At 41.9% G+C, this 72,089-nt stretch overlaps 1 protein-coding gene and 1 pseudogene across 1 annotated transcript; both read right to left on the reverse strand.

Annotated features, from left to right (window-relative positions):
* Positions 1-18,091: 18,091 nt before the first annotated feature.
* On the reverse strand, positions 18,092-30,987 carry LOC124799249 (allergen Tha p 1-like). The gene is made up of 3 exons (XM_047262794.1): positions 30,869-30,987; positions 24,955-25,090; positions 18,092-18,338 (listed from the first exon to the last, which is right to left on the reverse strand). The coding sequence occupies exons 1-3, from the start codon at positions 30,926-30,928 to the stop codon at positions 18,142-18,144; spliced, it is 393 nt and encodes a 130-aa protein (XP_047118750.1). The 5' UTR covers positions 30,929-30,987; the 3' UTR covers positions 18,092-18,141.
* A 27,049-nt stretch (positions 30,988-58,036) lies between these two features.
* LOC124799829 lies at positions 58,037-58,155 on the reverse strand (annotated as a pseudogene).
* Positions 58,156-72,089: the final 13,934 nt, after the last annotated feature.

Here is a 72,089-nt window from a genome sequence, read left to right on the forward strand (position 1 = left end):
ATTCCCAGTATTGATAATGTCTTGCGAGTTTTGTGTCCAGCGGAAGTGTTTAAACTCAGAAGAGTGTTCGTGGAGCCAGCCGGTAGCAATTTTGGCCGTGTGGGGTGTCGTATTGCCCTGCTGGAATTGCCCGAGTCCGTCGGAATGTACAGTGGACACGCAGGTGATCAGATAGGACGCTTACGTACGTGTCACCTGTCAGGATCGTTTCTAGACGTATCAGGGGTCCTACATCACACCTACTGCACACGACTCACACCATTACAGAGCCTGACACTTGTTGATGGCCCAGCATTTAAATCTGCAGCAATTTGCAGAAGGGTTGCTCTTCTGTTACTTTTAACGATTCTCTCCACTAGTCGTTGGTCCCGTTCTTGCAGGATTTTTTTCCGTCCGCAGCGATGTTTGAGATTTGATGTTTTACTGGATTCCTGATATTCAAAGTACACTCTTGAAATGTTCGTACGGGAGAATACCCACTTCATCGCTACCTCGGATATGCTGTCTCCCATCGCTCGTGCGCCGACTATAACACCACGTCTAAACCTATTTAAATCTGGATAGCCTGCCATTGTAGCAGCAATAACCGGTCTAACAACTGCGCCAAACACTTGTTGTCTTATGTAGGCGTTGCCGATCACAGGTCCGTATTCTGCCTGTATTCTGTACTTGAATTCGTGTGCCTATACCAGTTTCTTTGGCGCTTCTACATCTACATGGTTCCTCTGCAATTCACTCTTAAGCACCTGGCAGAGGGTTCATCGAACCATTTTCATACTACTTCTCTTCCATTCCACTCTCGAATGGCACGTGGGAAAAAGGAACCCCTAAATCTTTCGTTCGAGCTCTTATTTCTCTTATTTTATTTGAAGATCGTTTCTCCCTACTTAGGTGGGTGTCAACAAAATATTTTCGCATTCGGAAGAGAAAATTGATGATCGAAATTTCGTAAATAGATCTCGCCGCATAGAAAGCCGCCTTTGTTTCGGTGAGTGCCACTCCAACTCGCGTATCATATCAGTGACACTCTCACCCCTATTGCGCAATAACATGACACGAGCCGCCCTTCTTTGGACTTTTTCGATGTCCTCCGTCAATCGTACCTGGTAAGGATCCCATACCGCGCAGCAATATTCCATCAGAGGACAGACAAGTGTAACGTAGGCTGTCTCTTTAGTGGGTTTTGTCGCATCTTCTAAGTGTTCTACCAACAAAGCATAGTCTTTGTTTCGCCTTCCCCACAATATTATCTATGTGGTCTTTCCAATTCAAGTTTCTCGTAATTGTAATTCTTAGGAATTTAATCGAATTGACAGTCCTTAGATTTGTAAGATTTATCGTATACCCAAAATTTATCGGATTTTTTGGTACCTATGTGGATGACCTCGCACTTTTCTTTGTTTAGTGCTAATTGTCACTTTTCGCACCATACAGAAATTCTGTCTAGATCATTTTGTAATTGGAATTGATCGTCTGACGATTTTACTAGACAGTAAATTACAGCGTCATCTGCAAACAGTCTAAGGCGGCTGCTCGGATCATCACCTAGATCATTTATGTAATATATAAATGATATATAATATCAGGAACAGCAGAGGGCATACGCGACTACCTTGCGGAACGTCAGATATCACTTCTGTTCTACTCGATGATTTACCGTCTATCACTACGAACTGTGACCTCTCTGAGAGGAAATCACGAATCCAGTCACACAACTGAAACGATACTCCATATGCGCGCAATGTGATTAATAGTCGCTTTTGAGGGACGGTATCAAAAGCCTTCCGGAAATCTAGGAATATGGAATCGATCTGAGATCCCTTGTCGACAGCAATAATTAATTTATAGAAACAAAGAGCTAGCTGCGTTTCACAAGAACGATATTTTCTGAATCCGTGTTAGTTATGTATCGATAAGTCATTTTCTTCAAGGAGATTCATAATGTTCGAGTACAGTATATGCTCCAAAAGCCTACTGCAAATTGAGGTCAGTGATATGGGTCCGTAATTCAATGGGTTACTCCTATTTTCGTTCATGAATATTGGTATGACCGGTGCTACTTTCCAGTCTTTAGGAATAGACCTTTCGTCAAGTGAGCGGTTGTATATGATTGCTAAGAAAGGCGCTATTGTGTCTGCATACTCTGAAAGGGACCTGATTGGTATACCATCTGGACCGGGAGACTTGCCTTTCTTAAGTGATTTGATTCGCAACACCTAAGCTACCTACTTTTATGCCACTCATGCTAACAACTGTTCTGGTTTCTAATTCTGGAATATTTACTTCGTCTTCTTTCGTAAATGAATTACGGAAAACTGTATTTAGTAACTCCGCTTTAGTGGCACCATGATCGAAAACATTTCCATCGCTATCGCGCAGTGACGGTATTGACTGTTTTCTGCCACTGGTGTACTTTACAACGATCATAATCTCTTTGGGTTTTCGACCATATTTTGAGACAATATTTCATTGTGGAAACTATTAAAAGCATCTCGCAATTGACGTCTGCACTAAATTTCGAGCTTCCATGAAACTTAGCCTGTCTTGGGGATTTTGCGTTCATCTGAATTTGGCATGCTTTTTTCGTTGTTTCTGCAACAGTGTTCTGACGTGTTTTGTATACCATGATGGATCAGTCCCGTCTCTTATTAACTTATGCAGTATGAATCTATCTATTGCTGTCGGTATTGTATCTTTGAATTTGAGCCATATCTGGTCTACACTTTTATAATTAGCTTGGAAGGAATGGAGACTCTCACCTAGGAAGGTATCAAGCGAATTTTTATCTGCTGTTTTAAATAAATATACTTTGTGTTTATTTTCAGTGGTTTTGGTTGATATGGCTTTTTGCCTCGCTGCAATGACCTTGTGTTCACTAATCCCTGTATCCGTCATGACGCTCTCTATTAGACCAGGGTTATTTGTGGCTAAGAGGTCAAGTGTGTTTTCAAAACCATTTACAATTCGTGTGGGCTCATGAATTAATTGTTCAAAGTAATTCTCAGAGGAAGCAATTAGTACAATTTCGGAAGATGTTTTCTGTCTACCACCGACTTTCAACATGTATTTTCGTGAACTAATCGAGGATAGATTGAAGTCCCCACCAAAACTATATGCGTGTAATACAAATGATGGTGCGCTAGAAGCACAAATATGTCAATGTTAATAAGATCTGTTATTAAAAATGATAAGAACTGGTGTCAACAGACACGTCATGACATAAACTGTCAATTAAAATATATATTCTTGTTACAGAATCGTTTGTGTATGAATGATAGTCCACTTGAATACATATCAAAATGTTGTACAAATAGTGTAACTTGTTGGGGAACTGCTGTAGCTCTCATTGGCTCAAGTGTCATTGGCGGCTGTTGGTGGTGGAAGAAGTGCTCTTGGGAACAGGAGGGACAGGGAAAAGACAGGCGTTCATCGAGAAGTGGAGACCTTGGCTTTCTGTCATCGGAGAGTGCGGTAGAGTGATGTGATTTTATTTACGTAGAAAAATTACGGATCACTTATCGGATCTTGGTATGGGCGTCTCAGAAAGTGGATGATGGAACTGAGTGCACATTGCGGTTTGTTCTTAGTGGGGATTCTGCCATCTTTTGTTTTACATTACATAATTGAAGGGCTGTTGGTATATTGCAATAATCAGTTTTATTTACGTATAAAACTGGTTTTAGTAACACCATTCACTATGAGTTTGGACCTTACTGAATAAACCATGTTCTTCTGTAAGTTAACTCAGCAGTGTCACTTATGTTTATTACAAATACTTCCACATTTTCTTATGTACATTAATTTATAATTCGAATAATTGTGTACCCTCAATAATTCGACCAAAGGTTAACCTTTCAGTAAGTTATTTGCTATTACAGAAACAGGTCGTCAAGTAGGTGGTGTACAGCTCGACCCTAGGACAAGCCAACCTTCATTCCGTGCCCCACATTGTCTACTCTGTCACACTGAATGAAGAGCAATAAAGTAGCAAATTTGTGCACTATTTCAATACTTTGCAACAACGTTTCGCTAAGCTAAGTAGCATGCCTTATTTACCCACTGTACCACTAGACTATTTGTAATCGAATACACATTTATTTTTCCTTTTGTCGGTATCAATTTGGCGATTCATTTTCCCAGATAATTTCACTTCACCCGTATGGAACGTCATCAACATACATACGTCGCTTTTTTCATGCCATTTCAAAGCCATCATAGAGTCTGTCACATAAATTCCATCTCTCCTCCATGCATATGGACTCAAGTTTTTAGGTACAGTCCCTGTTTGCGTGAACTGTACCTACTGCATTTGTTCCTCTCTCATGCAAGTAGTGAAAGAGAGATGCCCTTCTGTACCAATTGTCCACTTATAGTTTGTGCCTATTCCCAAATAAAATTGCAAAAGTGTTGTCACAATATAGTCAATAAATCCCAAATAGTTTTCAAAGACTAGTATTTCACAATTTGCATCTGTCAATTACTAATCCGTTTCGCAATCACACAGAACAAATACTTTTCATGCTAGAACTACGTCTTTTACGGAATGTAGTGACTAAAAGCGAAGGATTCCTCGAAAAACCGAGTATTTCGTCAGTATAAACCTTTCAGAATGTACTGTACTGTTCTGAACTTCCCTTCCAGACATGAGCCCGAAAATGGTATAACAGGTGTAGGATTCGTTATGAATAGGAAGGAAGGGCAGAGGGTGTGTTACTGTGAACAGTTCAGTGACCGGGTTGTTCTAATCAGAATCGACAGCAGACCAACACCGACAACGATAGTTCAGGTATACATGCCGACGTCGCAAGCTGAAGAAGAACAGATAAAGAAAGTGTATGAGGATATTGAAAGGGTAATGCAGTATGTAAAGTGGGACGAAAATCTAATAGTCATGGGGGACTGGTATGCAGTTGTAGGGGAAGGAGTAGAAGAAAAGGTTACAGGAGAATATGGGCTTGGGACATGGAATGAAAGAGGAGAAAGACTAATTGAGTTCCGTAACAAGTTTCAGCTGGTAATAGCGAATACCCTGTTCAAGAATCACAAGAGGAGGAGGTATACTTGGAAAAGGCCGGGAGATACGGGAAAATGTGCCATTAGATTACATCATGGTCAGACAGAGATTCCGAAATCAGATACTGGATTGTAAGGCGTACCCAGGAGCAGATATAGACTCAGATCACAATATAGTAGTGATGAAGAGTAGGCTGAAGTTCAAGACATTAGTCAGGAAGAATCAATACGCAAAGAAGTGGGATACGAAAGTACTAAGGAATGATGAGATGCGTTTGAAGTTCTCTAACGCTATAGATACAGCAATAAGGAATAGCGCAGTAGGCAGTACAGTTGAAGAGGAATGGACATCTCTAAAAAGGGCCATCACAGAAGTTGCGAAGGAAAACATAGGTACAAAGAAGGTAGCTGCGAAGAAACCATGGGTAACAGAAGAAATACTTCAGTTGATTGATGAAAGGAGGAAGTACAAACATGTTCCGGGAAAATCAGGAATACAGAAATACAAGTCGCTGAGGAATGAAATAAATAGGAAGTGCTGGGAAGCTAAGACGAAATGGCTGCAGGAAAAATGTGAAGACATCGAAAAAGATATGATTGTCAGAAGGACAAACTCAGCATACAGGAAAGTCATAACAACCTTTGGTGACACAAGAAGCAACGGTGGTAACATTAAGAGTGCAACGGGAATTCCACTGTTAAATGCAGAGGAGAGAGCAGATAGGTGGAAAGAATACATTGAAAGCCTCTATGAGGGTGAAGATTTGTCTGATGTGATAGAAGAAGAAACAGGAGTTGATTTAGAAGAGATAGGGGATCCAGTATTAGAATCGGAATTTATAAGTGCTTTGGAGGACTGACGGTCAAATAAGGCAGAAGGGTAGATAATATTCCATCAGAATTTCTAAAATCATTGGGGGAAGTGGCAACAAAACGACTATTCACGTTGGTGTGTAGAATATATGAGTCTGGCGACATACCATCTGACTTTCGGAAAAGCATCATCCACACAATTCCGAAGACGGCAAGAGCTGACAAGTGCGAGAATTATTGCACAATCAGCTTAACAGCTCTTGCATCGAAGCTGCTTACAAGAATAATATACAGAAGAATGTGTAACAACAACGACGCTGTACTATTGTACATATAAGTAATTTTTTTTCCATCTGATTTTTCGTTAAACTTCAGTAATTGATGTTCTGATTTCATTTGTTTTCTTGTTTCATGTCATTGTGTTAGGAAAACTGTAAACGAGTTTCAATGTGAATATTAATGTTTATGTCAAATGTCAAGTAGTATTTTGATAGAATTGAAATGTAACAAATTTTGAAACTGTTGTAAGATGTTTAAAATTGTAACTGTGTGTCTGGTCCATACGTAGGCAATGTGTTAGGATATGTAGGATGCAAAACCTCGGGTGAATACCCTGTCTGTAAGGGAGCGGTAAAAGGTGGATGGCAGGCGAGCGCGGGAAAATGCACGAGGGAACTGTACGGCACAACGGGCTCAGCAGTAGTAGTTGGAGTTTGGCGTTGGTCTGAGCAACACGTTCTGGAGCGAGGAGGCTCTCCTGGAAGACGTAGTTTCATTGAGCCTCGGGTATGCCGTTCCAAAGCCCATACAGCATGACAAAATTACGTAGGCACTAAATGGAAACGTATTGCGACGCTATGAAGGAATAAAGTGCCGATACGTCAAGAGGCATAGCTGTGGTAGTATGTGTACTCTGTGCCTCACCATCCTGCCTCCCGCCAACCGCCGCATCGATACAAACAGGTTGAAACTTTTAGTACTGTATTCGTATGGACCAGTGTTACTTTTGTTCCATATTGTTCAATAACAACTTAAATTTTACCAGAACTGTCCTATCATTTAATTATTCTCACAACTAACCTAGATAGGGTCAACAATGTTGAATATATGATCGAGATCTATAAAATACAACGCTACACGCTCTTCACAATGTAAAGCCCTATACATCCGCACTGCTCGGCGGTCGCAGAGCGACTGGCGCTGAGAGCGGAAGTGCCACTGGACGCCTGCAGCTGGCCTTATCAGCAGTTATCAGCGTCGTTACGCAACCGGAACCTAATTCTTCTGCAACACGGTCTAGTAAAACTAGGACCCGTGTTGTGTTGCAGCAGCCAGAAACTAAGTCCGAATTCAAGGTCAACCGCAATAACTCGAATAAGCCATGTATTACGCGAGACCCACCCACCGTCCCCGCTCCTACACTCAGTAGTCCACCCAAACAGTACGTATACTGTTTAAATAAGTTATTTTTTAAGCAATTATTCGTTATCAGTGCCGTAATCTCCATAAGAATAACACACACCGGAAGTGCATTCTTCTGCAACACGGATCAAGTAAATATACGGGACGAGCAACAATCGTCCAACAATGGCGTAAGCGAGCGCAACAGTTATTAAATTTTTTATTCAGTGATCATAACAGTTTCAGGGTCCCCCCCCCCCCTTCTTTTTTATTCATTTGAATTCTGAAGTGTTTTAAACTGATTTGACCAGCTAAGTTAAAGTCAATATAAAAGCCAAAATTTATCAGTGTTTTACCTTTATAAAAATTGACATTGTGTGTGTGATTCGAAAGTGCTATTTCTAGGGTAACCTATGCCCGATTTTAATCAGATCAATAGACAGTACGAAGTTTTGTAGTATACATTATAGTGTAGTGTTATGTAATTATGGTTTTTCCATATCAGTACAGAACGTGAAACTATCAGTTCAATAGATTTTCTGGTTCTAAAATTCTACTACATTATGCAGTGTTACTACTTGTTGCTTTGCACGAATATCTGCCAACTTGTACAGGGAAGAAACTCAGTTAATGCCTAATCAGGCTGGCGACGGTATTATTAACACATTGGTAGCATCTGCTGTGCTTTTTGCTTTTTGTCCGTCCTGAGACGTGTAGTTGCATTGCGGACTTACTTGACGTATCATTGTTATTACAGTGTGGGTGTAAGTCTGATTTGCCACCATTCAGGTACACATGGTCAATATCTATACAAAAATCCTGTCTCATAAGGTGAACCCCACTCACTTACCATAGTACAGGCTTTAGTGAGTATTGTGTGCCCCGCGTGCACGCTACAAGTGGCTCCCGGTGACAGGACATCCTGTTGTTGTCGGTCACAAATTAACGTGAATACCGAACAGTGGATGTTCAGTGGCACGAATTGCAATAACATTCAGTAAAGTAAACAGCAGTGAACGTCAAGTACGGTAGTGAGGTGTAATTTGCGTTCAGTATGGACAAGAACGTAGACATAGTAGATGTGCCGAGCGTAATGAAAGATGCGGCTGGGAATGACAGGAGTGTACGCGGCCAGATAACAGATGGCGTTAGCGGAAGACAGTTGGCGTACATACAATATAACGAACATGTTAACGAACAGATTGAAATGTGGCACGAATTGCAATAATATTCAGTAAAGTAAACAGCAGTGAACGTCAAGTACGGTAGTGAGGTGTAATTTGCGTTCAGTATGGACAAGAACGTAGACATAGTAGATGTGCCGAGCGTAATGAAAGATGCAGTTGGGAATGACAGGAGTGTACGCGGCCAGATAACAGATGGCGTTAGCGGAAGACAATTGGCGTACATACAATATAACTAACATGTTAACGAACAGATTGAAATGTCGAGATCGCCTCGAACACAGCAAGGATAAAGCAGGAAGTAGAGGATGACTTTGTAGGTGATAGTGGATACGTGATCGAATCCACTGAGATGTTTGATTCACCACAGATAAAGAAAGAACCGAAAGAAAAATTTGTTGTAGGATCGGAACACACCGATTCCGTAGAACGAAACAGTGTGAAAATTTTAAGCATGAATGATTTATTTGAACAATTAACCAAACAAATTGCAGGACAGAGTGAGCAGCTCGGAACACACGTTGCTGAGCAGCTCAAAACACAGAATAATCAGCTTAAAACACACGTTGCCGAGCAGCTTAAAACACAGAATAATCAGCTTAAGACGCACGTTGACGAGCAGCTTAAAACACAAGTTGGTCAGCTTAAAGCACAGGTCGAAGAACAAGGAATTAAAATTAGTAAACAAATAGAACAGGTAGAACAAAAAGTGGGTAATTTAAGCTCTGTGGTAAATACTATGAAGTTTGAAATTGAAACAATTAATAAAAATATGGATACTATGCAGGGGGAAATTGACGACATTAACAGTAGGTTTGATGTTGAAATTCTCAACATCCAAGAGAAAGTAGAGCCTCTAGTTGAAACAAAAGTAGACGAAAAAGTTTTCGGTCTTAAAACTGAGATCGTAAACGATTGTCAACATGGAATCTCACAGTTGAAAAAGGCAGTTTCAGATACTGAAAGAAATTTACGCGAAAAAGTTACCGTATGTGTGCAAAAGTGTGAACAAAATACATCGAAAATTCCAGGCAAAATTTTCGATCTCGAGAGTAAAATCAAAGATAGGCCTGGTGTTGTCTGTAATGGCGCGCCACTTACGAAGCTGTTGGTGAGGAGCGCTTCGATCCCGCCAAGAAACATAATGGATGGCATCCCTTGGATTTCATCAAAAATTACGAGAGGATGTTTCCTGAACACTTGTCTGGTCAGGAGAAGATAAACGTAGTAATTAGCGCCTTAGCAGGTGACGCTAAGCGCTGGGGAATTAACTTGAATACCGAACTAATGACGTTCGAAGAGTTTAAACAAAAGTTTACGGAAGAATACTGGTCCAAACAGAAACAGGATCATTTGGGGCGCGAGTTTATCATGGCCAAACTTCATGATAACAGGGGCAGGAATTCTTTGAAAGATTTCTGCGAATATTGGTACCGAAAGTTGACACATTTAAGAGGGAGAAGATCTGATTCTGAAATCATATGGGAGCTATATAAAAAGCTTCCAGAAGATTCGAAGAGATATGTGGGAAGCAATCATCGCAGCTTCCAAGCGTTTCTCGAAAGGGTCGAAGACGAAGATCATTGGCGCGAAAGTCGTGCCAATTATCAAAATTTTAGTAACAGAAATAATCGCAATAATGACGAGAGGAATGACGGCGATGGGTTTCGCGACAACATGATACAGAGAGGTAGAGGCAGAGGAAGAGGAAGAGGGAGTTATCCAGGTCGCGGTAGAGGGTACACCGCGCAAAACAATAATGACGCGGGAAACTGATTTCCGCGAACGTTGTGGGCCAAACGGAAGCGGACAGAACATACCGGCCCCGATTTAAGAAATGTTACTGGACTGACAGTAAAGTTATGAGACAGCTTAGAGACAGGCGTGGAACGACGCAACGTGTTGTTGGAACAAGCGTCAGGTGCGAGCACAGATGACTCATCTTCGCCGCACAGAGCGATACATGTTAACAGGCGAGTGGAGCATCAGAGGGCAACGGCCCAGCCTAGCGGAACAGATGTTCAGAGAGAAGCCGCTAGCAAGGCGGCAGAATTAGGTACAAACATTGCCGTAAGAGCTGGTGAATACATTACGTGTGGTAATTCTGTGGTGAAGGAAATAGTAGATGGAACAGTGGATACACAGAGAGGCGCGGTTAGCAGTGTTAGCAATGAAGTAAATGGCGAGAATGAATTAGCGGAAGTAACTGATCGGCGTGTGCAGATCGACGATCTGTACAAGGGCCTCAAGCAATGTGAGTGGGAGGATTTTAAGAAGCAGTATGAGGCAAGGAGGTTAATTAGTGAAAAAGGAGATAGTAGGGACGTCGATAAGGTGACGTGGCCCGAATTTAAAGAGGAGAGAGTAAATAGCGCCGCGCAAAGTACGCGTGCTGCCGATAGGACGATGGTTAAAGATAGGAAGGAATTGGAGAATGAAAACCTAAGAATTGACGAGGAAGTAACTTCTGTTAACGATCAGCCAATAGTACAAGCTGTTACCAAAAGGCACCGTGGGAAAGGGGCAAGAGTAATTGAAGTCCACGAGGATTACACTAAATATGAAGTAACAGTGGATGTGAGTAAAGCTGATAATGAGGCCGTTTTGCCAAAAGAGGATATTGAGTTAAAATCAAAATCTGACGAAGATGCAGAGGAAGAACTTAGTGCCTGTCTCAGAAAAGCTTTGATGTTAGAACCTGAAAGCGATCCACAATGGTCGGATTCGGACGATAGTTCAGACGACGAATATTTCGGTTCTAGTGAAAATAATGGGAATACAGCTAATTGCGATATCGTACCTACTGATGACGAAGTTTCAAAACAAAACCCAGATGTTGAGACTGAACACAGAAAAAAGGAGCCACCAGACGACTCAGTGTCAATGTTACAAAGAGTTCAAGTATTTGATGACTTTGAGCTCTGGGAACCAAAGAAACTGCCAGATATAGGTGATGTGAATGTCAAAAGCATATCTTGGGACGATGTTATCGTCGACCCGGATTTGCTTAGGGAAGATCACAACAATGAAAAGCTTTTGACGGTTAAACAAACTATAATACCAGTTGAAATTTATAATGTGAAATTGCAAGTACTTCTTGATACTGGACCTCAGATAAGTGCGATCTCCCAATCGTTTTTCGAACACATCTGTGATAAGCCTGGACTAGTAATTATGTCAGTGACTGGTGTAAAAATTGTTGGTGCTACTGGCAAGACTAGCACAGTGACTGGTGTAAAAATTGTTGGTGCTACTGGCAAGACTAGCAAGCCGGTAAAGAACCAGATAATGGTTGAATTTAGTATAAAAGGATAAAAGTTTGAACACGATTTTTTGGTTGGGCCAGACTTGAGTATTGAAATGATTCTGGGTATAGATTGGCTAGATAAAGAAAAAGTTATTATTGATTGCAGCCAGGAAGTGGTCAAAATTAATAATGCATCTACGAATTTGGAAATAAAATTTGAGGAAAATGGGAAGGTGTTCGATTCAGAAATTTGTTCTTTATTGTTGTAGATCGACCAAGGGAATGATGGTTTGACAAACATGTATGAAATATACCATGTCCAGAGGTTAATAGATGAGAGTGACAGGCAGGGGCAAGATTTTAAAGAAATTGTGGAAAATTTGAAGGAGATATCTCATGATCAGAAAATAGAATTGCTTGATCTTTTATAAAGTAATAGCACCTGGCCTATTTAAGAACTTTGAATACCAGATTAAGATATTAGAGCATAAACCTTTCTTTGTAAGACCGTTTTCGGTACCCATATCAAAGAGGCAGGCTGTTCAAGTGCAAATAGATAAAATGATAGACTTAATAGATTAATTATTTCGAGACAGATGTAAAGGTATTTAAATGAGTAGGAAATAAGATAAAGAGAGTAGTAACTCATATATTGGAAATCTTGAGCGCATAATGGTGTCAGTAATTAAATTTTTTATACAGTGATCATAACAGTTTCAGGGTCCCCCCCCCCCCCCCTTCTTTTTTATTTATTTGAATTCTGAAGTGTTCTAAACTGATTTGACCAGCAAAGTTAAAGTCAATATAAAAGCCAAAATTTATCAGTGTTTTACCTTTATAAAAATTGACACTGTGTGTATGATTCGAAAGTGCTATTTCTAGGGTAACCTATGCCCGATTTTAATCAGATCAATAGACAGTACGAAGTTTTGTAGTATACATTATAGTGTAGTGTTATGTATTTATGGTTTTTCCATATCAGTACAGAACGTGAAACTATCAGTTCAATAGATTTTCTGGTTCTAAAATTCTACTATATTATGCAGTGTTACTACTTGTTGCTTTGCACGAATATCTGCCAACTTGTACAGGGAAGAAACTCAGTTAATGCCTAATCAGGCTGGCGACGGTATTATTAACAAATTGGTAGCATCTGCTGTGCTTTTTGCATTTTGTCCGTCCTGAGACGTGTAGTTGCATTTCGGACTTACTTGACGTATCATTGTTATTACAGTGTGGGTGTAAGTCTGATTTGCCACCATTCAGGTACACGCTGTCAATATCTATACAAAAATCCTGTCTCGTAAGGTGAACCCCACTCCTTACCATAGTACAGGCTTTAGTGAGTATTGTGTGCCCCGCGCGCACATTACAAATGGAAAAGAAAATTGAGAATGCGCTAGGTGACGGTCAGTTTGGCTTTAGGAAAAGTAAAGGGACGAAAGAGGCAATTCTGACGTTACGGCTAATAATGGAAGCAAGGCTAAAGATAAATCAAGACACTTTCATGGGATTTGTCGACCTGGAAAAAGCGTTCGACATTATAAAATGGTGCAAGTTGTTCGAGAATCTGAAAAAAACTAGGTGTAAGCTATAGGGAGAGACGGGTCATATACAATATGTACAACAACCAAGATGGAATAATAAGAGTGGACGATCAGGAACGAAGTGCTCGTATTAAGAAGGTTGTAAGACAAGGCTGTAACCTTTCGCCCCTACTCTTCAATCTGTACATCGAGGAACCAATTATGGAAATAAAAGAAAGGTTCAGGAGTGGAATTAAAATACAAGGTGAAATGATATCAATGATACGATTCGCTGATGACATTGCTGTCCTGAGTGAAAGTGAAGAAGAATTAAATGATCTGCTGAACGGAATGAACATTCTAATGAGTACACAGTATGGTTTGAGAGTAAATCGGAGAAAGACGAAGGTAATGAGAAGTAGTAGAAATGAGAACAGCGAGAAACTTAACATCAGGATTGATGGTCACGAAGTCAATGAAGTTAAGGAACTCTGCTACCTAGGCAGTAAAATAACCAATGACGGACGGAGCAAGGAGGACATCAAAAGTAGACTCGCTATGGCAAAAAAGGCATTTCTGGCCAAGAGAAGTCTACTAATATCAAATATCGGCCTTAATTTGAGGAACAAATTTCTGAGGATGTACTTCTGGAGTACAGCACTGTATGGTAGTGAAACATGAACTGTGGGAAAACCGTAACAGAAGAGAATCGAAGTATTTGAGATGTGGTGCTATAGACGAATGTTGAAAATTAGGTGGAGTGATAAGGTAAGGGATGAGGAGGTTCTACGCAGAATCGGAGAGGAAAGGAATATGTGGAAAACACTGATAAGGAGAAGGGACAGGATGATAGGACATCTGCTAAGACATGAGGAAATGACTTCCATGGTAGTAGAGGGAGCTGTAGAGGGCAAAAACTGTAGAGGAAGACAGAGATTGGAATACGTCAAGCAAATAATTGAGGACGTAGGTTGCAAGTGCTACTCTGAGATGAAGAGGTTAGCACAGGAAAGGAATTCGTGGCGGGCCGCATCAAACCAGTCAGTAGATTGATGACCAAAAAAAAAAAAAAAAGTTTACAGTACACTTGTTCGCGCACTGCTTGAATATTACTCACCAGTGTGGGATCCGTACCAGATAGGGTTTATAGAAGAGATAGAGAAGATCCAACGGAGAGCAGCGCGCTTCGTTACAGGATCATTTAGTAATCGCGAAAGCGTTACGGAGATGATAGATAAACTCCAGTGGAAGACTCTGCAGGAGAGACGGTCAGTAGCTCAGTACGGGTTTTTGTTGAAGTTTCGAGAACATGCCTTAACAGAGGCAGTATATTGCCCCCTCCTACGTATGTCTCGCCAAGAGACCATGAGAATAAAATCAGGGAGATTAGAGCCCACACAGAGGCATACCCACAATCTTTCTTTCTGCGAAAAATACGAGACTGGAATAGAAGGGAGAACCGATAGAGGTACTCCAAGTACCCTCTGCCACACACCGTCAGGGGGCTTGCGGAGTATGGATGTAGATGTAGAATTTTCTAAAATAAGAAATATTCGTATGTTAATGCTTCCCAAAAGTGTTGTTGGATAAGAAGAATTTCGCTCGTGGCACTCACTAAGATTGTGGGGGTCTCTCGCCCCCGCTAAAATCGTTTATCGCGTATTGTTCAAAATTATTTTAATGAGCAGAGGTTGTGACACCCTCATTTATCTGTATCGAGTTCTTGCTCTTTATTGCCATCATCTTGTTCTTCTAAGGGCAAATTATTGTTAGTGTGGTTGCCAGCCCTTCGGGTTTGTTATCTGTTGCCGGCCGCGGTGATCTCGCGGTTCTAGGCGCGCAGTCCGGAACCGCGCGACTGCTACGGTCGCAGGTTCGAATCCTGCCTCGAGCATGGATGTGTGTGATGTCCTTAGGTTAGTTAGGTTTAAGTAGTTCTAAGTTCTAGGGTACTGATGACCACAGCTGTTAAGTCCCATAGTGCTCAGAGCCATTTGAACCATTTTTTTGTTATCTGTTGTAAATAAATTCTGGGAATTGGCATTATTCCCTCGACACTTTATTAATTGCTAAAATTGTTTTTAATTGGTTCATGTGAAATGAAGCCTTGCTCACTGAGCTCTTGCCCACTAAGAGGCTCTTATTAAAGACACGTAAACAAATTTTGAACTCCCTTTAAATTAAATTATTGTGTTCCTATTTGAAAGTTTTATATTGGCGAATTGTTGTTTTTAAATCGTCGCCTTGGTTTGAGTTTAGAGAACCTTTATATTTTCATGTAAATTAAATTGTTTTAATTTCGAAATATTTTACGAATAAATCGTTTTGTGTGCAATAAATGGTGAATGACGGTCGAAAACCCTGTAATCCAATTCTCCCACTAAAATCCTTATTGGCGATTGTATCACCATTATACTGTTGAACAGAAAAACCCGGTTACTGACCTCAGAATAAGAATTAAAAGTAAATAAAACAAAGGTGGAAGCAAAAATTTACGGCAGAAGTTACATTGGCAATATACGTAACCTCGAGTCTGCTGACAACATAGCACACGAAGTGAAGAACTTCTGCTGCCGTGGCAGCGTATCAGCTCTCGATGGATGAAGTACGGGGGCTGTAAGGAGAACACTAAACAGGCAAACAGGCAAAGTATGTCTATTGGTATCAACCGTCGGTCTTAAATTGAAGACGAGATTCCTGAGAAAGCACGTCTGAGCCACAGCATTGCATGAAAGTGAATCATGGACTCTGGGAAATCCGGAAAAGAAGAAAATTGAAACGGTTTACATGTAATATTATAGAAGGATGATGAAAGTTAAATGGACAGTTAAGAAAAAAAAATACGGTGTGGTCTCTCTGTTAATCACATTACGAAAAATTTCGTAGCACATGAATTATGTACAGAAAGAAGACAAATAGAAAACTTTCACTGAAATCACCATGTGAGCCAGTTTTATCTTAAATAAGATACTGACTCGACAGATTAAAACTGTGTGTCGGACCGAGACTCGTAAGAGAGCTTCTGTAAAGTTTGGAAGGAAGGAGACGAGGTACTGGGAGAAGTACAACTGTGAGGACGGGGCGTGAGTCGTGCTTGGGTAGCTCAGATGGTAGAGCACTTGCCCATGAAAGGCAAAGGTCCCGAGTTCGAGTCTCGGTCCGGCAAACAGTTTTAATCTGTCAGGAAGTTTCATAACAGCGCACACTCCGCTGCAGAGTGAAAATCTCATTGTGGAAGATACTGGCCCACCATTTTCCATTTTGACACCTTCCGCAACTCCCAACAAAGTAGCTTTTACCTGGCGCAAAGTTTGCAGAGGTTAGATGCTACATGGTCAGCGGAAAATTACGAGGAAGGCTGGCATATATGCAATTATTTCTCTCCACGTGCAATGCTGGTACTACAACACATAACCAAATTCGTCTTTGATGTTAACGCTCCCGTGTGTACGTCTCGTCGTCTTTTTGTCTACTGTCCGAACATCGCGTCAGTCGAGGCCACACACACTTGCCAGCTAGTAAAATCTTGATTTTACCTGTGGTCTCTACACTATGGCCATGGGAAACGTCAATACAGAAGATCCGGGACTGGTATTGGCCCAGTAGTAGTACAACAGTCAGCTGAAGATCCATTACACAGCGGACAAATATTCTACAACGTGGCAAGTGGATGAAATACTTGCTAAATATTGACTAGAGATGGCAACAACTGCAGAATACAACACTCGCATTTGTAATTAAATTCCAAATATGGCGAGCTCCGGAACATACTAATGCGACACGTTTTTCCTGCTGTGATCTATTTCTTCTTCTGTGAATCCCTTCACTCTTCATAGAAAGTTGGATTGTGCTAGTAAGACGTTGCCAAAGCTTCATTTATTAAGGCTAAAAAAAACTACAAGCCGTTTCTACGAGCGGCAATACCGTACTGCTGGCACTACTGGGACCGGTGCAATCCACTGAGTGGAACTTTGGCATGTATTTACTTTAGAATACCCATACAATATTTACACTGTGACAACAAATTTCCATAAGCCGTATTCTGTCTCCATAAGCTATATGACGCAGTTGTTACAAGTAGCTAAGCTGTTTCTCTGCTGCTAATACCTTGGAAATCTGGGTATCTACGTTCGCTGGATCTACGATGGACACGTGTTGCTAGGATGTTGGGTTTCAAAACGAATGAAATGAGTATAAGAATTCATATTTACTAGTGGAAAATCACTATAAAATAGGAAAAAACGCAAAATGTTTACAAAACCAAAGTTTGTCGCTGTGTTAACATAGCTAGTCAAGCAGATGACGTTTAGATAATTCTTCATTTACGCTAAGCAAGATTCCTTTGATGATAAATGTCACTGCTCTTGTTGTTCTGCCAAAGAGCTGATTCATGTCACGAGATAAAGTTGTAACGAATACTTTAGGTACACATGAACAGTTAGATGGGATCATGTCTGGAGACGTGGACATCGAGAACTTACGGCAACATTTCACTGAGGAATTGCCGCTCATTGTTGAGGCAGTGAAGTGAGACTCCATGTTGTCTGCATAGGAAATCACTGGTGTCTTCTTGAATTTGAGGAAAAGTCCACGTCTGTGGCACTTCAAGACTGTCTTCCCAGTTACTGTGTGTGTTCTCAAAATAGAATATGTAGTACACCTTGTCATAAAACATTAAACAAAGCACGCTCACTTATGACAAGCCTCTTTCATGCTTTTACGTTTGACTTCTGATTCTTGGGACCCATAAGTGCAAATGACGCCGATTCTACAATGAAATGTTGCTTCATCACTAAATATTAAGTGAGGTGAAAGCAGATCGCTTCTGTGTTCACAGAACATACGAGTTTAGCAGCTGCATGTACTTTCATGTTTCTGGATAGGTCGAAATGATCTTTGACTTTATAGTGTAGGTGATAGATTTATTAAATATAAGAGTTACAAGGGATGATGGTGATTAGTGGTGGATGCTGTGCTCGGCCCAGGACTTGGCGTACTTCTTCCTGTATTCTCCAGATGGGTCGTACTTGTCCAGCAACTTCTTCATGAGGTCTGGGTGGCGGCGCGAAATCTCTCCGAAGAAACCTCCGATCTTCTTGTGCTGTGTCTCAGTGCACTTGGCGCAGTCTGTGCGCACTATTTCGGGCAGCACCTCTGCAAAGAAAAATACGGTTACAATCGTAGAATTGTGTTGTGCTTCGTGATGGAGGTCTGTTTAGAGTCTGTTGATTGGGGTGAGCAATGAGTAAATTGTTAACATAGTCACTAGGGTCCTCAGACGTCAAACAGAACTACTCTTTCACTTTTCTGCGTCATCTCAACAAGGTTGCCACATAATCACATTACACCTTGTCGTTTGACTTCAGAACTGCAGTAACAAGTCGACGACAAAAGATAAATGGTGCGTCCCAGGCGTTTTAAAACATAGCCACTTGGCTAACTGAGTATACTGAAGAAGAAACTAGACCATTAAAGAAACAATGAGTTTCCAACCACGGAACTACATCTTCTTATGGGCAAACATTAATTCTAGAAAGTAATGGAACATTGCTGAAGCATGGGAGGCCATGTTTTACAGATCAACTCTACTACGAGGAGGTATAAATGTTTAACTACGACAGGATTACGACTATAATTAGAAAATATACTAGGTAATTTCATATAAAGAAACTTTATCGTAAAATGTATCACGTTAATTATGAGCTGTTCTGAAGCATGTGTAGCTCCTATAAATGTTGTGCCTAGGGATATCTTGGCCAGCATTAGCGTTTCTAGTTTAGGCCTACAGATAAATGCTTCACTTTCAGGCAAAGATACGGATAAACAACACTTGTTGGATAGACGTACATAGAAGACGATTACGCTGCGTTATTAAGAGCGTTGTTATGAATATAGCGAGCTCTTTCGCCAAAATCCATTCTCGTTAAAAAAACAGTATTGGTACAACTTCACAAGCGTTAACTTGTCGGAGCTATAGCATTTTTGGGCATACACAGACGTTTACAGACACGAAAGAAAGGAATCATGTAATTATTAACGAAATACCACACACTGCAGTCAAACTGTCACTGAAATTTGTGTTCGAGATTCAGCTTGTTTTAATACGACTTGAAATTTGCGTAACATTTTTTCCTCTCCCTTACTTCTCACTGTCAAGCACTGCAGTCAACTGTTTACGCACGCATCAGTCAGCAACTAAGCAACCATCAGTAGATACACTTAGGACACAATACTCACACTTCGTGGAGGAATGCTAGTTATGAATGCCTTTCCAAATAGGTGGCTGAGTAACCTTATAAATTAGTGGCGAAAGGAGAGAGCGGTCTTCCATTCAACAATTCCTAACTTCCTGGGAGATTAAAAATGTGTATAGGGCCGAGAGATGACATTCTCGCGAAAGTGAGAGCGAGTCGAGGGTCGCGCTTTGATACCTCGTTCGGTATAACTCTTCAGATGTGCTTGGATAGTTCAGTCGGTAGATCAGTTGCTCGCGAAAGGCAAAAGTCGCAATCTGGAGTCCCGGTATCGCAGTTTCATTCTGCCAAGTAGTTTCAGTACCAAAACTGTTCGGTAAGCACGTAGAATTCAGAGGCAGTGGGCTTTGGTATTAATTTTTTCGTTCGTGTATTGCTCAAGTTTTTAATAAAATGCAGGAAGGCATTAAGTCTGAGGGATAAACTGCTAAATACTAAAATTTGTGTTAATGATCACCAGATCCAAGACGAGCGATAAATTACAAAGTTTAACAAAAAACCATACGTGTCTGTTGTCGTGGAAGCTAGATTACAGGGCTTGATGTATGAAGAGACTGAATAATGTTCAGGAGGAAATAAGGATAATGTACCCTGGAACTGAGAAGAAAAATTCTGAATTCATTAGTAACTCATTATAGTGTGTCCAAGAACTCAGTAAATTTGTTGCTATTGAAGAATGTTAAGTCTGTTTTTTTGTTCACCTTTTACTCTCTTTATCTTACACCTCTCAGTTCTCTTTATCACAAGCCAGACACATTAAGATTAGGGTAAGAGGATTCCCAAGAACGTGAAACGGAAGACACTTATTTAAAAGTAAACGGGAAAACAGGACGTTTGCGAGAAACCGGTTCCAAAACGTAAATATGGTTGCAGAGAGCTTCTGACTCAGTGACTGTATGTCAGTAGCCTATATACGTGAGGGTTTGTCGAGGACCATGAGTGCAACAACGATGTAGAAATCTGTATGAAAATTGAAGAAAGAGCAACGTTTCGTAACATTTACGCGGTGGATCACTCTCTCCGTTCAGCAGGCGACCTCTGTATTTCACACCCCATCACGTGACTGCAACTAATTACATCGCGTTACTCGCTAACAGATTGCCGCAGCTGCGTAAAAGCTCTCCGACCGGTTTCGTTTATGCAACTTTGCTGTCTGGAGCAGTGACCTGCAAACCGGTCGCAGCACAGTTTTGGTAATCTGAAGCGCATGAATTCGCACGGTCTCTGGAAACAACGAATTCGCGAGTACATCGATCGCATTAGGTAAAGTGGTTGGTTACAGCCAGCTGCAGTGTGCCCTATTACTTTTGTACTTCATAAACCTAATCTTAATAATCTGTTAGTGCCTCCAGAGAAACTACATTCACTACCTCAGCGTTTATATTTTTCAATTTTCTAGCAGCCAAAATAATCGAGGCGGGGTAGAAACCAAGAATTACAAAACAAATGTTTCTCAGGACATGGAAATTCTGGGGATCCTTTAGCGACATCGATTAATAGACATACGACTAGGTTACTGACATTAAATTCAGCGTTTATGTTAAATAGATAGTCTCTTCACTGTTAGGTGAGCTATCAGCTATTACAGTTTAAATCAGCCAAACAGCGGTTAGCCCGAGTTCAGAGCTCTAGGTTCCTCTCAGTATGCAGTTGGTCGCTTATGGGATCGTTTACTGTCTCATACTGGAAGTCTTGCACCGTAAACATATAAACACCAACAATAGTATGCCACCGCATACGAATGCCAAATGTATTATTTCCCCAAGAGAAGGGTAATCCGAATTATATAGGGAGCGTTGCAATAAATTATTAGATATAGAACTCTATTGGGTGGCGTCTGGTATAAGAGTTTTATGCTGAAAAGTAATGAAATATTTCCAATAAAATGATTAATGTAAAATAATTCTAAACATCGAGCACGTATGTAAAATCGGATAATTCACGCTCAAAGACAATGTAATTCAAAACGAAATCATCTATTAAACTAATACTTTTGAAGAAATATTAGGGCTTCAAATGCCTTTAGAATTAATTCACTAGAGTCAAAACACAAGCATCGATTGGCCCAAAGAGGGCCAGAAAATGTGCTTGAGTCATTAAGTAGGGACCCATACCGGCATTCGCATTACATATACATCCGTCCTTTAACAGCTATCGTAAGATGTGTAGTGGAGGCTAGACAGAATACCATTTTCCACTGTTGATGGTACAAGGCATGAGGCGAGGAAAGGAACGGATCAATTAGCGGAGAACAATCGTGGTAATTAATCATTTACTTGAGCTTAACTGAGTACAAAAAGTTAGACGACGCAATAGCTCGTGCTGGAAGCACTGCGAGAGTAACTTCGCGGCCTAGCCTACTACATGGAAAATTCCATTGACATAAGCCACTCTAACAAAGGGCAGATTGCTATGGCCCGACGCCTCGGAACGGGCATCTAGGGAACGGCGAATTTGGTCGGCTTTTCACGCGATTATGTCGTGAACCGGTATGGGAGCTGGTTGAAGGTTGTGAAACTATGGGCAGACCACAAGCTGTCGGGCGTCCACCTTTCATCGCATAACGTTGAGGTCGGAGATTTCCCGTTCTGTAAAATTGGACAGGAGGCAATCTGTGGCAGATGTGACGACAGTGCTGGTCCGGTCACAGGTGTTTCGAAGCACACCACTGACCGTTCAACTCCACAGCGGTGACCCGCACGTCTTTTCATGCTGAAACAGCGACATCATCAATTGTGTAGCAATTGGCTCGGGGTTATCAGTATTGGACAGTGGATCAAATGGAAGCGAGTCGCCTGGTCTGATGAATCACATTTCTTGTTACTCCAGGGCGACGGTCATACCCGGATATACCGTCTTCAAATCGAACGTGCATCGCGCCAAGGTCGCCGCCTAGCGCGCTATCAAGGACTTGCACTTGGGTTTTCACAGGATCTGTGGCAACAATCGAAGGCACCATCACAACTGTGGACCACATGAACATTATTGCGAACCACCTGTATCCCTTTATGTTTGATGTCTTTCCCGATGGCGATGGCATCTTCCAGTGGTATAACCATCCACGTCACAAGATCAGAATCATGCTACAGTGGTTTTAGGAGCACGACAGTAAACTCATATTGATTTTTGGTCAGGAAATACATATGAAGTGACGCCAATGGAACACTACTGTGACGCTTCAGGGTGCCAGCTCCACGCCTACAAATCGCCGGACCGTGATTTACAGAAAACACGTGGCCAGTGCGTAGAGATATGGTGTCGTATACCTCCATAGACCCAACAAGGACTCTTAAAATGCATGCCACGCACAATCACTTCCTTATTGCGTTCCAAAGGTGTATCAAAAGGCTGATTGACTAATTTCAATGCGGGTTACAAAATTATGCCTCAGTAGGGTGTCTCCTTGTGAGATTTAAATCTAAATGCAATTTTGAACGGTAATAACAATGAACAACGTGGGCGATAGCGGAGGCCTCGTAATGGCTGACGTGGATTGTTATACTGCCATCACTACAGTCAATAGGCGACCTTGAAGATGTAACAGGTTGGAGCGGAGTTAGCACCATGAGTAGTGTTATCGTTTTAAGTGTAGTGCTCTGGTCAATCAATTAATATTATTCCTTTCAATTAGAGTCAGTGTCTTAGTATTTTGAACTGAATTTTGTTTCTGCGCAGTTTAATGATTGGTTGATGATATACAGGGTGGTAAGAAATAGTCTCGAGAGCTTGTAAGGGTGCTGCAAGGTAGGCCGTGCTGAGAAATAATTGTTAAGATAATAATTCGACACGTTGCATCGTTTACGAGTTCATTAGAATTGAAGTTAGTCAATCAGGTCAACCCATCAGGTACATTTAGTGTCAGTTTTTCTCATAGCGTAGATGATAGCGCACGAGGTTGCTCAGGCTTTGCCTCGGGTTCGATCTTTACTACTGTCCTAAGTCCAATTTTTGTATCACTTTCTTCTTTCGTTTCAGGAAACCAAACGAAGCACACGTTTGACAACACCGTCTCTGGCGAGAGGTTGAATTTCCGCGCGTAACGACCTGACTGACTAATTTCAATGCTAATGAACTCGCAAACGGCGCAACGTATAGAATTTTCTTCTTAACAGTTATTGCTAAGCACTAGCTGCCCTGTAACACTTTTACTAGCTTTTCAGACTGTTTCTGACCGCCCTGTATAATTGAGTACTACAGAGCAATTCAACACATGCCTTAAGGAAGAATTAACGCTTGTGATTGGTAAACAATCTTCCATTTTAACCATTCTAATTTTTCTGTTTTTAGAAATCTAGTAGTGATCAGGGTATAGCGTGACAACAGCGATTTCTGCAGTGGTTATATCTGTCTGTATCCTGTGGCGTGTCGTAGAACATTATTATATGAAAGAGAATCCACAGCCTCCCAAGACCCGAGTTGATGTAAAAATAAGGTAACCTCTATCTAAACTTTCCGTTATGTTTTTGTTTTAAAACATTTACTGAAACTAGTTCAGTTTCTTGTACCACTTATTTCTCGGCTCTCTCCTTTCTGTGCGGAAAGCAGAAGATGGTGTCGTTGATCCTTGTACAACTTTGATTAATATGATCCAAAGCTATATTATTTTTATTCAGTATTACTAATATTTTCTATCCTAGCACTGTTTTAAATGATTTTCCTGGATATTAGCGAGTAGCGCCAAATAAAATTAACTATTTTTCGCTTTTTATCAAGTAGCGCCACTGCTGTAGCCTTAAATACACATTGCAGGCTCTATAATGGAAACGATGTTTACTGAAAATTCGTTTTACGGAGCTCGATCTTTTTAAAAGAAGGATTCCTAAGCAACGCAAATACTGGTATTGATACATGTTTATTTCTTTCTGCGAACACACATTACTCTTTTAGTAACGGACCAACAGTCATTGATTGTACTGATTTTTACCGCCACTCCCGCTATCAAGATAATTCTGCTAACCACGTGAAACAAGTAACGTTAAATTATTCACTTACGAGGAAGAATTATCCGTGGCCTGGCTTTGCATTACAGGGTAAGAAGGTGAATTGCACAGTTACAATAATACATGTCGAAAAATGTGCGTGCCTCCGAAAAGTTGACTGGTACCGCAATAAACCAGGATTTCTCTAATTTTACGCTGTGGACCAATAAGCACTATGTATTCTGGGAGAAGAATCAATTTCCTGTATGGAATTGGAGTATGGTCTCGGAGGCTGTTCACTGTGCACAACACATTTCTTGCAGTATCGTCCACAGTAGACAGGAATTTCAGACTGACTTATACCTTTATCCCAACCCACATCTTTGTTTCTAAGCAAACGTATTTAAATTCGGGGAACACTCATATTCCGATCGCCATTGCTCCTTTGGCGTCCCGTTACTGTAATCTGCAGCTACGTGATTACTGAATACAGACTCACTGTATCCACGGCACGGGCCTCATTTTAAGTGTGTGAGCTTGTGGTGTGGGCTATACCATCCTACTGGGTAGCGGAGTGTAGACTACGATGGGGCTCACCCTTGAGCGCCTTCCCGGCTGGTCTGCACGCTGCGTCTCCCTCTTCCAGCAGGCAGCGCACCGCGTCCTGGACTCGAGTTTCATCCGACAGCAGCGCCTTCAGGTCCAGGCTGTCGAACGTGGCCGGGTACTTCTCCTGCAACATAGCACACCACTCGCTGTAACCAGAGGACTCATTGCATGCACACTAATTCGTATTCCCGAACAAAACTGGCGATATCGCCCGTACCCTTCCAAAGGCACCATCTTGGCAATCGCTTTAAACTGTAACTCGAGAGCCTGATGGGGAATTAGAACCACCATCTTCCCGAAAACGTTTCTAGCACCTTACCAAGGCGCCACCCCACTCAACATATCTCCGAAGTCTTCCTTAATGTGTTCTTGAAGATATATCTACTAAAATTAGCATTGGTATCTGTGCATGCATAAATATTGGTTGAGTGAGTACGTAGATTACAGGATTAATTTTGCATGTAGAAAAGATGAAATTGTCATTGAAGACCATGTCCTAAACCCTATCATCAAACTTAACCACAGCATCAGAAGAAGAGGAAACTTGAAAAACGACAGCTGAAATTGATTGTTGCTACCGTCACTTGTATTTCAAACTAGAACTCTGTTGCTTTACATATACACGTGCTGTGCAGGCACTTACTGTGACTCTGTTTTAAACATAAATATAGACCCATCGTAAACAGTTTTAATGTGCCTCTACATCTCCATTATTTATTACGCATTTTGGGTGCTTTGCTCCTTCATCAGATGCTTGTTCCGAGGTTTAGCTGAAGTTGTACTGCTCTTGGGAAACCATCGATGTAGAAGCTTTAAGCTTATCGTTTCTTCTGAGAATGGTGTTGGTGGATTCACAAGACGAAATATTCCCTGTAGTCCTGTGAATCTTTGTTGTCAACCTTTCTCGAGAGCGCTACTTTCGGACTTAACACATTAAAAGTTTACAGTCATTACCAGAGATCTTACACGCACCTAGCGTTCCTGGTTAATAGAGATACTTTATAGTTTCTCGTTGTGAAGGTGTTTCTGTTTTCAGACCATTTTACGTGAAAGAGAACTGTCTTTAGTCTGTTTTTCAAATATGCTATCCGTTTAATTAAAAACATTAAAGCGTATCGCATAATTTGAATTCTGAATGTTAGTGCATAAACGAGTTTGATTGTGATTTGATGTGTTTGGAAAACTAACATATGCTACAAAAAGAGGATCTACAATAAATAAAACTAAGTGCATTCTATTGCATATGATGTGGTTTGAAAGAAGAGGCTTGTTTCATTAAGGTCTTTATTACTTTCGTGTGTGCGTTGTCAATCGTTTCGTTCACAATTACAGCTCATTGTCGCTTTTGGTTTCTGTGTACTTCTGAGTTTCCAGAATCTGTAATTTTATGCCTTTTGATTGTGGATGCAAAATGGTCAGTCAGGTGTTCATGGCTGTCGTTTCGTGTCCTGTCTGGTGCGGTGCGATTCAAACAGTTCTCTTAATGTACTTATTTCGTGAAAGGCCTCCATACGTTCCAATACGCTCTCCCTGTCTGATAACATACAAGTTCTACATCTACATCTACATTCATACTCCGCAAGCCACCCAACGGTGTGTGGTGGAGGGCAATTTACGTGCCACTGTCATTACCTCCCTTTCCTGTTCCAGTCGCGTATGGTTCGCGGGAAGACCGACTGACGGAAAGCCTCCGTGCGCGCTCGAATCTCTCTAATTTTACATTCGTTATCTCCTCGGGATAAATAGGGGGAAGCAATATATTCGATACCTCATCCAGAACCGCACCCTCTCGAACCCTGGACAGCAAGCTACACCGCTATGCAGAGCGCCTCTCTTGCAGAGTCTGCCACTTGAGTTTGCTAAACATCTCCGTAACGCTATCACGCTTACCAGATAACCCTGTGACGAAACGCGCCGCTCTTCTTCGGATCTTCTCTATCTCCTCTGTCAAGCCGACCTGGTACGGATCCCACACTGATGAGCAATACTCAAATATAGGTCGAACGAGTGTTTTGTAAGCCACCTCCTTTGTTCAAATGGTTCAAATGGCTCTGAGCACTATGCGACTTAACTTCTGAGGTCATCAGTCGCCTAGAACTTAGAACTAATTAAACCTAAATAACCTAAGGACATCACACACATCCATGCCCCAGGCAGGATTCGAACCTGCGACCGTAGCGGTCGCTCGGTTCCAGACTGTAGCGCCTAGAACCGCACGGCCACTCCGGCCGGCTCCTCCTTTGTTGATGGACTACATTTCCTATGGATTCTCCCAATGAATCTCAACCTGGCACCCGCCTTACCAACAATTAATTTTATATGATCATTGCACTTCAAATCGTTCCGCACGCATACTCCCAGATATTTTACAGAAGTAACTGCTACCAGTGTTTGTTCCGCTATCGTATAATCATACAATAAAGGATGCTTCTTTCTATGCATTCGCAATACATTACATTTGTCTATGTTAAGGGTCATTTGCCACTCCCTGCACCAAGTGCCTATCCGCTGCAGATCTTCCTGCATATCGCTGCAATTTTCTAATGCTGCAACTTCTCTGCATACTACACTCGAGCGTTTATTGTTTTACCTTATTTGCTAATTGTATATGGTAGTATAATGAGTTACATTTGGAAGACAGACTGATGTTGACCTCACATTCCATCGGGATACTTGGTATCCGGTACCAGTTGCAGATGCAGCTACTCCGGCGTGACGCCTGTCTGCCAGTCGGCGAAACCACGACCTGCGCCACTGGTGACGCAACGGCCCGCTGGACCGCTCTCACTCTCGGAGGCAGCGCTCCCTCCCGACCCACAACACGCGTGCGTCTGTGTGTGTGCGTGCCTGCCGCCTCACCGCTGCCCCACACTCACTTGCTGTTTTCCATCGCCAAGTACGGCTATCTGGATTGCATACAGAGTATCTCTGTAACCAGTGTACTTCTGCTAGCCTGTAATCACTACTTCCCATGGAGATATAACTAATCTTCACTGTAACCCTATTTATTTTCCCTTTTTTCTCCCAACCAATCACTTTTAGTTATTTCAGTGATCATATACATTATCCCTTTTCCTCGACACATACAGATCGTACAAGAGCGAATGAGGTGTCGTCAGAAATGTTTTTTAACCGACTTCTGACACTGAACAGCAGTTTTGTGGTAAACCTTAATTTGTGGAAAATTTCAACATAAAAGAGGCTTTTAACTGTCATAGACAACTGCATACTTATATTTTTCGGATGTAACTAATCACGAATAAGAGTTTCCCTTTTCATATTATGTTATCACAAATACGATTTAATTTCATGTCAGTGCACACTCCGCTGTAGAATGAAATTTCATTCTGGAAACAACCCCCAGGCTGTGGCTAAGCCATGTGTCCGCAATATCCTTTCTTCCAGGAGTGCTAGTTCTGCAAGTTTGCAGGAGAGCTTCTGTGAAGTTTGGAAGGTAGGAGACGAGGTACTGGCGGAATTAAAGCTGTGAGGACGGGGCCTGAGTCGTGCTTGGGTAGCTCAGTTGGTAGAGCACTTGCCCCCGAAGGGAGAAGGTCCCGAGTTCGAGTCGCCGTCCGGCATACAGTTTTAATCTGCCAGGAAGTTTCACGACTTAATTTGTTTTAAATTGTTTATTAACTGGATTATTTGTATACAGCATAATCATAGACAATAACCGTGACTACTGCGGTAGTCCATTATCTCTGCCCGTAGTAAAAGTTTATTTTTCTAAGTGAATATACTGTCCTAAGCAATAAACATATTTGTCAATGTAGCCTGGATTTGTTATTTACCTTTTACTGCTACGGCCTCACCTGATTACTGTAATTGCAAATGTTAGTTGAGTTTCAGTTATAGGTTACGTGACTCTTCTGACACTCGATAATCTCTGCCCGTCGTACAAGCCGGAGAAAACATTCCGGATGCAAAACGTACTTTTGAGCACATTTCTACAAGGATGTGTCATAAATTCATGATTATTATTTCATGTCGTTCGGTTCATCCTTAAAGGGTCCCTTGGTTGAGTTTAAAAGTAAATGATCAATTTTTCAGTAGAGGTACTGGGATCGTTGCCCTGTGTTTCATAAGCGGTTGCTAGTATTCATCCATTACATTTTCCCTGTCGTTTTGAAAGTAACTTCTTTGATGAAGATAATGCCATCCCTCACGAAACAAGCACCTAACCACTAAATAGGACCGGGGGGGGGGGGGGGGGGGAGAGGGGCAGAGGAGACATGGAGACACTCGCTTGTGTGTGCCTCTACGATATGGCACGTGCAACCACGACGTAGAGGTATTCGTAGGAAGGCCAGACTAACATATGGTTCCAGTAATAGTACAGCAACATTTTCAGTAGTTGTAGGGACAACGGTCTGGATGAATGATATAGCCTTCTAACATAAGCCATCTGTCGTTGCTATGTTGGTACTGCCATGGGCTGAAAACAAGGAGAATCTACAGCCATTATATTTCCCGAAAAATGCAGCTTTAGTGTAAGGGTTATTGATGATGGTGCCCTCTTCGCTAAAATACTGTGGACGTAAAATAATTCTCAATTCGGAATTGCGGATGAGGACAGTCGAGCTAGTTGTTGTCATTAAGAAAAACAAATCTGTTTTCCTACAGGAAGAAACGTGGAATTTCAGAGTCCTTAAACGTAAGAGGCTTCCCCATGGAAGAGGCGTGGAGAGCTACGTCAGTCTTCGGACTGAATAAGAGAACAACAAATTATGTCTTTGCTTACGTCATCGTTATCGGTAATAACTCCTTAGAACGAAAGGAACATGTAGACATAATAGAACAGCAGCAACAAGTGCATTTAGGGGAACCAAAAATCTAGGTATTACAGAACGTTCTGAAATCAGATTGCATACCAGGGAATGTGAATGAACTAAAGCCTGAAACATGGAAGCAAAAACGGAAGAAAAATAAAGGGACAAGTTTTTAATGAAGATGTAAAATTTAAATCAAGAGAGAAATCTACCTGAATATGGAAGCAATTTTCGATACCATGATGGAAAGGACGCTACCAGTTTCATAGACTGAATAAAAGAAAGCTGTCTCTGGATATATTCAACTAGTGGGTGGTTATAATTAAACTGCAGCTACTAACGGTCCTGTGTGGGCTGTAATAATAGTATGGTAGCGAAACCTGGCAATTATGCTAATGCGATAATGTGGAACCGATTTATGCTGCAAACAATTAGTTCCCATTTTGGCCACAAGGTGCCACTCTAGCCATGTAAAACATCTCGTCGACGTTTCTGGCGCTCATATTGAACAAATAGTTTAAGCAGCGGTTAATAATAAAACCAAAATTATAGCTTTCTCAATTGTTTAATATTTTCTCCCTATGTCCTGCTCCAAATATATTATAAATGGAAACATTTCTATACGTCTTTCTTGCATTCACAGTTCCAGATTGCACCTGGTGGCCAAAATTGGAACTAATTCTTTTCCAGCCTAAATCGGCTCCACTTTAAAGCAATAGGATATGTACCAAGTGTCGGCGCAGTATGATAATCACAGCCGCCACTGGGCCTGTGTGAGTAGCGGCACTTTAATTATAACCACCTGAAAGGTTTTGAAGAAGACAGCTGGAGTTAGGAAGAAAGTGTAAAATTAGATATCTAAAATGTTTGGGACCCACGTACAGAACATCACTGTACGAGAATGACAGCATGGAGCTTCTGACCTTACCGACCAGGCTACTTATAAACTTACTTCAAAACAAAGGTCCTAAAGCAGTTCCTTTTTGGTGAGCCCGCAGTAAGTTTGTTAGCTGAAAGCATTGTGGAAAAGTGTGTATCAAGAATTGTAGGTGCTTATGGAAGACTGTGTCTAATTGAAGAGCGTGCACTAGAAACGCGGCGTGGCCCTTGCGACGAGAAGTGATGCTTACCTCGGCGGCCGCGACGAGCACCACGGAGGCGCAGAAGAGCAGAGCTACGTAGCGGTTCATGCTGCTGGTGTCGGTGGTGTGAGCTACCTGTTGTCGACTGTGCCGCAGTGACGGGTGGCGCGGCTTATATGCTGGCCTGGCGTGGCCTGGAGAGGCGGCGTATCGCGCTGGGGCTCATGGAGGAGAGAGCGGGGGGCGCACACCCGACACCACAGCCTCACTGATTCACAGCGGGCCACGGCCGGTTGCCACCTCCACCACCACTGCCGGTGTTCCACATTGATTACAAGCCACGACCTAGTCTCCTCAAACACTCCCCACTGCCTCACCCAAGTGCCGAAGACACACCTATGTTCAGGTATCAACATAAACCAGTCGTTTCTATAGGTGTGTCCAGGACCTTCCAAAGCATTATTATTAAATTTTATGAGCTTCATAGTAACTTTCATTTTTTCTCGGTGATTTCTCGGTCTATGTTGTTCCTTACCTCAGTCGGTAAAAGCGAAACCCTTATAGCATCGCTTTGTAGCGTCTGCTGTCCGTCTGTGCTTCTGCCTGTCTGTGCCACTGTTAAAAGCCCCTTTTCTTAGGAATGAGTAGAAACAAATAGCTGAAATGTATATCACGTATTAGGGACTATGGTTCCTGACGGGGAAAAAATTGAAGCTTCACAGTTAATAAGATCGAAAGATAAGGCCATTTCTGTCAGATATTTGGATGTTCGCAAACGCACTCATCAAAACCTATAGGGTACTTCACGTCTACCTAGAAATATAAAATTTCACAAGAAGCAAAATTTCACATTAAAACTAAAGAAAAAAAGTAAAAAAATTATTAAATCGTAATTATAGCACACGAAACAAATATTTTTGTGTTACTTGTTGCCTCACTCTGTATCTATCCATTCATATTTCAGGACCTCTTTTTCTCAGGAACAGGTAGACATCGAGTTGAAATTTGTGACGTATACTAGGGTCAATAGTCCATGGCGGTGTAATAAATGTAAGCTGCTAAGTCAATGCAATCTAAAGGTACGGCTGTTTCTGTCATAAATTTTCGTGCTCGCAAACTAACTCATCAAAAACTGTAGGGTACTTCGCGTTGATCTAGAATCACGAAATTTGAAAGAAAGCAAGGCCTCACAGCAAATACAAAGGAAAAAAGGTCTATAATTGTTCATTCATAATTAAGTCGTTTGGTTTTTTCTCAGTTGTTATCCGAATGCGGGTCTGTTCTGTTAAGATCCCATTTTCTCAGGAATGTGTAGGCGTATATCTTGCCTGTATTGATATCGATAATAGGTCAAAAACGTCGAGAGTCTCAAATGCTGGGAAGAATGAACTCGGTGCGCGAGTACTGCTTACAATTATCCGGATTTATTTATTTGTTTATTTTTCCTTTTTTTCGCAGTGCAAGAAATGTTCTATTGACTCATAACCAAAACCTATTCATAAAATGTCGCTCTTGTGAAACACAACTGGCTCTTCATTCTCAGCAAGTAATGAGTGCTACCGACAAGGGATCCCAAGATGATACTACGTCTCCAAATTTTCAAAAGGCGTCTTACAACATCACAGGTAGCTTCTATTCCATCTGGCAGGATAGGGTACATCCTGTCAGTGTCCGACTGGATTCGTAACTGCCTGTTACAACGATCACAGTGAGTAGCAAATCAAGGGAGATCATCTAGTGAAATAGAAACATTACCTAGGGCTCCCAAATATAACGTTATAGGCCTTCTACCGTCCATAATCTATGTAAACAACTTAATAGACAATCTCAGTCGCCCTGTTTGTTTGGTCTATGTGAACGAATTGCAGAATAGTGTCAACAAGATATCAGCACGATTGGCCCCAAACAAGAAATAGCGTGAAGTATTTCTCACTAATACTAATTAATTTCATAAAATATCGGTTATATGTTAAATAACACAGATTTAATAGTTGAAGATTTAAGAAGGGGGAAGAAATTAAGGAATTGTTAGACGACGGCCAGTTCAGCTTCAAGAAAGGTAAAGGCACTAGAGAGAAAATTTTGACGTTGCGATTGATAGTGGAAGCAAGACTGAAAAAACCTCATGACACGTTCATAGAATTTGTCGACCGGGAAAAAGCGTTCCTCAATGTCAAAAGGTGCAAGATGTTCAAAATTCTGAGGCAAATTGGGCTAAGACGTAGGGGCAGACGAGTAATATACAATATGTACAAGCGCCAACAGGGAATAATGAGTGTGGAAGACCATCAACGAATGCTCGGTCTAGAAACGGTGTAAGTCAGGTTCAAGTGGCTCTGAGCACTATGGGACTTAATGTCTGAGGTCATCAGTCCCCTAGAACTTAGAACTATTTAAACCTAACTAACCTAAGAACATCACACGCATCCATGTCCGAGGCAGGATTCGAACCTCCGACCGTAGCAGTCGCGCGGTTCCAGACTGAAGCACCTAGAACCGCTCGGCCACAACGTCTGGCATGTAAGACAGGGAGGTAGTGTTTCGCCCCTACTGTTCAATCTGATCACCGAAGAAACAATGACACAAATAAAGGAAAAAATCAAGAGTGAGATTGAAATTCAGAGTGAAAGGATATCAACTATAAGATTCGAAAATGATATTGCTGTTCTCAGTGAAAGTGAAAGAGAATTACAGGATCTGTTGAGTGAAGTGAACAGTCTAATGTGTACAAAGTATGGACTGAGAGTAAATCGAAGAAAGACAAAAATAATTAGATGTAGGAAAAACGAGAACATCGAGAAACTTAATATGAAAATCAGCAATCTCGAGGTAGACGAAATTAAGGAATTCTCCTACCTTGGCAACAAAATAACCCAAGACAGACGGAGCAAGGAGGACATAAAAAGCAGACTAGCACTGGCGAAAAGGCATTCCGAGCCAAGATAAGTCTGCTTCAATATGATGAAGAAATTTTTGAGAATGTGCATTTGGAGAACAGCATTGTATGGTAGTGAAACAGGTACTGTGGGAAAATCGGAACGGAAGTGAACCGAGGAATTTGACATGTTGTGCTACAGGAGAATTAGGCGGACTGAAAAGATAAGGGGTGGGGAGGTTTTCCGCGGAATGGGCGAGCATGGGAGTATAAGGAAAAAACCGGGAAGAAGAGGGGCCAACATGATAGAACGTCTGTTGAGACATGAGGGAACTGCTTTGTCAATACAAGAGGGAGCTATAGAGGATAAAAACTGTAGGAAGACACGGATTAGAATACATCCAGCAAATAACTGAGACCTACGCTGATACTCTGAGATGAAAAGATTGATACAGGAGAGGAATTCGTGGTGGGTCGCATGAATCATCATACTAATCTGAAAAAAAGTAGAAAGAGGGAGATTCAACTAAGTACCTTAATATTACCATTATGCGCGAACTGAAATCACATAGAAAGTGTCGTGCGAGAGGCGAACCAAAGACTGTTTATTTTAGAGTATTTAGACTATTTAATGACTGCATATACTACACTTGTCCATACTATTCTGTATTATTGCTGCACATATAGGATCCTTATCGGGTATGAAAGGAAAACGTGAGAAAGTTCAGAGAAGGGCAGCTCGTTTTGTATTAACGCGAAATAATAGAGAGTTGTCGCAGATATGATACGCGAGTTGCTGTGTCAATCACTAAAACATAGGCATTATTCGAAGTGGATATCGCTTAGAAGCATATCTGTGCTACCATAACATTAGGTGTGTTTTTATTTCTGTAGTTTCACTGGATAGATCAAGACAACGTTCGACTTCTAACGCTTTTGCGGGTACATGCCGCACACATGTGTATTTTTCAGACGAAGGAAGAATGTTGGTGCCATATTGACCCTCTGCCATAGCTGTGCAGAGTACAACACAGACGCAACGTTAAGGTTCCCCTTTCTGACTCAAGACAACAAAGGGCAAAATTGCATGTTTGCTTGCAGAAGTAAATCACTGATTTGCATCCATTGTTGAACGACGAACAGAAATGAGATAAATGACAGATTCCCCGTAGTGAAATTTGCCCTGTGTTGTTTCCAATAAATATGTCGCAAAAGCCTTTCAAACGTTTGGTGACAGAAACCGAGTAAGATATTTTAGCTGAAATCGACAACTTCGAAAATATTCTCGAAAAACTAAAATTATATTACTAGGCTGAACTTCAAATGAACGTGAAGGTTTCTGATCCATAATTTTAAGACACTGTTTAGTATTATTTTATTCCTCTGTTCTGTCTAGTAATACAATTATTACGACCTTCAAATAGCACTGTTGCTTTGAAAATCACGGATTCTGTTTATTGATTGGTTCCGCAAAATTCCAAAATTTATAAATTCGGGAGTAGGAAGTCATTCAAATTGTTCAAATGGCTCTGAGCACTATGGGACTTAACATCTGAGGTCATCAGTCCCCTAGACGTAGAACTACTTAAACCGAACTTACCTAAGGACATCACATACATCCATGGTCGAGGCAGGATTCGAACCTGCGACCGTAGCAGCTGCGCGGTTCCAGACTGTAGCGCCTAGAAGCGCTAGGCCACAACGGCCGGCGGAAGTCATTCCTACCACCGTTTGTGACACAAGATTTAGTGCAGTCTTGGTAGTATTGCTTCTGGTTGACGAAGAAATTGATGTCGCTCCCATAGTAAACACAGTAATTTATTGTACTGGTGGAAACGTTCCTTTGTAAATTGGTTAGATAAATACTTTTTTCCGATATCTGCTATGTAGTCTGTTATGATTATGTTGGACTCTTTTACATTTGTTATTGAAAACTAATTGCAGGTATTGAAGGTCTGAGGATGAGACAGAGACTTAGGTCAGATCTGTGTCAGTGCCGTCGGGTTCAAACGAGACTGACTAATTGAGATTTTAGCCTTGCAGTCACCGTGATGAAGACGAGAAGATAGTGGTGTAAGAACGAAGCGGAGGCCTGGTACTGTTTCCCGGGCTTTCGACGTCTTTGTGAGATACAGTGTTGCAATGTCCGTTGGCAGATGTTGAGACACATAAGCACTTCTACCGATGTAGGGAAACGTAGTGCCACCGAGTTTTTCATTCTGTTGTAAATATTGGTTGACTTGTTACATGTATTGCTTATTAGACGGTCGACATAGCCGCTTCACTGACGCTTGTTGTAACCCTCTGCCGTCGAAAGGTTCAGAATTGAAGCGTCTAACACGGCGGTGAGTAACGTAACTATGTCGGTGCTTTCATAGTGATGAGGCGGTGCAAGCAGAGGTGAGGTTGGATTCCATCAACAAAGTCAAACATTCTGAAAAAAAAAGGTTCAAATGGCTCTGAGCACTATGGGACTTCTGTGGTCATCAGTCCCCTAGAATTTAGAACAATTTAAACCTAACTAACCTAAGGACATCACAAACATCCATGCCCGAGGCAGGATTCGAACCTGCGATCGCAGCGATCGTTCGGTTCCAGACTGTACAAACATTCTGCAGTGACGATATGAACAAACTGGTGTCTCGTAGGGAGAAATGTGTTGGTCGCCAGGCTGACTGTTGAGAAATAAATGTGTAGACATGAATAATAAAGATAAAGAGTATTAATTAAATTATTTAATTAAAAAGCTGTTTAGAGTTTTTATATGAAAAATTCGGAGGCATTACGTTCTAGAATGCCATCGTTTATTTGGAAACGATGGTATACTAAATATAATTTGAACCTACCGCATACGATCATACACAAACGTGTATCGATAATCTGTGAGTACTTCGAGATGCGGTTCTCAGAAAGTCGCGGCGAATATTGGGATGAATTTTGTGACGTACAGAAGTCATTTTTACGTTCATAGCTGCCATATTGTGATACCGAATTGTTTTTAATGGACCTGTAGAGCTTTTTATGTAATTCTGGGGAGACAGGTGTACTTAAATATTAAAACGCGTTTGGATATTGATAATATGGTGACAGGATAACAACGTCACAAACCGCTGTTCGGACAAGAGATTCCGCAAACGTCTACGCCACTGTACGGAACGTGACCAAACTCGTTTATTATGTTTATTACTGTGACTGCCAAGCACTAGAAATTTTGATATTGAGCTTTGATCGATGTTCACTGATGCTGCATGTGTATTTATGTTTATGTTTATGTTTGTGTGTGTGTGTGTGTGTGTGTGTGTGTGTGTGTGTGTGTGTGTATGTGTATGCGCTCGCATGCGTGTATCTGTGGTGCCAGAAGAATGAAATTTTATTCTTGTACAACACTTGTTTTACACTTGGTGATTACTATCATTTACCAATCCACAGACTTTTGTCGCAGATTAGCTTCGGCCACTAGAACCAGATATTTGCATAGACTTTGGCTCTGAGCACTATGCGACTTAACTTCTGAGGTCATCAGTCGCCTAGAACTTAGAACTAATTAAACCTAATTAACCTAAGGACATCACACTTCCATGCCCGCGGCAGGATTCGAGCACGCGACCGTAGCGGTCGCTCGGTTCCAGCCTAGAACCGCACGGCCACTCCGGCCGGCTGCATAGACTTTGTTCGCTGGAATACAGAAATCGTAAGAGAGACAACCACAGAAGTGTTCGTGTGTCATCTTCCAAGACTTTGTCATGCAATATTACTATCGCCTAATGATGGAAAGAGCAAGGAGGACATTAAAAGCAGACGAGCACTGGCAAAATAGCATTTATGGTCAAGAAAAGTTTACTAGCATCAAGCATAGACTTGAACATGAGGAAGAAATTCCTGAGAATATGCGTTCGCAGCATTGTGTAGTAGTGAAAGATGGACTGTGGGGAAACCGGAACGGAAGAAAATCGAAGCATTTGTGGTGTGTTGCAACAGACGAATGTTGAAAATTAGGTGGACTGGTAAGATAAGGAATGAGGAGGTCTTGCGCAGAATCGGAGAGGAAAGGAATATGTGGAAATCACTGACAAGGAGAAGGGACAGGATAATAGGACATCTATTAAGATATCAGGGACTGACTTCCATGGTACTAGAGAGAGCTGTAGAGGGCAAAAACTGTAGAGGAAGACTGCTATTGGAATACGTCCAGCTGATAATTGAGGACGCAGGTTGCAAGCTCTACTCTGACATGAAGAAGTTGGCGCAGGACAGAAAATCGTGCCGGGCCGCATCAAGCCAGCCAGAAGACTGATGACTTAAAAAAAAAAAGAAAAAAATAGTAGTCAAAGGATTTTCTCGGTAATGTAGTGTGGATCGATCGCCGTCCATTAATGATTCTCCCATACCACCTCTGATGCCTATCTCATGCCACTGACGGCGATGGAGAGAGTAATCCAGAAACATTTTGTTCCGTGTAGACAAGCGTGAAAAATATCCTATTTGAGACGCTTTGGTCGAAGCAGCTGCATAAGGCAGATGCTCTCATAGAAATTGTGCAACATTCCAACAAGGCTGCTGCTCGTCATCTAGAAGTTCGACTGCCTCATTGCATTGTTGTGCAGTTTTTACGACAGAATTATACACATTACCCACAAGCTTTTAAGCAACACGAAGAGTGTCTGCACAAGGATTCACGATGTTAACGTAGAAGACCACTTAATAGTCTCACTAATGCATAGCGTCTCATCACAAAACACTGAAATAGTACAGTTATACCATTCACGGATCTGCACATCACCTACGGATTTGTGAGTAATCTTGCTGCCTGGTATTTCGCAGTTGTTTCCACTCACACTAATCGGATACATACCGCCTCTACCTTGCTCAGAGTGTCTCCATGGCATAATCGCTAACGGTAGCTTATTCATAGCTCCAAATGCAGCTTCCATTACGCTACCAACGGAAGCCCGCTCAGTATTAAGGTGTGAGAGGATGCCTGGTACGAGGCTGTTTGTTAGTAGGCCAACATGTGTATAAAAGGTTATCGATACTCCTACCTGACAGTGGTCCCAAGTAGCAATGATCTACCTTCACAGGAGCGTCTAACTGTACATTTCAGCATCCCAGGAATGAAACTAAGTATCACTGCTTACCGGAACCGGAATGATGGATATTTGAACACCAGTTGATAAATCGGCATAACCTGTAATACAGAGCTGTAAGCACTTGTACAGCTTATTGGATTTTCCAGCCTTCTACGGTGAGCTATGTGAGTTTAGTTACTGGGCTCGTGACAGCCATCATGGCGGTCCATCGTATTTTATAAATGCAGAAAAATGCTGGAAACAAGTTACCTCTGTTAACGGGTCAAATACAGTCGTTGTAGAACGTATTTCAATACAAAAGAACTGTAAATAACAACCTTTTCAGCCACAATTTTTTCTCGTTTTTTTAATCATCCAAAACTTTTGTAACTGAGGGCGTCATTATTCAACTTGTGGATTGAAAAACGTCACGTTCACAAGCGGAAAATGTGGATAAATTTCAAAAGCTTCTTAGAATTCAGTAATTGCGTCCAGCTCCGTGTACGTTTGTCCCTTCTATCAGTATTCGGTGTAACATGTGTGTTCAGTGGTGTTGATTGTCCACCTGTGTGTGAAGATGGTGGTGGAGTAAGGGAAAACTTACGTTCATTACTTCTAATTGTTATTGCTCTCGCCTTGGAGAATTGTGACACTGAGTAGTAGTCGTATACTACACACCGAAACATTCAACACCTATCGAAGCAAAATATTTTTGCCTCCTTTGTGCACATTCAGGGTTAAACATAAGCAAGAAAATTAATGTTTCATGACGGTTAAAATTTGCAAAACTTACGAATCTTTAAAATCTTTTAATAGTGCTTTTTCGAAGGTTTAGAAGCCCACTGAGGTGGTTTGAGGTAGCTGACGTGCAAAATTACTTCTATGGATCTCCGCGTTGTTGCCTTATATAGACCAACAGCATGCAGCAATGAGTCGATTTTCATAAAATAAACAATCTCTTTGACGCTCTCAAATTAGTGAAGCAGAGAAGTACAGAATTTGCAATTGAACCAATAAACAAACAGAGGAATGAAACGTTGGAAAGTCAAAGGGAAGGAATCAGGTTCAGACGTGAGTGGAGTTATGGTAAATGTTCGCTGTCGATCACCTAAAACACTTCACCTCGTTACAGTATACAGTGAGAACCGTAAATTTTGGCCATACCATGACTCGAAATCACTGGCGGAATGGAATCGCTGAAGAACTATGGCAATTCCCCCGCAGTATACGCTAAATGAGAAACCCTTCGTTGCCTGGATCAGAATATATGGCATGGGGAAAAGCATGAGTACCATTTTAATATTAGATACATACTTACGTATATCTCATTAAGGATGTTATGAATGCAGTTGTCCTCTTAGTAAGGTAGTTTGGTCGTGGTACGTTGCAGTGGGTGAGGGTGGAGGGCAAGATACGCGAAATATAGAGCAACAGATAATAAACGACTTACGAACTTTATCGCATATGTGAAAATGTTTTTAACGTTTGGTTCACGATGCAATGTAAAATGAAATGGAGATAAGTGTCGTCAACGTGTTTTATTCATTCGGTAATTGGTGAAAATGGGTGATTGTGGCTGACAGATATCTCAATATAATGCCTGATACGGAACACTTAGTTCTCTCAGAAGAAGCTATATTCTCTATGACTTTTGAAGGTTACCGTACTAGCGAATATACTCACATACACGATCCTCACTCTGTTGCATCCGTATTGACATTAAGTTATGCAGACACACTTAACGTTTTGATTGTGCTATATTGAACAGTTTTCTTCGTTGCGAATTCAGATGTGAATGTGTGAACACAGTTTTACGCTTCGGTATCTTATCTGGAAACGGAATTGTGAATGAGTAATAGGTCATCTACATTAACTAATAAAAGAATGATCATGCTTATACTACCGAGAATAATGAAAAAGAAGAATAAGCGAAATGAATGACGAAAACGCGATAAATTATGAAAAGCATTCTACTACTGAAGAATAAGCGAAACGTTTGCTCGAAATCACTGCAGTGTACCGATCAATTATTCATTTGGTAGTTACGAGTATTTTTATCTTAGGTTTATCTGGATTTTTTCCTGTGTCTCTGTTGACCGTCGGTGAAATGTGACTGACGAAAACGCGCTGAGAGATTAAAAATTGATCTGTATGATATTACACTTCGTTATTAAAGTCTGAGTGACTAAAACGCGCAAACGTATTTTCTCTCACAAATAAACGCATTTTCGCATGCATAGTAAAGTTCGTAAGTCATGGAGTAAATAGCTTTTAATAAGAGTATTGATTGCTTCATATTTCGCGATATCTTGCTCGCCACTGTCATCCATTGCCTAGCGCCGAGACCAGACTCCTTTACTAAGAGCATGAGACCAAGGACTGTCTCCCACCACAGCCACGAGTGGGTGGGAATGGGTGGGTGGTCATGGAGAAAAGTTTGTCAGTTCATACACGGACAGGCCTTTTATATATAGACATAGATGAGTCAAAATATTGTGCCAACCTGCTGAGCAGCAATGCAGCGGTGATTCATGATGGCATGGATTCGATAATCTTAGTATTTTAAGGGTTTGTAGTACCAGACGTCTACGCACGAGTCACCCAAGTCCCGTAAATTGTGGGCTGGTGGATTATGAGGGCAGAACTCATACATAATAAGGTCCCAGACGTCTTTCATCGGTTCAGCTCTGGCAGATTTGTTGGCTAGGGCATCAACGTGATTTCACTTGCATGCTCCACCACTGTAACCCACTCTAGTACAATACGGGGCTTGTAACACGAACAGTGATCCCACAGGAAGATGATATTGCGTCGGGGAAGGCATTAAGCTTGAAGGCATGTAGGTGGTCTGCAGAACTTTTAACGTGTTCTACATCCGTCATGGTGCCCTCGATCACTAGCAAGCGGAGGACAAGATGAATGTCCCAGTGAGCACCCATTCGTTAGGATAACAACGTACTCGTACACGACCAACGACCAGCAGTAACAAGAAACATGATTCATCCTACCAGACGACATGTTTCCATTGATGTACAGCCCATTATCGGTTTTCCTGCGTCCACTGGAGTCACTGACAATGCCGTAGGTTCCACATGAGAAAACGTAGGGCTGCACTGATCTGTGAGCTCTGAAAAAATTGTGCCTGCACCAGCTTCGTGCTGTCACAGATCTCCGCCTCCGACTTCCGTGACCTGTAACAGAGCAAGGACGTCTGACATCTTGTCACGTGGTCGTGGTATTACAGTCCTCCAACCACTTTCCAGAGGTTTTCACGACAGTAGCACTCGAACGGCCGACCAGCTTATTGTTGCCGAGGAGCTCTTTATCAGGTGTCGGGCGATAACAACAATCTGACACGCGTCAAAGTAATGTTAGCTGATTTCCCCATTTGCTACCCGTATCCTCTCGAGAGTGATTCCCTAACAGAACATCTAAGAGAACATTATTGGGTTATTTTTCCTCATAAGTTATGGAGTGCTAACTTCTCGGATGTTCTTCTGTCATCGAGTCATCCGTCATTCCACTTTACTTACGGCTGCCATTATGGGTCCCTTAGGGTGATTAACCATTCCTCTCTGCACAGCTTACAGTGTCTCGTGCCTTAAATGCCACCAGACAGCCATTCAATCTCGCGGTGGTCGGCTCATCATTGTATACTAAAATAATTTAATGCACTACAATGAAATGAGTGGACCCGAGGGGGAACCTGTTCCCCTACCGGGCGCGTCCCCAGGTGGCGGATAGGGGAAAGCTCTACAGATATGTAGGGTAGGTGGGAAATAAAATACCACCCGTGGACCAACACAGGACCAGAAATCCAAAGGCGACTGTCTCACATTGGGCGGTCTTTGGTCAGCGTCTGTTCCCCAGGTTAGGGGCGGCTGGGAAAAACCTCCAGGGCTAACAACCGTGGTTGTAAATTTGTGGCTCGAAGAGTCACCCCTTACATAATACTATCAATCATGGAAGAGTGTAATGTGAAACAAATTACCCCAGGTGGACAAACCACCGCACCAAGGTGCGCAAGCAGACTATCGGATTCTGGGGAGTCTGCAGCATTGCACAGAGATGAATCGGGACATGATAAGACATCAAGCAAATTGAAATGTAAAAAAACAAGCTACATAGCTACTTTCAATGTAAACTCTCTTTTAAAAACAGGAAAATTAAAACATCTTACAGATACCCTCAAACATCATAGAATACTCATAACATCACTACAAGAAACTCGATACATAGATGAAAACAATTTTGATTCCGGAGGTTTCAGAATATACAAAGGAAAGGTAGGCAAAAGAATAATGAAAAACACACCCCACCTCGGAACGGGCTTTATAATAGATAAAAGTATTTTAGACTCCATTATCAGCTTTCAATCACAATCGGAAAGACTCTCCACACTCACTTTTAAATCTGCTAATAGAGTATACACAATTGTGAATGCACATGCCCCCATAAATGAAGACAATAGGAAAAATAAGGAAAAGGTGGAACGTTTTTGGGAACAACTAGATGACGCAGTGCAAAAGATCCCAGACAAACACAACATCATACTTACGGGGGACTTCAATGCTCAAGTAGGAAAAGAGAAGAAATACAAAAATATTGTTGGAAACTACCCAGCGCACAATAGAACTAACCAAAATGGAGTCAGATTAGTAGAACTCTGCCAAGTGCATGGCTTGATCCTGAAATCCACAGCCTTTAAGAGACTACCCAGAAAACAGAAGACATGGGCCTCACCAAACCCACACTTGGGTGAATTTCAACTTGATCATGTGGCGATAAAATGGAAACACCATACAGAAAAACAAAATGTCAAAGTACTCAGAGGAGCAAACTTGGATTCTGATCACTATCTTTCTAAAATAAAACTCAAAATTATCCCCAAAAGGAAAGATAGAAACAGTAAACCCAAAAGCAGAAGATACGATCCAGAAAAGATAATGAATTCGAAGGAGTTTCCCCTCGCGACTCAAGATATAAGGAACCAAAATTGGGATCAAATGAAGGAAAGCCTACTAACCAAAGCTGAACAAATTGCACCTATAACCAAAATGGTGGACAGAGGAATGTGACAAACTTATTGAGCAAAGAAAGAAAGCATGGCAACAGATGCAATCTCAGAAAAATGAATATAATAGGCAAAATTTCCTGAGTGTAAGAAAACTAGTGAGTAAAAACCTCAAAAGAATTAAAAAAGCACAAGAAGATCAACTCCTTTTGCAGATCAACGAAGACTTCAACAAAAACAAGACTAGGAGCTTTTACAGAACTTTTAAACAAAAAATAACCAAGTACAGCCCACCGACACTCCAATTACAAGATAAAAATGGTAATATTGCACACAACAACAGGGATAATTGCAAAATTTTGAGGGAATATTTCAGAAACCTTCTCAACTGTAAAGAACCAATTGAAAAAATGGATTTCAGCAACTCAACTTCAACAAGTCCTAACTCAGAACCACCCACCGTCGAGGAACTACAATCAATCATTTTGAATCTCAAAAACTATAAGGCTTCGGGAGAGAACCAAATTACAGCTGAACTGTGGAAAAATGTCAATAGAAATGCCATAGAATCTCTCCAAAACATATTTGAAGAAATATGGAAAACAGAAAGAATTCCGGATGAATGGAAGATGGCCCTCATTCACCCAATTCATAAGAGGGGATCCACAACAGACCCCAACAATTACAGAGGGATTTCGCTCCTTGACGTAACATACAAAATACTGTCTAAAGTCCTTTTGAACAGAGCAGAACCCCAGCTAGATTGTCAACTTGGAGAATACCAGGCAGGCTTCAGAAAGGGAAGATCCTGCCCAGAACAAATTCTAAACCTCAAAAATCTTATGGCCTACCAAAAATCGAGAGCAAAAGCGTATGTCATCACATTCATTGACTTTCAAAAGGCATACGACTCCATAGACAGGGAATCTCTAATCTCCATATTAAAAGAATTGAACCTAGACAATAAAACTACAAACCTAATTAGAGAAACCATCACCAACACATACTCCAAAATTAAATTTATGGGAGAACTCTCAGACCTATCTGAGATAAAAACTGGAGTACGACAAGGTGATGGACTCTCTCCATTGTTATTTAACTGTGCCCTAGAAAAAATAGTAAGAGAATGGAACAAGAAAATCAATAGTGGAATCCGACTAGGAACAAAAAACAAAGGCATCAAGGTTAATTGCCTAGCATTTGCAGATGATATGGCCCTACTAGCTGAAACATGGGAAGAAGCCAAAGAACAGATCCTCGAATTACAGAAACAAGCAGAGAAAATAGGCCTTAAAATTTCTTTTGAAAAAACCAAAATAATCACAAATATAAAAAAGCCAATGAAATATCTTAAAGTAAGAGACCAAAAGATCGAAATTGTTAAAGAATTCAAATATCTTGGTGAATGGATTAGCTGGAACGCCCTTGAGAAAAAAGCAATAGAATTAAGAAGAAACAAAGTTGAACTAGCCTTTCAGCTTACTAAAAATACTTATAATAAAAAGTCCCTCTCATGGAATTCAAAAATAAAACATTACAACACTGTCATTAAACCAGAAGCACTATATGCAGCTGAGACATTATCTATCACTAACCATGGCCCAATTGAAAGGCTAGAGATCAAAGAAAGAAAAATATTGAGAAAAATTTTAGGCCCCAAATTTCATAACGACAAACTACCTCATACCAAAAATGAAACACTCTACAAAACCACAGAAAAACTTTCGGATACAATGAGGAAAAGAAGAATTGAGTTTTATGGGCACATTCTCAGAATGAACCCAAATAGACTTACAAAAAGAATGTTTGACTTCTTCAGGAATAAAAAATCCAAACCAAATTGGTTTATCCAAACAGAGAAAGACTTAAGAGAACTACACATCACAGAAAAAATGCTCACAGACAGGACCGCAAAAATGATAAGCAAAGACAGAAAAGAGGGATTCCAGCTCCAAAATAGAAAGAAAAGAACGATTGTCATCTCTGATGAGGAAAGAAAAGCAAGATCAGAAAGAATGAAGCAGTACTGGGCGAAAAGAAAGGCACAGAACACACAGAAGTGATTGATTCAACGTACCCCAAAGTTGGGTGAAACGAAGAAGAAGAAAAGAAGAAATGAGTGGATCGATGATGATGATGAAACTGGTGGAGAAGTAGTTACATGAAATGATATCAGTGAAAACTGAACTTGTAATGTAATGAATAAGCCGTGGCCAATGAAAATCAGGGCCAGACTTACTCAAAGCAACGTGCAACGACTCGCTACTCGCTCACTCAACCCATACGTCCATACGTCCCCCCCCCACCCCCCCACCCCCACCCGTCCGCTCCTCACCGCCCAGTTTCTGTTACAACTTATCCCGTGAGGGAACCTTTCCCTGTATAGTTCGGAAGCAACAAGAGGAAATATCAGTGAAAATGATTGTGTGAGCTCAGATGGTGACTCGCGAATAGCGGGAGATAATAGTCTGCTGGAAATTTTCACGGCTCACTACATATTCATTGCAGTGCAGTCTTAGCACACCAGATTAACAGCATATTCTTACACGAAATGTGATTCATCCGACCAGACGACATGTTTCCAGCTTCACTCACTTCATCACCTACGATCCGTTTGTTTCGTCCCTTCACTACTAGTGCTGTTGCTACTACGAAATAATGGGTTTTTCAGAACGCAGTCAGTACTGGAGTCTCCACAGTGACTCAGCAGTAAATTCTGTATCATTGTATGCTCGATACAATTTAATCGAACAATTGCTCATAGAATCGGTACGATCAAAGTATTTATATGAATTAGAAAATGAGGAAGAAAGGGAAGGGATGGGTGAAAATTCTTGAATTCCAACAGCACAGGGCATTGTGGTAACGCAATGACGAAAGTCGAAAACTCTGTGCCGGACCGGGATTCGAACCCGTACTTATTGCTTCTCGTGAGCCTTTGCCTTAACCTCTTCCGTCATCCTGACACTGTCCCTGACGGACTCATATTTCCCTGTCGCAATCCACAATCCAGTGTCCCTCATCAATGAACACCCTACTCGCAAATTACTGATTCCCGTAGGAGTTCGCATGATGTTAGTGCATTCGCACTGAAACAAACGTCAAGGAGCAGTGGCGCTCTTACAGAAACTCACACAAATATATAGGACCAAAGTTTAACAATAGAAAGAAAAATTGTAAACGAGACATACTACGTCATATCCGTGTGAGAAACTGGGTGAGGTGGAAGCAATAGTCAAAACTAAGTACACGCTGTTGAACAAAAACTACAATCCACTGTTTAAACAATACATTATTTAAGAGCAGGTAGTTGTTCGATCATCGTCATGCATTACCAACGATTGTAGACATGCCAAAACTGCATCAACGAGCGCAGTTCGCCCAGCTAACATCGTGATAGTATCTCAGGCCCTCAGTGAAAGGATGGATATTTCCAATGAAATTTCCAACTCCCTTGATCTGATACGTCGGCTGTGTATTACAAAGTAGTTCTTTGCGGTTGCTCCTGAATCGCTGAGCTAATTGTCGTACTGGTTCCCTATGACATGCACATACAAGATTTGTTTCTGGTCCGTAGCGTCATCGAGGCAGCCATTGTCTGTCATCTGGCGACAGTAGCACAAATCAGGACACATATCGCGTTCAAGGAGTCGGTTGGGACGACGTTGAACCATTCCCTGAAGTCTGCACCAAGACAAACGTTACCGCTCATCAGTCATCGTCTCACATCTCATGTTTGTGCAGGCGTGCTAAGCATGTAACTCAGGTTGCAATTTAGAGAAAGGTGAACGGAAATTAACGGTTATGGAAGACATCATAGCATTAGTGATGCTCTCGACCAAGTCTCATAGACCAGGTGAGCCGCCTTGTCTATGTCTTCCACATTATCTTCCGTTAATACAGATACGACTTTTACTTGTTTTCGATAGTCTTTAAACTTACATTAACTGGAAGGAATCGTTATTTACGCATTTTTGAGTGCATGGACTGGCACTACATAGTTGCCTGCTGCTTATTTCTTATATTTGCACTGTTCTCCATAGTTTGTAACAGCTAACATCATTCTACTTGCTCTATAATTTTACAGAAAATACATTGTTTTAAGTTGTCCAGTTTCTCCGCAGTAGTAAAATATAATCGTTCAGTATTTTTCAGTATCGTTATTATTGTAGATAATTATTTATTAAGTTAGCAAGTCACCTTGTTCGAAGGATGACTGCGTTGGAGCAGTACTCCATCTACGTCATAATATGGTGTTTCTTACACTCCACTAGTTAGAAATATTTAGTATTCAGAGGTTGTTTAGCAACAAATAACTTCTTCCTTCTGGTTGAACTATCATGATGGTAAAAACATTCCATAAGGAAAACATAAATTCTCAAATCAACCAAACTGTCTCAATCATAAAAATTTTAACCTGACATATATAAGGGACTGTCCAGTGAAAATGAACAACAGGGGGTAAAAGTAAACTGATTGTTGTTTCTAAAGTAATCGCCGTCACTGTTACTACATTTATCCACTGTGAGACAAGACGGTCAATGCCTTCATGGAAAAACGTTTGCGGTTGGCTACGGAGCCACAATTGTTCCAGGCGTCCATCTCTTCGCACAAAGCAAATAGACGGCCACGAATGTCTTCCTTCAGGACTCGAAAATTATGGAAATCGCGTGGAGAGAGATCAGGGCTGGTTGGCGGATGTATAAGAGCTTTACCAGCCGCTGTGAGCGAGCGGTTCTAGGCGGTTCAGTCCATAGCCGCGCTGCTGCTACTGTCGCAGGTTCGAATCCTTCCTTGCGTATGGATGTGTGTGATGTCCTTAGGTTGGTTAGGTTGGTTAGGTTTAAGTAGTTCTAAGTCTAGGAGACTGATGGCCTCAGCTGTTAAGTCCCATAGTGCTTAGAGCCATTTGAACCATTTGTAAGAGCTTTCCAGCGAAACCTCTGTAGCCTGGTCGAAAGAACTTTGGTAACATGTGGGACCGCTCACATTTGTTTCGACTACGCTGCAGCTGTTTTTCTGCAAAGCCCTCGCATATTCTGCATAAGGTCCTGATGCCTCTCCTTGCGATTTACATAGCTTTTGGAGCTCTGAATAAAGATACTGTGGCCGTCAATTGCCTTCGGGCAGAAACGTGCACACCCCGGAATAATCGTTGTTTCGTACACAATCGCAAACATATTTCCGTGAAGGTAATGACCATCTTATTTCAAAGTAGAATAAATATATATTAACAGTTACGGCGATTACTTTTGAAATAATAAACCTTTTACTTACTTTTCTTCATCTGTCTCCTTTTACATTTGGCTGCCCCCTATAAATCATGCTGGTATTACTTCCGTTTACGAATTCATCAAGGAAAAAGAATTCATTTTAAATATTAAAGATCTAGATAAACGCGACTGGACAGTCGATAACCGAATACTTTAATTCCTAGTAAAATACAGGCTATCCTCGCAGAGCCCCAAAGCCCTTCTAGAGTCGTATCTTTTGTGTCTTGCGAAGTAACGGCTACAGCCACAAGTACCCGGACCGCAGATCTCCTTCGCGTAATCCGAGGTCGTCCTAGTTTCCTACAGCTTGTGTGACCCCATCAGTCGTCGCTTACCCTGAGACAAGGTGAAGGATTTGAAAGGAGCCTCCACATTCTCTTCTTTATTCGCTCTTCTGTTGGTCTCTAGGTGAGTATTTTTCCAACGTTACTAAGTATAGAAGACATAGATCCCCCGACATTAGCATTATTTCAGGACTCCTTTAAAAAGGTGGGTTACGTAACTCTTTCACGGATGAGTTATATTTGAAGAACACAAATACTTGAAGGTTTCTGTTAAATATTGGCTGTTTGATACTGAAGTTGGCTAGCTTCACAAATAGATTGCATACGTCAGAGCGTGCTCGTTGAACTGTTGATTCGGCGCTAATAATCTGCCATCTTCTCTTGTCATCGATCTGCTGGTATTACTAATTTCCTGCGTTTTAGCATTTTCACTTATGTTGGTCCCATATTAATTCGCAGTTGCCTGGAAATTTTTGTAACTGATAATGATTCCAAATTTTCTTTGTAAAGCAGTCTGTTTAAGGTGGGACAAGAGGTAGCATAAATTCATGTTTTACTTGTGAATCCATGTCAAGAGCTCTTGTTTCAATATTTTTCATCTAATGTTTCATAAATCAATTTCTTAAGCATGATCCAAATCCACGAAGTTCCGTTAAATACTGAAAACTATTCCTCGATTATTTGTAGAGTACTGATTTGGCTTATACATGACGTACCTTTCCCGAAACCCGACTGGTATGAGTGAAGAACATCGACCAACTTCTGTAACCTTTCCATAAGTATTTTCGTCACGATTATGGAAATAATACTTAAATTGAAATTTCCTGGAAGATTAAAACTGTGTGCAGGGCCGAGACTCGAACTCGGGACCTCTGGCTTCGCGCAGAGTGAAAATCTCATTGTGGAAACATCCCCCAGGCTGTGGCTAAGCCATGTCTCCGCAATATCCTTTCTTTCAGAAGTGCTAGTTCTGCAAGTTTCGCAGGAGAGCTTCTGTTAAGTTTGGAAGGTAAGAGACGAGGTACTGCAGATGTAAAGCTGTGAGAACGGGGCGTGAGTCTTGCTTGGGTAGCTCAGTCGGTAGAGCACTTGCCCGAGAAAGGCAAAGGTCCCGAGTTCGAGTCTCGGTCTTGCACAAAGTTTTAATCTGCCAGGAAGTTTCACATCAGCGCACACTCCGCAGCAGAGTGAAAATTTCATTCTGAATACTTAAATTATATCTCTCTAGTTTCTGTAAGCAAAAAGATCGTTTTTCTTTAAGAACTTTGGCAGGATCTTCTAGATGAGTCTTCATCAGAACTGCTGCATACCAGAACTGCTTCCAGACTTCACTTTCTGTACGATATAAAAAAAGTATACCTTAGGTGCCAAACCGCAATTTTGAGCGTCAGTACATCGCCGCTTCTGGTTTTTCTCAGAGCAAACTATTTGTGAGCAGTATCCATTTACAAATGACAGACGATTTTACGCCGGAAGGAGAACGGCCATCACTAGGACAACGAAGATTGTCATATAACGTTTCAGACTCAAAAACTGTGTGTAATTATATTCTAAGACAAACAAAAACCGACGACTCACGATGGAATTATACGAATGAGGCGGAATTCGGTACATGTGGTGTACATGTTTAGACAAACAGTTGGCTACAATTTCAGAAAAATTCGATGGTTTATTCAAAATAAAGAGCTTCACAAATTGAGCCAGACAGTTATTCTATTAGGCATCGATTGATAGAGCTGTTGCCTGCCCCTGAAGAACATTGTGCCAAATTCTGTTCAAAGGGTGCGGTAAATCATCAAAAGCCCGAGCTAGTTGCAGGGCCCTGCCCGTAACTCTCCAAATGTTCTCAGTTGGGAAGATAACCGACAGTCTTGCTGGCCAACGCACGGGTTGCCAAGCACGGAAACAAGCAGTAGAAACAGTCGCCCTGTGCGGGCGGGCATTATCTTGCTGAAATGTAAGCACAGGATGGCTTGCCATGAAATGCATCGAAACGGTGCGTGGAATATCGTCGACGTACCGCTGTGCTGTAATATTGCTGTGGATGACAACCAAAGCTGTCCTGGTGTGAAAAGAAAGGCACCCATACGTCACTCCGAGTTGTCGGGCCTTACAGCGGCGCACGGCTAGGTTACCATCCCACCGCTGACCAGGGCGTCTTACGACACTTCCTCAGCCTCGAATCTCATTGATTCCCCAGTCATCAGTGATGAGTCGTGTTTCGTACTGATCCACAATGACGAGTTTAGATGTGTTTGGTGAGCCCCCAGACAGCAGTTGGATACCAACCTCACTGGCGTGTCTGACAACCAGGAGTGATGACCCCGGGATGCCACGTTATTCCGTAGCAGGGCATCTTTGGTAGTCACCCGCGTCATACTTTCAACACAGAGGTATGTCGACGATTTTCTATGCTCTGTTTTATTGCCCTTCTTGGCGATCTATCCTGGGCTTACAGTTCACCGAGGTTATTCCTGCCAGCACACAGCGAGAGCTTCTACTGCTTGTCTCCGTGCTTGCCAAACCCCACCTTTTGCCAGCAAGGTTTCCAGATTTCTCCCCACCCTACAATGTTTGGAACATTATAAACAGGGCCCTTCTACTATCTATGGATTTTGACGATCTAACGCGCCAGTTGGATAATACGAGGACAATCAAGAACTGTGTCAATTAGTTCCAAGCAGAATAACTGTCTGCATAAGGCGGACTAAAGTGTACGAAAGTGTCCTGCACAAATGTCAGTCTTGATAGTCTTACATGTAAGGATATTTTTATATTCACGTTCAATTCACAATGGTTTTTCTGTTCCGTAGCTGGTTTTGCGAAGTATCTTTCCTTCAGTTTGAGTGTCATTAGTTTCACTTCACTTGTAAACATTGCCGCTACCGGAAGATCTTTTTCATGATCCATTTGGTTAGCATGTATTTCAGATAGAATACTTGAGTAACAAAGGTCCCTTGGAATTCTTCTCTCAATTTATCGTTTCAAATAACCGAATGTGGATAATTGGATGGCCTTAAGCCGATCCTTACCTTATACCAAAAAATTTGTATAACAGTTTAATGAAGTTTGGTACAGTGGTGAATGATATCTAGCAGGACCTTTCCCCAGCCCTTCCTCGATTTCCCTGGGTGGCTTTCCGCAGTTACGGTAGCACGCCCGGATATGCCGTTCCCGTTACCATAGTTGCAGTAATGTCTGTTGTATTTAGAACATTGTGTTGTTGATCTGGTCTTGTATAGTTGCAAATGTGTCCATCTATGTGTGTGCCATCCGTGGTGTTACTTACGAAACACGCGATTTTCTTACCAGTTCTCGCAACATACGCCAGTTTGAAGACACTTAACCCGAGATAACTAGTCTGAATCCTAATGGCAGAAGACATTTTCAGCATTCCAGAATGAAATTTTCACTCTGCAGCGGAGTGCGCACTAACGTGAAACTTCCTGACACATTACAACTGTATGCCGGACCGAGACTCGAAGTCGGGACCTTTGCCTTTCACGTGCATGGGCTCCACCGACTGAGCAAGCCAAGCACGACTAGCAACCCTTCGTCACAGCTTTACTTCCGTCAGCACCCCGTCTCGTACTTCCCCTACCTCCTGCCAGAAGAGCTTTTGTGAAGTTTGGGAGACGGAACGAGACGAAACAAAAATGACACATTAATTCAACGTACGGTTCTCAATACGGTGCGTAAACACCACGGACGGCAATGTTCCCGTGCCGGCCACATTCGTTCCATACCTCCACCAGCGCGGTTGACAACTGTTGGGTGTCGATGGTCCATGCGGACGTGCTGCAGTACATCATCGCAACACGTCCAACACTTGATCGATGGGACTCAAGTTGAGCGGGAATGGGCAGACCAGTACTTTCGCCGTATAATATCCTCTCGTTCCAGGTGTTACTCACCTGCCCTGTTAGATGCGGTCGCACTTTTTCATCCATAAAAATGAAATCGGGGCGGAGTGTACGCTCATGGGGAAGAAGTACAGAACAGTAAAGACATTGCCTGGTGAGTGGTCAGCACACACACGCAAATTATGTCTCCAATTACCACAACACCAGGACTAATATGATCAATACATTTTCCCACCCTTCGCTTTAAGAGTACGTCTGCCCCGATGACCTCTCATTTAATCCTAGCAGTGGGTCGCAGTACTCGTACATTAAAATCTTCTCTGCTGCTGTGTTTGAGCTCATGGAGCACCTCTGGCTGTTGTGTTACCCATTGCTCTATACTGCTCTCACCGCCAAAGCACATGTGCTCAGTGAAGGGAGCACAAAGACGTCCATCCTATTCAGGCGTGAGAATCAGAAGGAGGCATCACGCATGATTCCTGAAATCTTACTGTGATACAAGGGATGGACTGAAGAGTAGCTTCACAATATAATAAAAAGCCCCCACCCAGAGAGCAAAGAGCGGAAAGCTGGAAACTGGTGATGTGACGGAATCAAGAAACTGAGATCCTTGGAGACGCAGAGAACGGCACATGCTACCGTTGAACGCGTGCTAGTTAGCTATTTTACTCCATTGATCCTGTCTGTAACCGAGCATAGCATACCTAAAGTTAAAAATAGTTAGCTAACATTTGTGGGACAAATATGTTAATTACATTTATTATTTAAGTTTACGGAGAAAACCTAAAAGTAGGATTTTATAAAACTGATAGCATCACAAAAATACGATGTCATATTTCAAATTAATTATGAGGTGCGTACAGGTTTCCAGTAAAAAATAACTCATATTGTCATGTAAATAAAGGTCGTTGCTGCAAGACTGAGGTGTCACCTGTACCCATTTCAATCATGCTTTCAACACAAAATCACATACAAGTAAGCAAGCGGCATTTTTGATGTCCAAAATTACAATTTTTATTCATCATACATTTCGAGTAATAAGTGTACTTCTTTAGTTGTGGCTTAGAAGGTGTGTCGGATGATGTCTCTAACCCAGATCATGAGGTCGTTACTAATGCTAGTGTTCTCGCAAGCAGTGACATGCTCTTGCTATAATTTTCCACTCTACGAAGACAATACTTACTTATGTAAGGCCAACCAGTTTTACAGGAACTGATTTATTCGAGTCAGATATTTGTCAACGGTAGTTACGTCTACAAAGCTGCCCACCATTTACTTTGTCTTAACAAATAACAGCAGTTAGCATACAATGACCTTTGAGACGACTGAGCTGGAGAAAGCAGAGCGGCAGTGGCAGCTAGAGCAACAGGTATCACAGACCGACTGTGTGGCAGAGATAGGCGTGTGCTGTGCCACGCCCCAAACTCTTTTGCATTCCCTAAAACTGCCGATAGCGCGCGATACTACATTACACGTAGAACTGGTCACCGTTTGCTGACTGTCACTGAACGTTTCACAGGGGAGATTTTGCACGATAGCTGCGTGATTTATGAGCTGTCCAGACATTTGCGAAGGACCGATTAGAAGTAAAATATTTTCAGAAGGTAGTTAATGGGGCAATTACGAGCTCTTATTTGACGCGAAGCTGCTACTTACCTCAGCACCGCTTGTTTCTGCCCTGCTTGCCCCTATCTTGGTTCCTGGAAAACGAAGGGACGACTTTACGGTGAAAGTGAAGCACTTATAGAATTTATCTTTAAAGTGGTAAAATATTCTTGTCTAAGTTTGTCGTAAATAATAGCGCCGAATTTGGAAAAATCGCTGAAGTGAGATTCCTGTACCATATTAAATTTACACTCACATCCACTAATGCAGGTATTAAGTAATTTGATATAGAATAGTTTGACAGATCATGAAATCTTGAGGCATCACAAGGATATTGATTTGGTTGGTTGGAGTTCACCGTGACATGTTCTGATGTAACGTTCCTGTGTGGCTAGTGGAAACAAACCCTCTTCATATAACTTTATTCATGAGAATACTGCGGTAAAATTATGAATCGACTATGTTTCTCTGCCATATAATCTGTAACTGTAACTGTATACCTTAAACAAAACAATTGAGACCTTACTGAATATCCCTAAATTATTGATCGCTTAGGTATGGACATGTCAATGAAATGTGTCCAGTGAAAGCGTATATATGAGGTGTAGCTATAAAATAACGGGATTATTGCTGTAAAACATTTTATTCAGAAACGGACGTACTTAGTTACTGTCACCGTCAATATACTCCCCTCCTCTATGCCTACAACGCTCCATACAAATTTTCCATTGATGATAGTAGTGCTGGAAAGGTTCCACTGTGAGGGCCTGATAGCACAAACTGCCTTTTCTTTCGATGCTTCAGCGCGCTGATGCCTTGTTCCTTTTAACACAGATTTGAACCTTGGGAATAGATAATACACATGGCGCTAAGTCCAAAGAATAAAGTGGATCGTCCAAACCTGGGATGGTGTTCAGTTTAACAGACACGCTGTATTCGCCAGTGCGTTATCTTTACGCCGAACCCATGACCTGTTATTCCGTAACCTCAAGATACTAATAACGATCAATTGGTCGACCTTCAGGAGCCCAGAGAACATAAAAGTTCCGTTAATATCGAAAAAAACAATCGTCATCGCTTTAATCCTGATATGCCCATTCCAGCTGTTTTCGCTACCTAAAGTTTGGGGCTTCCGGTACATGGATTTGCGCCTACTGTTTGATTCATAAGTAAAGTATAAAGATTCTTCAAATTTTATCTTTCTTTCCAAGATATTAGGATGATTTTTAGTGGTATTCGAAATGTGAGTACAAACATTTTCACAAACTTCTTTTTGTTCAATCGCGAAAACTTGCGAGAACTTTTTTCATGTTAAATTGGTTACGCAAAATTTCCTCACATATTCTTTGTAAATTCCTAGAGTTTCCACGATCGGTCGAATACTCAACCGATGGTTATATCGAATCAGCTTACCTACTTTTTCGATACTTTCATGTGTTGATGATGTTGAAGTGCGTCTCGGGCGTGAGTCGTCTTCAGCGTCTTCCAGGTCATTTTGGAGACGCTTGAACCACTCAGAACCTCGCATACGAGATACACAGTCTGCACCGTACAGTTGTTTTAGCAGAAGATAGGTTTCAACACCAGTTTTTCGTGAGAATAAAGTGTACATGACGATATAAGAGAAGGAAAAAAGTTCAACTCTCATGTTCGGGCTTAAGCAGGAGATAAGCCTGCTCTCCCGCATATACGGCAGTGCGCTGTAGCAAGCAAAGAGGGTCAATGAGGCGGGTAAATCATGAAGCTAGTTATAGCTACATCGAGGTATCCGTGTAAGTGTATCTACGCTGTGATCCAACAACACATAGCTCACGAAAAATAACTTCCAATAAAATGAAGCTAAAAGAAACCAACATAATTCAACAGCGATGACTTTTGATAAGAGAAACGTAACACAATGGGGTAGTGAGATTTCTGCTGTAAGTGGTAACGAAAAGTCACAGAGGAAGTTCACGAGATACCAGGTCAACAGACCTCTGCTGAGCGATTGTCTAGGATTGGATTTATAGTGTGTGGAGACAACCTGTGTCAAGTAAAACCATAACGGTAAAATTTTACATGTCTAAATTCCATCAATATGTGTACTCTGCAAGGCGCCTTACGGTGTGTGGCGGACGGTACTTTGTGTACCACTACCACTTCCCTGTATTCCTGATTCAGTCACGAAATGTCTGTGGGATGAACAATTTTTACTGAGCCTCTGTGTGAGCTCGAATCTCTCTCATTTTACTTTAATCGTCTCTTAGTGAGATATGTAGGAGGAAACAAAGGAAAAAAGTTCGGGTTGCACATTCGGCCTTAAACAGGAATAACACTGTTCTACTGTATTTGTCGTATTGGGCAGAAAAAGAAATCAAATGGAAAACCTTTTTCTCCGGCACTTTCCGTACTTAGGAAAGACGTGGCCCAATACGGTTACCACATTTTTGGAATTGGGTTGTTTGTGGAAAGAGACCAAACTGCGAGGTCATCGGTCTCATCGTATCAGGGAAAGACGGGGAAGGAAGTCGGCCGTGCCCTTTCAGAGGAACCATCCCGACATTTGCCTGGAGCGATTTATGGAAATCACGGAAAACCTAAATCAGGATGGCGGGACGCGGGATTGAACCGTCGACCACATTTTTCTCGGTCTTCCAGGTCCTTTTCTCCCTTTTGGTTTAAAGTTCTTTATCTCATGTTGTAGCCTCTCTGGATCCATTCATTGTAGATGTTCATTCCATGTATTTTTGGTTTTGTCCAGCTTTTCATTCACACTCCCAATTTTCAACTCCTTTGGAATATCTCCTTTTCGTATTTTGTCTGTTATTTTACGTTCCTTCGCAGCTTTAAGGAATCTTATTCGGCTGAGAAAATGATTTGTGGTACTCGTTGTGCCAGAATCAGTGATGTTGCGTATGAGTTGAGCTTTAGCCTCGCTTCAGGATTTGCATTTGTCTGTGTATCTCTGAATTGTCACAAAGTTGGTACTCATTTACGACGTCAAATGACAAACAGAAATAGGATCTTTTGCACATTTCGCATTTTAAAACTGCGTCCGAACAGGCCTTGGAGGCCCAATTATACCGACCGGGCGCCATGTCATCCTCTCAGCACAGGGGCGTCATGGATGCTGACACGGAGGGGCATGTGGTCAGCATACCGCTCTCCCAGCCATTCCCAGTTTTCGTGACCGAAGCGGCTACTTCTCAGTCAAGTAGCTCCTCAGTTTGTCTCTCAAGGGCTGAGTGCACCCCGCTTGCCAACAGCAACTCAGCAGACTGGACGGTCATCCATCCAAGTGCTAGCCCAGCCCAACAGCGCTTAACTTCGGTGATCTGGCGGGAACCGGTGTTACCACTGCGGCAAGACTGTTGGCAAAGCATTTCAAACACGGACGACAATACTTAACAGTCTCACAGAAACCGTTGTGGGACGTGGGTCCATTACTATGAACCAGCCGAATGGAAGATATGCTGTTCAAATATTTATCTTAGCCCCCAGCAAAAATTTCAAATACCAAGCTTCCGCAGGAGCGTTTGTCTTAACAATGCCTTCGGATATGAAAGGACCAGTGCTGGTTTATTACAATAGCGAGGGTCGAACGGTGAACAGTTACAGCTACAGTAAACTTATGCGAGATGTGTAGCCTGACTCAAACCGAAAAGAAAAGTGGAGCTTTCAAAGTTGCGGTCTTGCTTCGGGATAATGCTCGCGCTCATGCAGTTGGTGAAGCACTACAGAGCATTGAAAATGTTACTTATTAGCTGATGAGCACCCATCGCACAGTCCTAGCGGCCTACGCGTAATTTTCACGTTTTGGACTCTATGAAGGAACACCTCTTTCACAGTGTTGTGAAGACGCTGATATAGCAGATGTGTACGATGCTGCTATGCATCTTAGAGCATGGAATTACATTGTCAAAAGTTGATACAAAGAAATGGTTCAAATGGTTCTGAGCACTAACGGACAACATCTGAGGTCATCAATCCCCTAGAACTTAGAACTACTTAAACCTATAACTAACCTAAGGACATCACAAACATCCATGCCCGAGGCAGGATTCGAACATGCGACCGTAGCGGTCGCGCGGTTCCAAACTGAAGCGCCTAGAACCGTTCGGCCACGCCTGGTCGGCGAGATGATATAAATGCACAGGGACTGACGGATATTATACAGAGGCGTGATGTTAATTGCAGCGTTATTTTCGCGATTACAAATTTCTCTGTAGACATAATGACAAATACTTGAATTTCCCATGTAAGGTGCCACAACAGTGTAAAGAGATATACGTAGAGTATGTACCCAAGATAAGACAATATATGCCTCACGGCTATTGGTTTTCACTACAGTATGTCAACCACTGAAACATAGAATATAACTCGGAAGTAATAGAATCATAATAATGAATAAGATCTGTAGATGAGACAATTCATTAGAATCTTGATGCTGAAAGGAATTTTCATTATTAGTATCTAGTTGATGACAGGAATACAGGTAGTGATGACACCAGAATCTGTGCCACTGTCTTTGAATTTCATACTTATAAAACATTTATAGCGGGATGACAGCATATTGGTGACGCTGATCCATGTTGAATATTAACGTTAAGACATACAGACATCTTGATGCTATTGAAGATGAATTGGTTTTGTTCCTGCATTGGGTTTCAACCTATGTCACCCTTCCAGTCGTTACTGTTCAATAGAAAAACACTATAGAAGAGTAATAACGAGGCACAGTCATCAGTAATTATCCATTCGCAGGTCAGACCAGAGGCATTGTCAAGTCACCTCCACAAATGTATTACGAAGACAGCGCTTTGAGATGTGTATTTTCTTTGGCTTTAGACGATTCAGAAACGAACAGAATGTGTTGTCAAATAGTGGAATGTCTTTACATTGTTTGAAAGCATTAAGGACCAAATGGTTCAAATGGCTCTGAGCACTATGGGACTCAACTGCTGAGGTCATTAGTCCCCTAGAACTTAGAACTAGTTAAACCTAACTAACCTAAGGACATCACAAACATCCATGCCCGAGGCAGGATTCGAACCTGCGACCGTAGCGGTCTTGCGGTTCCAGACTGCAGCGCCTTTAACCGCACGGCCACTTCGGCCGGCCATTAAGGACCAATAATGTCCATGGACATACACAGATGAGAGGAAAATTTATGATCACTGCCCACCCCGTAACGGAACGCCGATGGGAGGTCTTGCTGACTCACGACACGGTAAGGAAAGTGTGGTGTCACCGCCAGACACCACACTTGCTAGGTGGTAGCCTTTAAATCGGCCGCGGTCCGGTAGTGTACGTCGGACCCGCGTGTCGCTACTATCAGTGATTGCAGACCGAGCGCCGCCACACAGCAGGTCTAGAGAGACGTCCTAGCACTCGCCACAGTTGTACAGCCGACTTTGCGATGGTTCACTGACAAATTGCGCTCTCATTTGGCGAGACGATAGTTAGCATAGCCTTCAGCTACGTCATTTGCTACGACCTAGCAATGCGCTATTATCATTTGCTATTTATCTTGTGATGCATGTACCGCCAGACCGATGTTCACCAATTATGGATTAAAGTTAAGTATTCCCGTAGTTACTTACGTTCTTTGCTACTATAAATTTTCTTACCTGTTCCATGCCTCACGCCAGCCTGCGTGAGCTTAAACGCGTGCCTTTCGGCTACCCGTCACTGTGGATTGGCTGTCTTGCCAGTCCACAACAGAAAGTATGTAAGAGGAGCAAAAACAAATGGAGATTCATCTTTGCGACAACATGGGTCTACTGTCCTAAGTGACAGAAAATCGGTGGGTTTTTATGATCCGATGCTTCGAAATGAGAATCGGGTCGGGTGTTCGTCTGCTATTATCATGAGCATCGATGGGAAGTGGTTGAAGGACGGTGAAAACACTAGTAGGCAGAAAGCAATTTGACGTCCTCGTCCAGAGCTCGGAGGTCGGACACTTGCACATTCTACTGACCAGCATAAGAGGCGGCCTGTGCAGATATGACGACAGAGTACAGTGCTCTTGCATGCACAATCTAAATCGGAAGTTTTAGAAATTATTGTATTTTATCTAGTAATATTAAAAAACAAATGTTTTGTTAATTTCAAGTAATCGCCGACAAGATCTGAGATTTTTACCGATGATCCACCCCCCACACACGTACATCAATGGTATTGATCAAGAATGGTAAAATCGCAAGGAAAGAAAGCAGGCTAGGAGTATTCATGTAAGAATATCCGTTTTTGTGGGTATTATAAAACCTAAAATTATGGATAAAACTATTTACCTGACTAGACGTGGGAAGGGAGACTTGCATCTCACTGACAAAGCTTTACCAACTCAGGTAAGCTTTGGCTTGCCAACTGCTCTTTCCCCATTCTCCAAGTACCTCCGTACACTGCGTCATTATGAACGAGGTAGAGAGAATTCCGCGGAGAATTTATGGACCGCAGCGGAAGGATTTAATGTCGAATGCAACTTTCACTGCATGTGGAATGTCCGCTGTAATGAAATGTCGGTTAATTAAAACTGCCCGTGCCCGACTGTGACCTTAGCTTGCTGCAAGTTGTATTGAGAGTCGCTTAATAATGGCTGCAACGTGTCTTTAAAAAAAACTTTTCAGAAAATATACATACATAAGACAGGGCAAGTCAGTCCTGAGAATAAAGTCAATACATTAACCGGAATTATTTACATATATGACCTTCAGTTCGGAAGAGAGACAGTTAATGCTGAAAACTAAGTACCTGAGTGTAAAACCAAACGGTAAAATTTTTAATTATCTAACCTTCAAGATCTGTTTCGATAGTCGCGCTTATGTCAAATGCATGGCGGCCGAAGAGTTGTAGTACAAGTCAGTCACCCTCGTTCCCAGAGAGCGAAGTAGCGGACAGAGGTTGGTGGTACACTCTTATTGGAAACTGCCCATAAAACACAGAAGAATCAACAATTATGAACGGCGTGAGGCAAAAGAAACCACAAGCCGGCCGTTGTGGTCAAGCGGTTCTAGGCACTTCAGTCTGGAACCGCGCGACCGCTACGGTCGCAGGTTCGAATCCAGCTTCGGGCATGGATGTGTTTGATGTCCTTAGGTTAGTTAGGTTTAAGTAGTTCTAAGTTCTAGGTGACTAATGACCTCAGATGTTAAGTCCCACAGGGCTCAGAGCCATTTGAACCATTTTAGAAACCACAACATTAAGGACACATAATGTATATTAGTAGGTCATGGGGCATGACTAGTGACGCATTCGGATCCCCAGAATGATACTGCCAAGGGAGACAAATAACCAAAGAAAGGACAAAATTCTACGAGTCAAGGTGTGTAAATTCAGAAGCGCGAAGGTGGATGGGAAGTTTGGAATTTGAGAAGCATGTGTCACGAATTTGTTATTCGCGGTACTTAGTTCTTCCTTTCCACCCAGATGGGCACAACAGTGCTCCTCTGGCAGTAGTACTGTGTGGCCAGAGGGCGCCGTCGGCGGCTTTGGTGCCGCAGTTAATGCCACTCTGAGGTGAGATGAGGCGATGCAAGACAGAGGAAGGGACTCACCTGCTCCGCTGTCAGAATTCCGCATCTCCCATTGGCCAGCGCTGGGGCTGCGATGGAGTGGCCGGGAAGCACGTGGCCCATCGGTAGTTGTCGACATGGGTCGTGACCGGGGTGATGCGACATCAGAGGTTGTGGAAGGGTGCCTAGCCTGGAGACGGCGACATTGGAAACGGAGATGCAGCGGCGACGACTAAAGCCTCCGAGGGCAGTTTTAATACAAGCACTGACTAATCTTGGGCAGTCATTGCCAGGCCAGATATGTGGTGCTGGGACAACTCGTTTTGGATGGGCGTGGCAGGCCTAACACGTCGCAGTTGGAGCTACAAGGACTCGTTAATGCAGAGAGGAGTGAATCGGTTGCTGGCCAGCAGCCACGTTGGAGGTAGCTGGGAGATTCTTTTCCATTGCACTGGGCTATTTGGAAAACCTACTGTCTTTGTATATGAGCAGTTGTGGCGATACAGATAAGGGGTCTTTCCCTGTGGTGAAGAGGACGGCAACCAAAGCATCGCATCCAGATGAGTGCGTTTGGTTATCGGAGTAGAGTCGGAGACCTAGGTGAGTGCTTCAGTGGACTGCAGGGATCCCCCGTCAGATAACAAGTGGTGAAACTTATAGTCGTTTGTGCCGAGTGCACTACACATTGAAGACATGCACATACGTCCTTTGTGTGTGACAGTTAATTAACGTCATAGTTTCCAGCACCGAAGTCTCTCGTCCGCTTGACGGGCAGCATCTGGATATGGTCATTGTATTGTATGTTAACCGGGGACCTAGAAAAGACGGAGAGGCTCCGTCTCCGCCGCAGCCGCAGTGGTCCACAACCCCACGACGAACACCGCAGTACACTTCACCCCTCCGCCGCCCCACACTGAACCCAGGGTTATTGTGCGGTTCGGTCCCCGGTGGACCCCCCAGGGAACGTCTCACAGCAGACTAGTGTAACCCCTATGTTTGCGCGGTAGAGTAATTGTAGTGTACGTGTACGTGGAGAATTGGTTGCGCAGCAATCGCCGACATAGTGGAACTGAGGCAGAATAAGGGTAACCACCCCGCATTCGCCGAGGCAGATGAAAAACCGCCTAAAAACCATCCACAGGCTGGCCGGTTCACCGTACCTCGACACAAATCCGCCGGGCGGATTCGTACCGGGGACCAGGCGCTCCTTCCCGCCGGGAAAGCCGTGCGTTGGACCGCACGGCCAACCGGGCGGGCTGTATATGGTCATACTCAGGCTGCCGTTCCATCCATTTCAGCACTGTGTCAAGACAGTTGTCTGCTGTAACGTCGCTTCGTAGTTACAATAACCGACTGATTCATTAGCTGCAGAAAACTCTTGGCAGCAGGAAGAGTTTTTCAAACGACCATCTTATCTATCAAGAAGGCTTTTTTTGGGGTGGGTGAGCGCCTTGCCCATCATCACCTTACTGCGTTCTTTCCCTATGGCCTTTTTGTGTTTTTGTGCTTCAGGTGTGAAACTTGAATCGTATCATTCGGAAAGCAAAGTAGCATTGATCCATGTCTTTGGTTGATCCTTGCAAAAGATGTGAAGCTTCTTCACATTTTGAAAGCCCAATTTTTCGATTTTTCTATCCACAAAAGGGTTCTTTTGTGGTTTCCCGTAGAGATAACACAGGTCAGAGCGGTAAAACGGTCTCGTCTAACCTTATCGCTAGCAGCATTTGTTTCTCTTTTAGAAGTTAAAGTTGTTTCAGGCAAATTCTTCCAAATAAGGTCTGTCTCATATGCATTGTATAAATATTCTGGGTCGTAAGGTTCTGCTTCAATTCTGCATCTTTCAATTAAATTTTCTGCTGCTTTTGGGTGTGCTGATAGTTTTCACCACTTGAATCCAACTCACGAATACTGTGACTTGCCTTGAAATTTCGTGGCCAACCAATTCTCGCTTTAGATGAACACAAGCTACCGATTTTCTTGGCTAAAAGTTTTGTTTTTCGCAAACTATCTGCCATGAAAGATGGTTTCCTAGTGCTTGCTGCTGCAAAAACCTCTTGAATACGGCCTTTTCAAGCTCTTTGTTATCTTCCGTTTTCATCGCTTTTGTCGACGAAGTCCCATCTTCATTCCCGCAGACAGAAACGAAATTTTATAAGTGAAGACATTTTTTTGTCTAAAATTGTAGATGTTCCCACCCTAAATATCTCAGTTAACTGTTTACGACTCATATCTTTCTCTAATTGTACAAGGACGTTTATTTTGTCCGCCAACTGGTCTGCATTTAGAAGACATATGCCGCTTAGCCCCACGCAGCTGTAGTCATTAATTGTGGTCAGAACACATAAAACGAAATGATTTTTCTGTTCTCTTCATTTATCGATTAACCTAGCTTCTGTGATAAATAAAATACCAGTACGCGCTGGCTGTTTGGCAGTGGACTAAGCACATGTTCAGGGCTCTGACACACACCACGATGTGTCAGAGAGTGCGCACCCGAGGCAGAGACAAATCTGCGACAGCGAGGCGTGGTTAGCCTTAGCCCTGTTTCAGTGCGTCCTACTTTCGAGACAGCCTGTAAAAGATATTTCTTTCGCACGTCCTTGACATTTGGTAGCGAAATTCTTGCTTACAGAGTATCTGCCAAGATGAAATATCTTAATGCTCCTGTTAAAATTTCAGTAGTATTTCTCTACACAGTTTAGCGCTCTCTGCAATTCACCGGGATTCTCCACTTGCCAATGGTATATTTGCGTACCTAAATCACATGTGGACACCAGAAATTCTTGGAAAGCATGTATGTTTTGTTCATAAATTTCACTGTCCGTTCGCTTGCCTTTGTATGTACATTTTCCCACATTTTCAGTTTCTGAAACAGGAAATTTCAGTCCTTTCTCAGCAGGTGACATATGTGGAAGATCACACCTCACAAATTTTACTTTTATTTCAATGTCCTCCTTAACTTTCATTATATTTCCAGTACCTCTCGTGGGCACAGTGCCTAATACCTTGCAAACGGTGGATTTCGTTTGACTGGACTTATAGATATTGACGTGTGTTAATATAATATATCTCAAATGCTAGTACTGATGAATACCTGGCGATAATTTTTCAGTACCTACAACGCTGCTACAATATAGTGTATTACAAAAAGTAACTAAAATAAATGCGCAACGAGACGAACAGAAATCGTACGATAATGTAAGCCCTTCGGGCTGGTAATACAAGAGATCTTTCTATTGTTGACCGGAGTTTTTGGTAGCACACAGAGAAGCTACGCGCGATAATTCGCTCACACAATGGTTATTTGGGGTTGAAAATGTTTTTAAACTGTGTATTAGTTTACTTAATCAAATAGCCTTAGTCCCTTCTTTACCTTCACGTGAAAATGAGTGAATGAAACTATGAGTGTTTGTGTTGTGGAATAGATAGAACTAACCAGACACGAATAGAAGGTGGTAGTTTTCCGAAAAGAAATCTGTGAGCAAGGTTGAACAATGAGGTTATTAAAGGTTTTCACATTGTATCGATGGTCAGACAACGCCGCCAAAGAGAAATTTATCCCCCCCCCCCCCCTCCCCCAGAGGTTGAAACTGAAATACGTTCGTCTCTGGGTGCGCCCTTTTAGGCACTGTGTAGTTCGAGGGCCTAGAGTGCGGATGTCTCGTCGTTGAGTGTACTGGTATGGTAAAAAAATAGATGAAAAATGAGATATATTTTCTTGGATCGTGGCCTAAACGTATTAAATAAAGCCAACATAGATAAATAAATGATAGAAGACTTTGTAATTTTCAAATTTTGGACAATTTTGATAATTATAGTATTGTAGCTACAGCAGTTAGGGTGCAGTGCTGCCTCTCAGCGCAACATCATTGTTTTCACTTTTCTTCAGTTAATGGAGCAAATAAAATTATTCAATTTCATGTACCTGTTTATAAATTTTATTCGAGTTTGACGACCTTTTCTTTGTGTGATAGTACTGAGTTCATTCCATACTGAAAACGTAAAGGAGCCGTAAGATATAAAATTTCAAAGTATGACAGGGAACTACAACCGCTCGTAATTGCTATATAGGTCCGAAGGTAATCATAACAGTTTAACGGGATCAATTTTAACATTTCATGGGTCTCCTTTGTGACCCGCACCCCAAGGCAACCGAGACGATGAGAAATCGGGTAATTATGTAAGTGTATTTGCTAAACAGTTGTTATATGGGATATAGTATGGTTTGAAATAATTTTACAGTGTCATTTTTTCTATTTAGGGTCTCTCTCTCTCTCTCTCTCTCTCTCTCTCTCTCCGCTCTCTCTCTCTTTCTCTCTCTCTCTCTCTGTCTGTCTCTCTCTCTCTCTCTCTCTCTCTCTCTCTCTCTCTCTCTCCGCTCTCTCTCTCTCTCTCTCACTCTCTCTCTCTCTCTCTCTCTCTCCCCGCTCTCTTTTTTTTATTGCTTTGCAGCACTTGTTTTGCACCAAGTTAGGGAGCCATTTCTCAGTGGCCAGAAATCATTTGTGTGTGTTTTTTTAATTAATATTCAGTCACTGCTAAAGAAAACAGCAGCTCCGTGAGTGTATGTTAATTGATGGTGATTTTCATGTTTTCATCGTGTGGGGTGGCGGTACTACGTGGTATGCTTCGTGTGACAATTGTGTTTTGTGCACTGTAGAGAGCTTCAGGATGCAGTATTACGTCAGAGAGCATCGCTGCAATAATAGCCTGGCTGTGCAATCACTGTGTGGTAAACTGTGCTCGAACTTTGGGGGCTTGAATTTTAATTTAATTTAATTTATAAATCTTGATGGTTGCTCATCTAAGAATTCTGTAACGCTTGTGTCAGTTAAAATCGGTAGACCGTTTCTATAAATTCTCTAAGATGATAACGCACATTTAACACAATTTTGACAATTTCAGTTATCTATATTTAGCATAAAAATCACGAGGGTTAGCGTAGAGTCCGTTCATGTTTGGATACTTTCTCTGAAATGATTACTAAGCTTAAATTTCACTCAGTCCGTTGATAATATAATCAATAGTAGATTACCATTCACTGATGCCTTCCGTAATAATCTAAACAACACGATAGCTTTTGACCGCATCTACGTTGTTGTAAGATCTGATAGTCAGAACTGACTCAGCTGATCTCCAATGCTTGGCTCTCAACAGCTGGTAGTCAATACAATCTTTAATGTCAGTCAGAATTGTGTGTTGCGAGGCGACATTTTTTCCGCTATATAAAATATTCATGCTACCTAAGAGTGTGACGATCTTATATTAGCCCTAGGAGACGAAGATGAATCCCCATTAGCAATTATTATCTATAGTCTTGCAGATCTGGAGGGGAGAGGTAACTATCATATGATCGTAAAGTTTGGAGATAAGCTCTGCACAACAAGATCCCTCTGTTGCTCTTGATGTGAGGGAAACCTTCATTCATTCCAAGCCAAAGTAAATTCCCAATACTTGATTGTATTCGGTATAGGTGGATAATCAATTAACTGTCGGCCACCTTATCGTGCCAGGGGGCCCGGTTTCGATCCCTGGCTGGGTTGGAGATTTTCTCCGCTCAGGGACTGGGTGTTTGTGTCGTCTTTATCATCATTATTTCATCCTCATCGACGGGCAAGTCACCGAAATGGCGTCACCTCAAAAGGCTTGCACTAGACAATTGGGTCTACCCGCCGGGAGGCCCTCTCCACACGACTTTTCTAAGTTAATTAACTGAAAGAAATTAAGTCAGGGAGCATTATCCGTTGTGCATCATTTCAATTAATTGTGTGATTAAAATTAACTAATATTAATCATTTAATTAACTGGACCGTAATTCGAAAGGAACCCTCGTGCCACAAGCCATAGAAAGCAGTGAGAGGTAGCTTGAAGCAATAACCGTCAGAAGCATTAACAAATGAGACAACCAAACGCCGATAGTAGGTATGAATGAATCTCAGACTCGATAATAGCAGATGATGAAATCAGTAAAGCAGGTAGAGGTGCGTCTGCAGAGTCACCGAGTTTCCTGATGTTCTCTAGCCATTACCAGACGCTGGGCATGTTTCTTAATAGGGTATATTATCATCACGGATGACAAAGCACGCACTGCAACGTGCTCCCATGTTGTCCACAAAGTTGGTGAGGACTTCTTGTTGTAGGACATTACATTTCAGAGCAGATGAATGAGCTATTGAAAGGAGAGGATATTCGGCGAATAAACTGGCCTGCCTGTATCCCAACATAAACCTCATCAACCACGTGTGGGATGCGCGGGGATGACGTATTGCCGCACTTTCACATGCACCAACAACCGTCCTGCAGAATGAATTTTTACTTCGTAGTGGAGTGTCGGCTGATATTAAACTTCCTGCCATATTTAAACTGAGTGCCGGACCGAAACTGGAACCTAGAATATTTGCCTTTCGCGAATAAGAGCTGTACCACCAGAGCAATCCGAATCATCCAAGTAGTTGTCAATTGCACTGGTGGAAGAACAGAAGTCCCTACCACAGAGCTCCTCACCAATCGTTTGGCCGGCATGGGACCATGCTACACAGCATGCATTGCACTCCGTGGCGATGACACACCCTACTAACGAACATGTTGCACCGATTGTAATATCAGTGACCATCATGAATCGCGTTGACTTCATTGTCTGAAGAAATGTGTCATAATTCTATCCGTCTCACAGTGTATTTCTTTCACTTACCTGCTGACGTATACTGTTTGTTCTACGTATAGCCAGAGTTTCAGCAACTGTGTTAATTCACAGTGATGCATCATGCGAAGATAGTTTCATCCTTAAGTTTTACACAAAATTGTATAAGCTCATTACAATATAAATATTTTATTTGTGATTTAGCTGTTATTAATAGAATACATGGTGTTTTTCTCCTGATGACTGTCAGTGCCCTTTTCTTTATTAAGTTTGTCAGCTGTTTACTTGCACACTTTTTTGAGAAATTTGCATGATTTTATGATTTTATTCGGCTTATTCTCATTCGTAAGGTCCGAAAGTTTAAGATTAGACAATAAAGAAAGATAAGGCAGCAGAACTCAGACAAATGAACTGCAATTTAGGACAAAGAGGTTTCCAGGGCATAATAAATACCTGATATCCACTGAAGCAGGAAGTAGATCCTCTGCAAAGTTGGATATAAGGCATTCTATGCTAAGAGATACGGTACTGCATATAATATCTGCACCCTTATAACTTCTGTAGTTTCACATGAAACGTCCCCTTTGAACAATTATACATGACTGTCCCTAAACTGACATACAATATTTTTAGCGCAACGCAATCTGACTTTCAAAATTCCCTACAAAAGAATGGCCCTGACTAACATTAAACTATACCTTTCACAAATCACTTACCTCACAAAAATCTTCGCTGCTCAAGCTACTGCAATACAGCGAGCGCCACTACTGCCAGCTAAATAAAAGATTCAAACTATGGAAGGCACTAACTACTGATAGGGATAGTTAGCAAATGAAAGATATTAATAGAGAACAAACAATGTATTTACCTTGATATCATCATATATAAATATAGCAGTTCATGACAAATTTCAAAACTCCGCCATCTCTCTCCCCGCATCCACCACTGCTGGCGGCTCACCTCCAACTGCGCAACGCTACGCGCTGTTCACATCCAGCTGCCGCTGCCCCCACAGCACAGCCAGTGATTTTCATACAGAGGTGGCGTTACCAATAAAAAAACCTAAACAGCCTACTTACACACAGAATGGAGACGGTGGCATGACATAGTTCTAGAAGACTTGCGATATGCTGCCACATACGACACTAACTGGAGGTGTCCTCACTTTATGTTGCTCCTGAAATTTACGCCGGTTTATTCACATCTTGTTTTTAACACTCCAGTGTTCAGTAGTAGAGATAGAAACTTATGTCCTCACTGCTAGTAATTAATCATCGTTGTGGTCTCTTGTAAAGTATTCCCTTTATAATTAGCATAAGTGAAAATTTTCCAACACAGTACTATCTTCTAAATCACTATTCTAATATGAGTTTGTCCTTCAAAAGCTGTTGTTACTTTCACCGAGTGAAATTAAAATAATGAGCAGACCGTAAGTACATGGAGAAGTCTACAATTTGTTTCAGTTCTGTTTCCCATAATCTCTAAATGGAGGAAAAGTTTGAAAATGTCAGAATGTTAGATTAAAATCGCCTGAAGACAACCTACTATAGAATATAAACTCGTCAAAATTTAATCTGAAAGATATGCAGGATTAGAATACGGTGGGTATACTACGTAATGTGTCTTGCAGGTGACAATATTCGACACTGTTGACATTAGTTTGTTGTACTTAAATTTCCTGTGTGAATTTGAAAATTTGCCCCAGCATTTCCTAAACATTAATCTCTTCCCTTTGAAGCCGAGTGCAAAAATTCTTTTCAATGCAAATGTCAGGAAAAGCTTGTGTTCTAATGAGTTAGAGAGTTTCAGTCTCCATCGAAAGTCCTTAGTGACAACTGTAACTCTCTAAAGAATTTCAGTGACTGCTTCCCCACAAGACTTAGTAAGTCTAGAGGAAAAAAGTGACGTGGGAAGTCAATAGCTGCTAATTTGTTTTGAACAACGAGTTTGGTATACTGTGACTTTAACGGAATGTTGCGGTGTTCATTCTGGATGGAAAGACCGAGGCTTCAAGATTCAAAGAATTTCTCTTACTATAAAACATGGTAGAATTGGAAACATTTTATGCTCTATGCTTGCAGTTATGTTCCATTGCACTTTGATTTTTGTGGCCGAAATGAACCAATGCGATAAAATGAACATTCAGATTACTGAAACAGACAATATTTAGTCATATCTGTGCCTCACTGGATAAACTGTTTTGCCACTGATAACATTATTAAAGTATTACTAGTTCATAATGCATTCAGTAATTTAAACATCGAAAGTAGCAAGTAAAACATACAAACTTTGCGGTCTAATATTGTATTTCATTGCGTATAATCTGGGCACAAGTGGGCCACATGATCTTTGCAAATATGTCTCCACACATTCGACAAGTTGATATTGTTTCTTTTTTTTTTGCCGCACCTTGCGCTCGCACTGTTTGCAGTTTATTTTCTTTTTATGAGGAATTTCTATACGCTCTCTCGACGAATACACTTGGTTTTATCAGCATTTTTGTTTTCCAATTGCAGTCATCTGGGGTTTACAAGATGAAAAAGTAATAAGCAGAAACGTTAAGAACGTTGTGGAAAAGAAAATTGGCAGTCAATTTGATCCTCGTTTGCTGGTGTAATTGGTTCTTAGTTGATCGAGACAGTCAAAAGTCTCTTTACTTTTTGATCCGTGTCGGCTCGTCTGGATATTGCCCGTGATTATGTTCTTTGACTGTCTCCGTAACGCCGGCTGGTGTGGCCGAGCGATTCTAGGCGCTTCAGCCTGGAACCGCACGTTCGCTACGGTCGCAGGATCGAATCCTGCCTCGGGCATGTATGTGTGTGATGTCCTTAGGTTAGTTAGGTTTAAGTAGTTCTAAGTTCTAGGGGACTGATGACCTCCGATGGTAAGTCCCATAGTGCTCAGACCCATTTTTTAAATTGTCTCCGTAACGGCTTCGCGTGTGACGCTGGAGAAGCCGCGTGTGGCAACTTCCGACCATTTTACAGGTGTACCGGGCTCGTGTGGAAGAGTTCCAGTCTGGCGATCAAAAAGGGAGGCTCCAGCTGCCAATAAGAGCTCCAAATCTATTCCGAACTGAGAAGCTTAGGGGAATATCTTCAGACAGCACGTGGCCGAGTGCACAATGCCGGCATCTGTGGTTATACGAGCGTGCAG

The sequence above is a fragment of the Schistocerca piceifrons genome, chromosome 5 (assembly GCF_021461385.2).
Source record: "Schistocerca piceifrons isolate TAMUIC-IGC-003096 chromosome 5, iqSchPice1.1, whole genome shotgun sequence".
Taxonomy (NCBI): Eukaryota; Metazoa; Arthropoda; class Insecta; order Orthoptera; family Acrididae; genus Schistocerca; species Schistocerca piceifrons.

Coding starts and splice junctions, on each gene's coding strand:
- LOC124799249 (XM_047262794.1), bottom strand. CDS start 30,928: ATGAACCGCTACGTAGCTCTGCTCTTCTGCGCCTCCGTGGTGCTCGTC. Junction 25,091..30,868: donor TGCTCGTCGCGGCCGCCGAG/GTAAGCATCACT, acceptor GCTATGTTGCAG/GAGAAGTACCCGGCCACGTT. Junction 18,339..24,954: donor AGCCGGGAAGGCGCTCAAGG/GTGAGCCCCATC, acceptor TTTTCTTTGCAG/AGGTGCTGCCCGAAATAGTG.